This window comes from Pholis gunnellus, assembly GCF_910591455.1.
Source record: "Pholis gunnellus genome assembly, chromosome: 17".
Lineage (NCBI taxonomy): Eukaryota > Metazoa > Chordata > Actinopteri > Perciformes > Pholidae > Pholis > Pholis gunnellus.
The window spans coordinates 12,147,137-12,219,225 of record NC_136544.1 but is presented as its reverse complement, the minus strand read 5'-3'; the positions used below and the strand labels follow the sequence as shown (position 1 = coordinate 12,219,225).

The 72,089-nt window shown below is 42.2% G+C and overlaps 4 protein-coding genes across 6 annotated transcripts; 2 read left to right on the top strand and 2 right to left on the bottom strand.

Moving 5' to 3' along the window:
• Positions 1-28,960: 28,960 nt before the first annotated feature.
• LOC306710027 (dexamethasone-induced Ras-related protein 1-like) lies at positions 28,961-30,124 on the top strand (the record flags this gene model as incomplete). Its single annotated transcript, XM_079178396.1, has 2 exons — positions 28,961-29,231; positions 29,350-30,124. 2 exons carry the CDS (start codon positions 28,961-28,963, stop codon positions 29,871-29,873), a joined length of 795 nt encoding a protein of 264 aa, XP_079034522.1. The 3' UTR covers positions 29,874-30,124.
• A 640-nt stretch (positions 30,125-30,764) lies between these two features.
• On the bottom strand, positions 30,765-31,574 carry med9 (mediator complex subunit 9). Its single transcript, XM_079177922.1, has 2 exons — positions 31,484-31,574; positions 30,765-31,270 (listed from the first exon to the last, which is right to left on the bottom strand). The coding sequence occupies exons 1-2, from the start codon at positions 31,561-31,563 to the stop codon at positions 31,051-31,053; spliced, it is 300 nt and encodes a 99-aa protein (XP_079034048.1). The 5' UTR covers positions 31,564-31,574; the 3' UTR covers positions 30,765-31,050.
• Positions 31,575-37,777: 6,203 nt separating this feature from the next.
• LOC306709625 (ubiquitin carboxyl-terminal hydrolase 22-like) lies at positions 37,778-60,567 on the top strand. 3 transcript variants are annotated; one of them, XM_079177849.1, is made up of 14 exons: positions 37,778-38,194; positions 39,095-39,127; positions 48,734-48,866; positions 50,400-50,513; positions 50,609-50,710; positions 51,569-51,735; positions 53,306-53,465; positions 54,032-54,137; positions 55,301-55,459; positions 56,469-56,595; positions 57,418-57,509; positions 57,962-58,024; positions 59,005-59,154; positions 59,243-60,567. In XM_079177849.1, the coding sequence occupies exons 1-14, from the start codon at positions 38,075-38,077 to the stop codon at positions 59,283-59,285; spliced, it is 1,569 nt and encodes a 522-aa protein (XP_079033975.1). In that variant the 5' UTR covers positions 37,778-38,074; the 3' UTR covers positions 59,286-60,567. The 3 variants fall into 3 exon arrangements, 2 of the variants coding, with proteins under 2 accessions (XP_079033975.1, XP_079033976.1); XM_079177850.1 differs by lacking the exon at positions 39,095-39,127; XR_013767482.1 differs by lacking the exons at positions 59,005-59,154; positions 59,243-60,567 and having other exon boundaries at positions 56,469-56,626; positions 57,962-58,019.
• A 3,545-nt stretch (positions 60,568-64,112) lies between these two features.
• LOC306709938 (somatostatin receptor type 2-like) lies at positions 64,113-65,225 on the bottom strand (the record flags this gene model as incomplete). Its single annotated transcript, XM_079178260.1, has 1 exon — positions 64,113-65,225. One exon carries the CDS (start codon positions 65,223-65,225, stop codon positions 64,113-64,115), a length of 1,113 nt encoding a protein of 370 aa, XP_079034386.1.
• Between the last annotated feature and the right edge of the window lie 6,864 nt (positions 65,226-72,089).

The window sequence follows — 72,089 nt, the reverse complement described above, 5'->3', positions numbered from 1 at the left end:
TAAAATGGTGACGGTGATGGTGTTGAAACAAACAGCCAACACAGGTGGAGTGTTGCTAATTTATTTATTTTTTTAAAGGAAGAAAAGAAATAAAGGAAATTGAAGAAAAAAAAATCAGCAACAATTTGACATCTGGTCATGTTCTGTTCTCTGAACAGTTGTCCACAGTCTTTCGCTATCTTTTTTCATTTGTTCTCTCCTTTTCACTTTTTCTTGGCACATCTCAATTGTGAATGGGGTGGCAGCGTAGCTGCTCATCTTCTTTCCACAGCTTTAAGACTTGTTGATTAGTAACTATGGCTGTGTTTTCATTGTCACAGCTTTCTGCTTTTGTTGAACTGTGGCACGGTTCCCTCGTCATGTACTTTCTCCATCTTTACTTGAAGTTGTCTCATCTTAACCTTCTTCCCTTCACACTTCCTGTCTCTCTCCTCATCACAGAGACCCTTTACTCTCATGTTTTAGTCACACTGGAAAGACAGTAGATGATTGACAGTCGTTAATATAATATCTATTTTTTCCCTTTGAAATTTAAAATGCAAAGAAGTACAGCTTTTTTTAAAAAAAACAAATAATCTAGTTCTGCATGTATGTGAAAATCTGCTGGTTGCTGTAAATAAGAAGCCTTCTAGAATCTGAATATGGTCATTATTTATATCTTACAGTCATTTAAAGTGACATTAGTGGGGACTTGAGGATTAATAATACCCTCAATCAATTTAAAATTGTTAATTCAATGGAGGAATCTCACATTTGCTTCCCCAACACACACACACACACTCACATTGTTACGCTGCCCCACGGCCCCCAGCACCCACACAAGTTGCACTGCTCCGTCACCGATGACACAGAGGGAAAGAGACTGAGCCACCAGCATGTGGGATCCTGTAAGACCCTGGAATGTGGAGTGTGGGAGGAACATTTGCCACCATTTTTTCATGCTACTGATGCACAAAAGGTAGTAGAGGTAGAGACAAAACTAGAGGAGAGAAGTCAACAAAATAGGATGGAGAGAGAGAGAGAGAGAGGGAAAGAGAAGGCTGGAAAGTCTCAGGTAGAAAGAAAAAGAAAAAGATATCTTCCTTATTTCTCTTGCTTGTGGAGCTGCTTGGCAAAAAGTGTGGCAGGGACAGCAGGACCGGAGTTTTAAATGTAGCTCAGTTTTGGCAGAGCCGCGTGTGAGCGCACTCTGTGGGAGCACCAAATCTTGTCGCCCAGTGCAACATGGCGATTCAGACAAAACAGCAGAGCCCATCAAAACCCATTTACCCTGCTGGCGCACACATAGCACACAAGCCTGCGGTCGGGTTTTCTATACTCACTGGTTGAATTCTTACAAGCCTCTATACTGCAGTGGCATGAGGAATGCATTTTAAAGCCATATCTGGGATGCCACACTTTCTCTGGTTCCGGGCCGTAGTAAAACGGACAGTACACCACAACATATTAGGTGACCATTGCAATATTTGTTTAATAAGCATATGATCAGCAACACATGTCCATCCTCTCACACTTGATATCTTTTGTGGTATGACAAAGAGCAGGGGAGAGGGGAAAAAATAGGGAAGAGATTGTTCTCCCATGTGGTTTTGGCCCATTCTGAGGGCCTTGGAGCAACGCCAGTCTATCCCTGGTCCAGCCTTTGATATGGATGGGGTTCATTATGTAACTAAATCTATTGTCAAAGAATAAAACAATATGGGGCCAGCAGGAGAGGAGTGTGCATGTGAGGACCTACACAGTAAGTGACTGAGGGGGCATTTACACAACGCTCTCTCACTTTATCACAGTCCAGACACTGTGAAACACTCCTGCTCCCTGCGTTGGCTTTCAAATGAGCTACACATTGTATTTACAGACAGTGATCTCCTAACAAGTTCCTCACATTGCAGTTGTAGTGAATCTGTTAAAGCAAATAGAAACAAATCTTTCAAGATTTTATTCACTTGTTTTTCCTTTTACTTCCCGTTTTAACTCTTTTTTTTCGTGCAGTCACACAACTGCAAAGGATATAAAGCCTGAGATGAATAATAGCAGTCGTTACCACCTCCCAAGAATCACAAATGTGTAGCAACAAAACAGATATGATCCTGCTTTACCTCCTTCTTGCCATTTTCCTCTTACGCAACACAAAACCATTTTAACACATTTAAGACTCGACACACCAAACCCAAGAACGTGATCAGCTGCATTCAGTCGATAGACAATGTCAACAACAGACCAACTAGAGCATATAAAGCAACCACGATGTTTGCTTTCACCCTCGGTCTTACACTTCTCATGCTACAGCTAGACCCCCTTGACTGCGGCCTCAGAGAAGCCGGGACTGAGCATTGGTAATGAGAGGAAGCCTTAGCCTTTTAGTGGTCGGCTGAGTTCATTACAGCTGAGCAGCAAACCTCAGCGCGGTTGCAGAGGTCACCCACTGCACAATGCTCTGGCGCCTCCAACCCGTCGCTGGGTCCCTGACCGTCACTTGCTCTCACAGACAAGGAGACAGGGGGACACACAGTCCCTGAACTGTGGCTTTAAATGTCCCCGCTGTGCTGCAGAGACCAGCAGTTTGATTTGACTGCAGCAGCTAAACGCGGCTCGATGCAAATGGGTGCGGCCAGATCTATTTGGACCAGCCGAGGCCGATGATGATTTGAATGAATGAAAATGAGAGCAGCTTGTTTGCTGTTTTGAGGACAAGATATAACAGGGTGAAAGATAAAGCACACACAAACGTTACGGTCACGCTAGCTTGTTGCGCACATGCCACTCCAATTTTGGTGTTCTGCGATGTGGATGATGCAAGATGGAAGGGATGACTCAGTGTAGGTAAATGGTCAAAGGTGGAGTTTGTGTCTGGGAGCGTCAATCTTGACCACAATACAGCCAATAATAAAAGACTGGGTTAAGACTGGAGTCGGTGGTTTCCAATCCTCCGTCCTCTACTCCGTATTCCTCAAGGTAATGTCATGTTTGTCTTGGTCTTGCTCCATTATGTTTTCCCTCGTATAGACTCAACTTAACAGTCAGTGCTCAAGGAATATTACATTTATAATATTTCATGGAGAAGCAACGATGTTTGACAGCACTATGTTGACTTTTCAGAAAGGCCAGGAATCAGCATTATGTTTAGCACTCAGTAAGGACACCCACAACCAGAACCCCTGAAAAAGTAAACTGCCTGGTTTGGGTTCAAAATCAACAAAAAACCCGAGATGAAATATCTGCCTGCTTTAATAATCATTAAGCAGCGTATTGGTTGTGTAATCATAAAAAAAAACTCAACAAAAAGATTCAATAAAACAATTAAAATCCAACATGTGGTGTGTTACACGCTGGGTGCTTACATTCCCCCGTGACCACAGATATAAAGTCTCTCTCACAAGTCTCTCCTCAGTTCTTCAGCCAAGAGTCAGAAGAAGGGATCCAACGTGTCTAAGTCGTCAACAACCCACTTTCAGTCGCATGTTGCATCCCAGCTAGCTGCTTCAGTAAAAGAAAAAAATAACTGAAAAATCACCATTTGTCTTGGTGGCAGCATAACGATGTCACATGGTTATGAGGTGATGGCAGCAAAGGTCTGAGACAAACACATGAGAGAGAAAGACAGAGAGAAGGCCGAGGTACTAAGCTACAGGAAAGGTGACGTAGTGAACTCTCACTTGTGCCAGAAAGACAAACTATTCACTGTAGCAGCTAATGAGCTTGAACGTTGACCCCTTATATGCAGGAGGCCTGCTGTTAGACTGCCCCTGGTACTGCCTGACGTTTTTTATGGTTTTGTGGAGGAGGAGTGGGCTGTAGGGGAAATGGTAAAGCTTTCCACTGAACAAGAGAGAAAATATATGTTGCTACAGAAATGGATTTCATACTTATATCTGTCTTCCGCTACGTTCAATCACAAATGCCAAAGATATTGTAGGCCACAAAAGGTATGCATAGGAAGTGCACACACGCAGCTAGCCAGGTAGCTAGCATTTCACTTCCTGGCAGTGGAAGTGGGGTAGGATGGTGTGCAGGGATTGTATGATCGAATGTGAAAAGTGATCTGCTTTTAAATAAAACAGATATTTCACTGTGTGATTTGTTGTGCGATATCCCTGAGAAGAGGAGCTCTCGCTGCTGCAGGGGAGGGAGACGGGAGACTGCAGAGGGCAAGCAGATGGGCCGGCAAACTGGTGAAGTTTACTGGAGGTCAGAAATCCACAATACAACAGATTGAATCGCTGGAGCGGCCAAATAATTTAAAAGGCAGCTTTTAAAATGACATTTGCACTCAAGTTATCTACATTGTTTTTTTTTTATAAACAAGTAGTGAGGGTTATCATAACACCAGTTCATACACAGTATTCTAAATATCGAAACTGGTTTTAGTACTTTCCAGTCCTTGATGAGATGATGGAATGATGCCATCATTTCTGTTCTTACAGTGGCTACAGCAGTGCTTCTTGCTATGACAAGTCAAATGATCTGCTCCGAGGAAGGTTCTTGAGAATAGTAGTTTGTTTCATGGCTGGTATTTAAAAGGTGCGCTTATCTAAATTTCAACCATTTACTCCAAGAGCAGCAATTTAATTAAACTTCACCTGAATTAGTGCAACTGTTGACCAACACACTATCAAAGTCTCCCCCTACCCAAATAAAAGTTTCAATAGCAAAACATTTATTGACTAAATCTAATTCTACTCATTGTTTTGTTTCCTCATACACACATTTGGGATTATTTTCTCACCAACACAGTCTTTTTTCTAATAATTTTTTTTTTGATGAAATATTGCGTTTAATCATTCTTACATATCCAAATAGAGACTAACTAACAACTGATTCTTAGCCCTGCACACTTCTTTCAACAACGTGCATGCTTCAGGACTGCTGACGTGGTAGCTGACTATATTTATGTTGCTGGTTGTGGTTATTCAGGAATTCTGTGTTTCTTATTTCTAATTTTCCCATCATTCTTGACACTTACCGCTCTTTCTCAGCTTTGCTTTCCTCCCATTATAGGGTGCACAATGCATGTAAAGTGTGTGTGTGTGTGTGGGGGGGGGGGCTGCTTGCACACATGTAAAATGTAGCTGCAGGATGGGACTAATCCCGGGGTGGCAGGAGTGCAGGGGGAGCCAGCACATGTGCAAATCTTTCAACTGCGGTTTGCGATGTTTAGTCTTGCTTCGTCAGCACTTCTTGAACCCTGTCCAGAAAAGCTTTCAAATCGCCCATAATTCTAGACTCCCTCTGCATCCTTAAGCCCAATCGCCCCTCTGCCCATGGACTTCCCCGTCACAAGACGAAAACATAACAAAATCATCATCATCATCATAATGTGATGTTGAGTTCGTCTGGAGGTAAAGAAGATGCCCCTTTGGCCCCCAAGGTTTTTTGCCCTGCAGGGACTTTCCAAGTATCACTCATGATCTTTCATCACAAGGCAGGTTGGCACCACCAGACTAAGGTATCACTTGCTTTTCATCCCAATTTCTTTCCCGCCTCCCTCTCTCTTGTCCCCAGTTCTCCTCTGAAATATCTCCAGGGCGGCTGATTTGACTGGCAAAACAAGCCACATTCTGGCAGGAAGGTTGGGGGGGGGGGGGGGGGGGGGGGGGGATTCCCCTACATTTTTGGACTACGGTTCATCTCTGGCGTCCCTGTCAAAATACAACCCACATGTAATAACATCAATTATCAGCATCTGAGAGGACGGGAAGGTGGATGCAAGTCAGTTTAGTTGTTGCTTGCTGTATGCTCTTCATTATATATTAGACACAAGCAGTTGAATTATTTGTCTCTTTCTTTGTCGTTTGTGTTTACTTATGCATGTGCATATAACAAACCTAAAGGACGACACACATCTCCGCCCCTCACTCTCATTGCGGTCACTGCACCTATAGCTACAATAACACTCGGTTGCAAAACACAGGACAACTGCTCGGCACAGTAATAACTTTGCATCTGTCGAGCAACAGATGCAAAGCGGTCCGGTCACCCTGGTCCTCGGATCATAACAACAGCTGAGGCTCAACCACTTTCCTTACAGCAACTTACATGTCACGAGTGGCAACATAATCTCAGATACAATCCCTCCAAAGCTCTCCTCTAACTGTTAAAACATGTTTGTTCAGCCTTTTAACTTTTTACTCTACTTTCTAACTACCTTCCATCTAAAATAGTTCAAACATCCATTTAACAATGATCAAATCATATTAGAAATAGAAATGGTGCATCTCCATTCACAGAGTGCTCATAATGCAAACCCACTGAACCCATTCACTTTAACAATATAAGGAAGTAGAAACAGGGCCTCTTGTAACAGCTAAACACACCCAGTGTATCTCTCCCACCTCCTGCACACACAAACACACTTCCTCTCTCTGGGCTTGGGGAACTTGGAATCAAACAGAAGAAGTGATCAATTTACAGTTCAAGGTGGGTAATGTGTGTGTTATCTTTACTTTCTCCTGGAAAATACAAGACCCACAGGTGGTTAAAGCTGCTCTGGAGGAGGAGATTACCCCCCAAAGAAGAGGCCAAGTTTCACCTGCTCACCCGGTTACCACAGAACCGGCTGAGTAACATGACACTGTCGAACGTATGAAGCAAAGCTCTAAACTGTTTTTGTTGTAATTGTGTGGCTTTACACTGACAAAAAAACAAACATAGAGGTATGGTATGTTGTATAATGTTGATGATCCATGTTTTTTTCCATAAAGAGGAGTTGTGCCATTCAAACAGGCCTGGGGACTGACTGTGGAAACACATTAAGAAGTTCACCAGGAGATGGCACTGCAGCACTTCAAATACGTTCATTTTTTTTATTCTGGTATCTGTTGCTCCACCATGTGTTTAGAAGAACACATTACACACAACTTTAAATAACCAAACTGCCTTTTACCTCATTACTTGAACTCCTGTCGCATCTCTGCATGGTAATTGTATCCCTATATTAATATACTTTTACATTCAACTTGACATAAACAAGCTGGTGACACTTAGCAATACAGTGCACACATCCTGAGGAATGAGAAAGCAGCAAATCAAATCAACTAACTGCATTAGTATTTATATTGTGACCCCCTTACCAGTGACAGCAGAGATATGAAAATGACTGCATTCTATATCTCATGAATAAGTATGAATGTTGTTTATTTGAATAAAGTACCAATTTAAGATGACTGAAGATGTTTCATTGTCACAGCATAATAATCAAACTGGTACTAGACATGGCAAAGAATGTTAAATCAAGTTCGCCCCAAGACAGAATGAAGATATGATGTTATATGTCTGTACATTGCAATGCATCATAAATCCCAAACAGTCTGGCACACAATTTAGCTCTTCATAGTTACAGTTGCCAAACAAATATGGAATCCATTAATTTCCTGTACAATGATGCCAGCAATGATAGATGATGCCTCATTAAACTATTATCTTCCAGTTGTGGAACCAGTTTGTTCCACAATGAGCCACTGTGTAACCTGGCAACTCATCTTGTTTGCACATTGCTATTTACCGTCGCAACACATGTGGAAAGTTTTATTAAGTTAGCGGCAATTCATTTGAAGGCCCGGTTGATCAATTCCTGGAATGTGGGGAGATATGAAACACTAAAGCCCTCATCAAGGTAGGCTGCAATGCAACAACAACATTGCAAGTGACATCATTATCCTTCCAATCGCCAAGGACCCAGTGGTTTTCAACAACAAGCTCTGATAAACCCACTGTACTCAGTACCAAACAGACAAGAGACAAAGTGAGCGAGTAGCTGAGCATTTAGCATTTAGCAGCTAAAGAGCCAACTATTTTACTAAACATCAGGAGAGTGAATATATTGGACTTACATTCAGCCTGAACAGAACTCCCTCCAAAGTAATGCTAATGCTGCTCCATTTCTATTAAGTATGTTGCTAAATAACTGTTAGCGAACATGTTTGTCATATCAACAGTATATTTGTGCTGACAAATGACCAAAAAAAAGAGAAAACAATTAATATGGGTTTAACTAAAATGTATATAAATCAGTTGCATACTGATAATCACTTGGTGAATCCTAATGCAGCTGAGCTGTTGGATCATGTGACTAAACCAAAGGACTCTGGGAGCTGGAGTCCCAAGCTCAAGATGACTGATTTTCTCAAGTAAAGGACGTGAGGAACTGAAATGATGGCTTGAGTGGCATGATTTTAAATCTCTTGCTTTTTTCCACCAATTTTGACAGACCACACTTTGTTTCCATTTTCTAACTTTTGTTTTAAAATGGCCAAACACTCAAAAATATAGAAATCTGTTTGACCATATTGACCACATTGATGTTTGTATATCACTTTTAAAATCCTTCCACTTTACCCACTTCTGTAGTTGAATTAGGACGATCGAAAATGGCAAGTGGGCAAGCTCAATGAACCACTCTCAACAGCTCTGTGTCTGAGTCCAGACGTTAGGCTGTTAGGCTGGCATTTACATGCAGAGGCTCTGTTCCCACAAGGCAATGCAGGATTATGGTGGAAATTCACTTTTATAAACACACAATGCTGCTGGCTGATAGCTCCTTCATTTGACTTCTTTTGCCCATGGGATTATATACTGCCTCTGCATTTGGAAAATTGCAATTTGATTGGATTGTGTTGAGGCAGATTTTCTGGAGATAATAGGATCACGCCACTATTATGAGTATACATGGCAGTCAGCAGTCAGTGGGCATGTACCAGATATACTATGAATAAGTAAACAAGTTAGGCAATGGTGTTAATTTTTTACTTTTACAACAGAGGCTTAATGAGCTTAAATCAGAACAAAATCTATTCATACCAGATACTGGATGGAAAAGTATCCCCCAGAGCCTTGAACAAGGCAGGATTGCTTCACAAGATACATCCACTTCAATGTAATAAGGATCACCTCTGTCCCTCCCCCTGATATAATAACTTTTATAGTCAGCACCCAGTCCTGAAGCATGCATGAATATTGATGTGTGTTAACTATAGACATGATTCCAGATACAACAATCAGACATGTCAATCATGACAAAAAGGAACAAAGGATTCAAAGTGTGTATTGTGTTTATCATTTCAATATGAAGGTATCATGGTTCTATTCTAATTATGTCTGCCGGCCGTTCTTTAAAAATCCTCTGTCCATCTTCGCTGTTGCTGTCTTTTGAGGATTACCGAAGATGACAAATTCAAAAGGAAATGAAAGAAATGAAAAGGAAATGATTTTGGTGGATAGTATAAATTAACCAGGTTATAGTTGCTTTTCAAACAATATGTATCAATATGCTCCTACTGAAAAAGAGTGCAGATTGTAAATATTGCCGTCTCATTAAAGAAGGTGATTTGAACTCAATTCTAAATATTAAATTAGGTTAATTCTCCATAATATTTCAGTTTTATCAACAGTTATATTTTTTCATGAAAGAAATATAGCTATTGATTGTGTCTTCTTGCATCTGCTGACATTGCCCTTTGGCAACTATGATCACAAAGCCACTAGATGGCATATTAATGTTGCTGAGAAATTACAGATTGTTGTCTTATCTGAAGAGGGAGCTTCAAAACAGTCCAATGCAACACACAATGCCACCACAAATCCTGTGTGGATGCATCTTCATAATACATTTCTCGTGACACTTGCAGTATTTATTTATATAGTTTAATACATAAAACCCTAACCAGAAGTCAGCATCTAGCAAAGTAAAAACGTAAGGGTGACCGTGGAGGTGAGTAGAACTTGACACTTTTTCAACAACGTAAGCACAGCTGACACAAAACAACCAATGAAGAGTTTAGAAAGCTATATGCAGGTACAATGAGAATAAAGAATAAGATGAAAATCTAGAAAATACATCTAAATTTGATGCAATATCCCAAGTCAGCGGCTTTAATTTTGTTTCCTGAAGTCGCTATATTTTGCCCCCCCCCCCCAAAAAAAAAAAGACATAAGAAACATCAGCAGTTGGCACAGCGGATGAAGGATTAGAAGAGGATGAAACTGAACAATCATGGGAGATATATCATGGAGGTAAGAGCTGGCTGTTAACTATGAGCTACAGCTTTGGGAGTCGCAGTCAAAGCAAACCACAGTCAGGTAAGCTATACCGGTGGATGTGCGTTTTAAGCTGTATATTAAAGGAAGGAGCTCTTGCCATGCCAAATAACAAGACGTTTAGTTGCTTTGGACATGAAGAAGAGGCCTCAGAAGGATAAATCATATCAGGTAGACTGTACTGTCTTACTGAATGATCTTGTTGCCAAAAGCAATGCTGAAAGGGTGCCTGAAGATGAATTGGAACATGGTGATGGCAAGGTGTTCACCATCCTACAAAAAGAAAGATCAAAGTTGTCTTTGACTGCGGGGCGAATTTCCAGGGAACATCTCTTAACACAATGATGAATCCGTGTTTCACCAGGAAAGGGTACCGGTTGAAGACACTGATGTGTTGAGGTTTCTCTGGTGGCCTGATGGGGATTCAAATCAACACCTCACTGACTTCAGGATGATGGTGTATCTTTTTGGGGCAACATTGTCTCCCGTGCTGTGCTAATTTTGCCCTCAGAAAATGTGCAGAAGATACCAAAGAACAGTTCAGTGGATAAGGTTCCACATTGCTTCTATGCTGATGGTTGTCTTGTGTCAGTGGATATAGAGGAGGAAGCTTTATCTCTTCTGTATCTGCTGTATCTCATCGTGACCTTGGTTCCATCTGTGTAAAAGTTGGATTCCTGCTTACAAAGTATAGATAAGCTATGGATGTGATGTTCTGTCAGCAATACCTGTAAGCCTAGAGCTAAGGACGTGAACAAGTTGGACATGGACTATGGGGACATTACTCAGTGTGGAATGATGCAATCTGATAGTTTAAGTAATCTTCCAGAAGAGGAATTCTCTTAATTAAATGTTCGCTCCATCTATGATCCTGTAGGAGTCCTGTTGTGTTGTCTGCTAAAAAAAAAATGAAGGGATCAATTGAAGTCCGTTACCATCCCCCAAACCGAGCTCATTAGTGTCACGATGGCAAGTCACATCTGTCTTGTGGAGGAAAGACTTGCACATGAATCTTCCGGAGCTGTGTTTTGGACAGACAGTGCATCAGTATTTAAATAACTCAGCAAAGAGACTTCCAGCTGAAGAGTCTTTGTTGCCAACCGAGTCTCAGAAACTCTCAAGGCTTCAGAATCCTCTCAGTGGAGTTATGTAGAAACTGCTGGCAACGCAGCTGATGTGGCCTACAGAGGTTTGGAGTATTTGTGGATGCATTTCTCCAGAATGTGACGTGGGTGTGAGGACTGCATCAATCACAGATAAAGTATGTACTTCTTCAGAAAGGAATAAATTAACTTTAAACACTTCAGACCGGTAAATTACTAATAATTAATGTAAATAATTACTATGTGTAATAAACTAATAATGAGGGTCTGATACTAAGAAGCCAAGAATGAATTCAGAAAGGAGTGAAGTAAGGAAGTAATGTTAGTATTGGTATTTGTTAGTGTTCGTGATATTGTCATGTATAATTATTATGAGATCACAATGTATTGGAAGAGTTAGGGTCTCATGGATATGCATGGCACTCATAGTTGATATAATCAGCTGTGCACCTGTGTGCATGGTCAGAAGAGAGGGTGGGCGGGTCGCCATATTTTTTTGTTGACCTCCATTTTCCTTTGTTTGCTTTGATTATCCTGATTATAATTATGTGCATGTTATAATAAGTTGATCATTTTCCTTAAATAAGTTTGGATAAGTTTGGAGGGCAACGCATCGCAGTTTGCACCATAGCATAAACATCACACTATAATTCATTTAAATGATCTTAAATCAGAACAAATTCTCTTTATATACTGTTGGGAAAAACAAGCAATCGGTCCTGAAGCATGCATGAATATTGATGTGTGCCAAATATAGGCATGAATCCAAAAAAAACAATCAAACCAGTCAACATCACCTTAATGAGTAAACAGAGATTTAATTTCCGCATTTGTGGAAATTTCCGCATTTGTGGGGAGGAAATTAATGAAGCCATGATCCGTTTGCCACAGAGAGGGAGGCTTGTGAGCTGAGTCACAAGTGCAACCGTTAGTGTGGCTGCTCCTAGTAATGGGCTGGCGATGCGGAGCAGACAGCTGTTATTACAGTAGGCAGTGGGCTGAGGAGATTTGAGAAAATGAACTGACAATGAACAAGATTATTTAACCGTTATTTTATACTATCTTATTTTAAATTATTCATCTCACTGCAGGTTCCGGAGTATTCATTCTAGTTTAAAATGTTGAAGAGGCAAAAAGACTTATTGGAACAGCAAACCAAGCAAACACAAGAAAATATACTAAAAGAGACAAGTGAACAAAACACAGCAAAGGAAAGACAAGATGATTAGCAGTTCTCAGATGTCAGTCAATAATAATACAATATTACACCTAGTTACTCTTATATGTTTTACTACATATATGTCTACAGTGTAATTAAGTCAGTGGGGTATTTACTGTGAGAACATTACATTAATCTCCCAACTGCACTGTACTGTGCAGCCCACAAATGCATGAATGTGATTAGCTGTCATGAATATCCTAACCGTGTGTGTTCACAGCCTGTACAGGATGTGTTCTGAATTTGATTGTCAAAGAAAAGAAGAGCTCGGGAGGGAGGAAGAAGAGAAGAAGAGGAAGGGAGAGAACAAAAAGGGAGAAAAAAGGACAGGGGACAGAGGAGGCTTCATTCAGCACTGTACCCTGAAAATGGTGTTTAGCCACAGCTTCCATCTGAGTCCCTGTTGTCAAGGAGACGAGCACAGGATGTATAAATGTGCATATTAAAAAAAACATGCTTTCCAGTTTTCAAGACACAATAATATACGATGACAAAGACCCTGAGGTCTTTGTGGTCCTTATTGTTTCATGTTTGTTTGTTGAGTATTTACAGCCACACAAAACTTACCTTCCATGAATGAATGGATGGATTCATTTGAAATAAATTGGATTTGATTGTTTTTGTGATTGTGAAACACTAAGACATACATATGACACAAGACATATGGGCTCCGAGATTGCATTTCGGCAAATACATTCCCCTTTTGCTCTCCTAATTTGAAGTGAGATCATTAATGAGATCCACCTCTTCCCAAGTTCCTAGACACTCGGGAGCCCACTCCCAAGGCTCTAGGACCTTCCAATCATCTAACCCTAACCCTAACCCTTATCCTGTGCTTAAATTAGACAAATTGTCTCATGAATGAGATTTTGAAGGGCTTTAATTTTGGAATCCTACATCAGAATGTCCTGGTTATTGCAGAGTGAGACCTTGAGGTGGTCTGCTATTAGCCTGTTTTAGAATTATTTTTTAACAATGCACCATTTTCTCTAAGATCTCATTTGAAATTAGACAAATTGTCTCATGAATGTGATTTGAAGTGAGATCATTAATGAGATCCACCTCTTCCCGAGTTCCTAGACACTCGGGAGCCCACTCCCAAGGTCTAATGTGACCTCTCACCGATAACTAATGAGTGTGTGTCAGTGTTTGTCTTAAGTGGATGTCCAAGTGGACGTCACGATGCGTAAGGAGGCGAGCACGTGTCCCTGAGTGTGAGCTGGAGAACAGAATCAACGTCAGCAGCTCATGGTTTCAGCGTTGCTTTCATGTGCTCCACAGTATGTTTTGCTCCGTGTGTGTAATGAGAAGCACCCAGCCCGCTACGGGGTCTGTCCTCTGGTTTAATATTCCTCCACCTCGGGGTGATGATGTAGTAGTGGCGCTACTACTTTAACTGCCTGCTGTGAATGCTACGGGGTTGAGGGGAGACACCCCACGTGAATGGGTAAAGAAATAACTAATAGATATCACCGTGAAACTTCCCCAGTTGATCATTTACATTAAGACAATATTTTTTTGAATTTTTCTAAACTTTATGTTTAAATATGCACCTGAGGCATTATGTAATAACAACTATTGGTAGACGAAATCTTAAGACGCAAAGAGAAAAAGTGTACAAAAATGAAAACCAGACTGAATTTTCGATGTTTTCTTTCTACGACGAAAGAAGATACTACGCAAGCAATGAACGCAAAATTGAGTCAGTGCATGAAAAATTATGTTTTCACCTAGGGTGTCTTTTCTGCATCAGGTTACTGTTACAGCTTCATATTTTTTTTGTTTTTGTTTCTCAGCTGACAATATTTATCGTTCTTCACGGCCATATAATGAAGGCACGGGTGAATCAGTTCGCCCGTATTTATGATTAGAATGTGAAAATGTACTTTTTAATAATTTAACCAATACAAATATTTTTTAAGGAGCTATTTGCCAAAAAATCTCTGCTATTTTAATGATTTGGCATTTCACCACACCTTCAAAAAACACAAACAGCTTCATGTTTTCTTTATGGAGTCTGACAAGTCGTTCATGGTATGTTCAAATTCTGAAGTCCATGATGGACAAACTATCCTTAGAAAGCTGGTTTCTCAGAAATGGTCTGAATGAAGGCCAACTGTGAGAGGAACAATGAAAATGAGCTGTTTTTCTATTCCATGCCACCCACCACTAACTCATCTGCACTTCAACAGGATTAACCAATGTGTCCAACTCTGATGCAGAGGAGTAGCATGTTCTCTAACGTCGAGACGTATGGTGCTTATCATCTGTTCCATCAAAACCCTCGCCCTCTCTAATGTGAACGACAGAAACATTGTTGTTCAAGATGTTACCTGTCCTTGCATATTACTGATGGGGATTAAAGGAGATCTGGCTGTGCACTCTGGGGAGGTGGGTGTGTCCTAAGCGGGGGAGATCACATTTTTCCTTTTTGTCTAAATAATGGAAAAAGGGACAAGAACAGCGTGTGTGTGTGTGTGTGTGTGTGTTTGTGTGTGTGTGCACAGCTGTTCTGACAGGGAGATACAAGAGGGAAAAAAGTCATTTGGAAACTGGACTCAGCAAGGTGTAAAGATGTGCTCAACAAAAGCGCATGCACACAAACAGGCCAGGATGTGTTTGGCCTGCTGAGTCGGAAGAGAGAACAGCTTGTCCAGTGTGTGTGTGTGTGTGTTGGCGAGCTAACCTTTACCACTACAGGTTCTACTTTTGGCCCAGGCCGCGCTAAGTGCCTCGGATAATGTTCTGCTCTTTTAATTGTGCTTTGACTGCGATGGCCTTAGCATGAAGGTCCTGTGATACTGCCACCGAGTTTATGAAAGTCAGCACTTTTCTCATCCGTTCGTGTCATTCTGCCCTTTATTCCATGTCCTCTTGAGAGAACAGAGTGTTACGGTCATTTTCATTGGATTTTTTTTGTCTCTATTGCACTCAGCTATGAAAGAGATTCATTAAAGTTCAAACTGTTTCATCCTGTGAGAGCTTGACCTTGAACCTGCTGAATAATAACTGTTCCTGATCAATTTGGATAAACAGTTTAATGTGTAGATAAAGTCACCGCTCATGCATAGAAAGAGTTAAAGTTAGTCTCTTCACTCTTCTCTTCAACTTTTGACCATCACACACAAAAAAGGTTTGTAACTGTGTGGCGCACATAACATTTCTAGCTGTAACTAAGAACAAGCAAACAACTACTACTAAACCTTTTAGACTGAACTTTTCTATATGCAGTTGTTATGAGTCACGGGGTCCGACAACAAGAACATAACAATGTAGGTTCTTGTCTCTGGCTGTACTGAGGGAGCACACATCTGGGATAACGTCCCCCCCTCCCAGCTGCTGCTGCTGTACTTAGTCCTTGTTAATGTTAATAACGACAAACTGTTGTGTTCTTGCTCATAACCGCTTGGACAATGAGCATTAATGATGTGTACGGAACAAAATGAGAACCTACGACAGAAATGGATACAGCAAAAACAAAAACAATCAGTTGTAGTCTATTTTTAGAATTCATGGTCAGTGCATTAGGAGCAAATATGTGTGTCCACACTCAGCCAAATTTCTGTCTAGACACAGGATGTAGAAAGCCTAAATGTTGATGTTACTCTCCACCAGTATATCCACTTTATCTTTGAATAGACACTTTTTTTCCGAAAAAATAAAAAATGAATCTTTGCCATCTTTCTTATTTTGTTACTCAAAGTGCCTTAATCCAGTTGTTTTTTTGTAAACAGACGTAAATGTAAAAATCTGTCTTCATTATTCATGTCACATAAAAGCAAACATCAGGCATTGGACAGACTAAGAAGTCATAAGCATACCTCAGACTCACGCAAATAGATGTTTTTATACATTTTTCACAGATCCAGGTATGTTATTATCAATTGTACACAATTTGTTATAAAATGACAATTTACTGTAAATGCTCACATGATTTACAGATGTGCTAGAAACCCAGTTTGTGGTTGGGAAAGACAGTGTATGTCATTATGAGGATCAAAGCAACATCTCATTGCATGGATTGTGTTTAATTATAGCTCATTGTAAACACAGGCTGTTAATTGCTATGGTAAATCATGTACGTACATAGAATAACACATTTTAAAAGTGTGCAGTTGGATGACTCATTGTTCTGCTTTGCACAAGATTACCGTAAAATGGAAAGTAAGATGTCTGTTAACCACATCATATTTTCTCTGGAGTTTAGTGCTATTGGAATCTTTTCCCCTGCTTAACAGTGTATAGACAGTCCCTGGATAGTCTCAACTCAGGGTCAGAGAGAACTAAGCTACCAGGAAAACATTAAGTATTATACAGTACAGTGCGTGTTGATACATTTCGCTTGCAAGACTTTGAGTGTATGGGTAGAGTATACACACAAGCTTGCATGCACTCACCACACTCCCCAGAGAGATATTAGTAAAAAATAGAAAATATTATGTCAAAATAATAGTTTCAACATGCTTGCTGGGTGTGCTTTTAAACTTTGTAGTATAATATAGATTTAGGGGTTGTTCTTATATCCAAGTAATATTCTCCTCTTCTCACCATGTCACTAAATATCTTCTTCGATCTTCAAAGGCACCAAGAAAACCCATTAAAAGAAAAGCGGAGAGACGCAGCTAGTTTTGATGAACCATTAAAGGATAGGAACATTAATCACATTTAAGTGACACATCAAACTCACCCTCCTTCTCTCTGTCACTCTCTCTATATCGCTGCATCTCATCGTCAGTTAAACATTTAGCGGCATTACTGAGGAACACAAGCCAACTGTTGCCATTTTAATACTTAAAAGTTTAATGTAGTTCGAGTCACCTCTTCTCCACCTCGATTACATAACATCTGGAACATTATAAGTGTGCCGGCAGATGTCACAAACCATTAGCCTACAGTGACTGTGGGAGGCCAGTTCATTGCCATATATATTTAGTCTGCTGTCCATTTATGTTTTACATTCTCAATGCACCTAACCATAAAATCAGCCATATAACCTACATACTACGTGTTAAAGTGTCAACAGGGGGACCACACTCAACGCAGTGAGGGAACAATGAATTATTAATCTGTCTTACATCACCTGGCTGCCTATCGCTGTCTGTATCCACTGTGCTTGTGACAAAGGGTGAACCGTATGTACTTTTTGGCATATGGTGAGAAAAAAAAAATATATATATATATATATTCCATGTAAGAAAGTCCCAATTTAATTAAAAGAAAGTAGGGCATGGAAACGAAGTTCAGTGAGAGGTTCTCCAACAAAAAAAAATGAAAAGAACTTCTTTCTCCTCAGTATTTCATTCAACAAATTACTTTTGCAGAGCATTGTGTTCGTCCATTTAACATTCAGCAAAGTGAAAGATTGACGCAAGTGTTTTGTATAAGTGGGCAGTCTTGCGTAAAAGAAGGTCACCTCAGTGCTAATTAGCAACACAGGCAAAGCGTTCTGATTATGTGGGTTATAAAATAATATCTTTTCATTTTAACCACAGTCAATGCACGCAAAACAGGTTCTGGTGATTACGGCTTTCTGCTGTGTTCTCGCTGCCTTTAAAGTTAAAGATATTCCTATCCCTGCAATGTCACAATTTGCTGGGTCCTTGCATATCTTCATTTCTATTTTTCATAAGCAATGCAAGCCTGTTGACGGCAACTGCGAGGTTTTCCCAGGTAAAACACAGTGTAGTGAGATACACACACAAGTATACTGTGTACTTAGTAAGGCTTAGCTAGCCAGGTTCCCTGAGGTTAGAGAAACATTGGGTGCACAGGGTTGTTCATCTGCGATGTTGATCACTATCATGCTCCATAAACATGGTTGTCCAAATTAAGATACGAGGGATGGTCAGAACACAAAAGCTGCCGTGACGCAGAGCGAACTAAGATGGCTCACAGGTTCAGATGAGAGCTCAGGTAAGAGAGTGCACCGGGGTTCAGCATTTGCATGTGTACATGAGTTTGTACGGGCATGTGTACGTGCTGTGTACATCGGCAGTATACGTTTGCACCGCCTTTTCACATCTGCGTCTATCCTCACATTACAGAACATCAGTCCCTCTGTAAAGTCCATCCAATTCATGCTGGACTCAGAGCCACTAATGCACACAGAGCTGTTAGAACCAATTAGACACAATTAGTTTGGTGCGGTGGCTAGGCTAACAGGCAGCCAGGATTGACCCAGTCTAATTCCGCTCTCTGTGTACTCCTGCTATTGATAATGATTTTTGGGGGGGCCAAGAGTTCCAGTTAGATGATCACCAACAGATTGGGCATGGCCTACTGTTCCCTCATCTTGTCACATGGTGTCCAAAGAACCTACAGACATTTCTGCCACATTTACCAACAGGAACATGTGAGGAAATTCTATCTTTGATCGATCCATGTTGTATATTGATTGCTTTTGACTGGTTGGACCTCGTTAGCTTCTCAAGAACCCGTACTCTTACCGCAATACCTCTCTCTTTCTCCCTAAATATAGCTTGATGTTTGCACTGGTGCACTTACTGGGGTTTACACTAAGCTGTCCTTTCATTTACCAGTACACTGATTGCAGAAGGTGCCAGTAGAAGGGCAGAGAGTTAGACAGGCACGGGTGCCCTAATCTTCTTATCACTTAGCTCATTCCTTCAACAACCCATGCACTCACTATTAGTCTATAGATTTGGGACCAAATATCAGCGGAGGAAACATGCAGCTTTAAAATGAACACATGCAGAAGCTTGATGTGTCAAACTGAATGAAATCCTCACCAGTAAAAAAGTGGACCTTCTGTCTCATGGAAAAATGGTTGAGATATTGCTGTTGGTTCATGTGCAGTCACAACCACACAACTCACCGAGACAGAATATTTCCTGGAGACAGTCATTTTCTACAGAGCTGTTTCTGAACATGTTCTTTGTACTCAGTCAAACCCGAGCTAGGTATTAAAGTATATCTGATCATAGATGCGACTTCCTCCACAGAAACCACAATTGTCTAATCCCACTATGTCTAGCCATGAACAGTTTGTCTTTCTATTCTCAAATGAGATTAAGGGATAATACAAACTTTTCAGTCAGCCCTCTCAGTGATTTTCTCTACTTTTCTGTTCTTCACGTCTCTCCATACAAGCTTTAATTCACTTCAGGGATGAAATTAACAATAGAACCTATGAATAATTTCAATTTTGGAGGAAAATAATTCTCGGATCCTTAGGTGGATAATAGTGTACACGGCATATTCACATTTCTTTTTCTCCAATAACTTTCTATTTAGTGTTTGTGTAACCATTTTGACATGTGCCAGTCAGAAAAACGGAAAAAGTACATCCTAGCAATTAATTACTCTGTATTATAAGAATTGTGGCAATAACTTTGGGATAGTTTGGCACATATTTGATACACAACAACTGATGTTTAAGTTAGTTAACGCGGAGCATCGCAACCAGAGGAACTAGGTCACACAAAATGACATGAACATGAAATGACGGACATTTGGCAGGAACCCAGCGGCTGGATGGGGAAAGACTACATCGGATAAGGAAGCAACACGGCCTCGCTGGAGGCCTTCAACTGCCGGAGGTATAAAGGTGAAAAGCCTGGCTGTGAACAGCAGGAGACAAGCTTTTCTCGCTGTGGACCAATTAGCTGGCGAGGAACTCGGTGATGAGGGTCCTTCTGTTAGCATCATCTACCCTCAGCAGTCGCTGACAGTCTGTAAAAGTGAAAATGCTATCCCTCTACTGGATTATATGGGTGACTTACTGAAAACTAAAAAGCTCTATTACTCTAACCTTGATTTGCAGACCCCCATTTAAATGCAATACACATCAGTCACAATTTCTCTCCAACATAAAATGATTTACCCAACTTTTTTGATTCCTGTGTTAAATGAGATCAAGGGAGTGTAATACCACAGGTTTTACTCTTAAAGAAAGTTATGTTTTGGATTTTTTTGAAATTTGCTGCTTTGAAATATGAAAATGCTTGATTTTGATAAAAGTCTTCCATCATTAGAGTCTCGTCACATATTACAGTAACCTTGCAGGAATGAATTTGTCACACTGATCACATAACCAGTGGGACATACAGTTTCACAAAATTACCTGAGACTGTGTACCCATCAGCTTTGCATTAGCCAACTCAAAACCTTCAAAAGGGGCTCAAGAAATCCAGCTAACATTCTGTAGCTTTCATAATGCAGTATTTGTATAGTTCGGGAGCGGAGTATGACAAAGGGATTTGTTACAGATAAGCCATTTGTCCAAAATAAGTCAATCATATTGGCTTGAAACCTTTTCCTGATATTTGGCAAAGGGCATGGTGTTGTTTTTATTTTGATTGCTACATGTATAGTTGATGTCAGTTACCTGGTTGAGCAGCATAATGTGAAGTAACATAATGTTTCATTGGTGTGTGTGTGTGTTTTACCTGTCCTTTTGGGAACAAAATGGGGGTTAAAATGCATTCCCCCATAACGTAAGTCATTGCATTGACTTGGTTCAGGGTAAGGTTACGTTTAGGTTAAATTGGTCTTCTAATTAATCTTCTTGTTTACATATCTGTTCAAACTCCAAAGGAGATCAGCACAAACTCACACACACACACACACAGATCAGACTTCATTAGGAGGGCTATCTTGTGTCCAACTTGAAGCCCACTACCGTCGCTGCAAGCATGCCTGTGCATGCTGCCTGTGTAATTATTTGAAAAGAACGTGCATATAGTATGCCTTATTAGTCAAACACTAATGTCCGTGCTGGCCACTGAGCTGTAACCCTCCTAGCAGTGGGTGGGATTGGCGTCACACTGAGTGAGAACGGGCGCTGGTTACACAGCGTAGATGTAAACAAAAACAGAGGAAATGGGCAGTACAGGCCACGTGTTTGTGCATATGATTTACGATGGCTCATCTTCTCTTATGAAATCCTGCTTTGCTGATTTGAGTTGCGGCACCCAGAGAGATATTCTCTCATACAAGGATTGAATGCAAAATAAAATTTAAAAAACTTCTATATCAATGAATAATAAAACTTGTATTGGACTCAATTTAAAAACTATAATTTCCTCCGTATTATTTTGAAAAAAATGCCAGTTTGGTAAAGTGAGTGATGAGTGGGCTTTTAGTGGCATTAGTCACGACGAGGTTTGCATTAAACCGTGATGAATTGTAAGCCCTGACGCACAACCTTTGGAGAGGGCGTCATTTAGGTGTCATTTAGGTGTCATAGCAGTCAGCAATTGAGAACCACGCTTACACTTTGCTGAAATTTAAATTCATACAAAGATGCTTTTAAACCAACTGCATCGATCTTGATGCAATTTCACACACAGCCCAGATGAGATGTTTCATACACCAGCTCATGTACCACCTGGAGTTAATGTAATATTTGTTTGGGGCTGGGAAGAGGTGTTGGTGAGGAGATCGCAAATGTTTGCATAACTGCCTGGAGGGTGCGACAGCTGATGTTATTCATTTTTGATATTAAAAGCGTGTGTGTGTGTGTGTGACAGAGACAGAAAGACTTGCTACCTTTATTTCTTTCCTTTCTTCCCCTCTCCCTCTCTGCGTGAAGCTGTTCCGTAAACAGTCCTGCAAAGGGCAGCAGCTTGCTGACGTCTAAGGTTTAAGGATTTATAAGATCACTCAATGGTAGTCACATTTACCAACCTCACTGCTCGGTGAAGTAACACAGATTTGGAATTGACCATTACCTCTGATACAAGTGTGAAGAATGCCTCATGGAAACAGTAAAGTGCTTGTGGCCAATTTTCCAAAGGAGCTCTTTTGTTTGCTGACTCAAAAGGAGAGAAATTACCTCATGTTAAGTTTATGACATACAGCTCTGAATAACAGGTTTGATATGCACCTTAAAACAACCTGCAACCTGTGTTGCTTGAGTTGTCTCTCTTGTTTATCATACCACCTCCACAAATACAGGTTGGTAGAAATTGAGAGCTAAGCTGTTGTGTTCACAGTTCCCAGAAAAATTAAGCTGGGCAAGTGATTCTCAATCTTAAGGAAAAAGGCCCACTGTCTGAGGACCACCTTCCCAAATAACTGACAAAAAAACATCTAAAAGAAAAGGAGAAAAAAATAAAGTGGGCTGTAAATATGCCTCTATCCACTTTAATTATAAATATACTGCCTAACCTCACCGATCACTGCCTGCCATTATGAATCCAAATGTTACGTATTCAGGGTCCTATTCCCTCACCACACACTTCTGAGCTTTTACTGGGACAGAAAAACAAAATTGAAAATGGTTTGGGCTGTAGGCATAATAACCAAACACAAAATTTGTAATCAATTTATTCTTTTTCACTACATGCCTGATTTGAGGATTTTTTTTCTGAAAGATTTTAGGAGAAAAATGTGTAGATTTGACAAAAAACATCAAAATGAATGAAAGTTATAAACATTATTGAATTTACAAACTTCTTTGAATGAAGTTTCATTACGACTGGATAAAAACAAATATAACATTATTTATCGGGGACTTCACGTTTTAATATTTATTTTCTTAGTTGTTTTTACAAAATATTTAAGAACACAACTTGTTAGTGTTCTCTGGCACCTCCCAATTCCCTTAATTTTGCTCACTGATATTTTGAAACCCATCGCAAGTAACTTGTGCAAGCTACGACTTAACCATGAGGATGTCTATTCCAAGAGACGCCTGCGAACAAGACACATTTACGAGAACACAATCAGCAAAACACTAAACAACAGAACTACACGATAAACAGGAATTAAAACCAATTTCAAGAATCGTAAAAAAACATCAGATAATAAAGCTTTAAAATCTCCACGGGGAATGCAAGAGACTATAGTTTGAGTGCAATTTGCAGTTCATTCCATTTTAAAGGTGCATGGTATACCTTAAACCATGTTCTGCAAACATTGCATACATTAGGGACATACGGTTAAGTAGTTACTGGAGCATATACTGTAATTTAAATGAGAGAAGAGGTGTGAGGTAGTTTGGAAGCTTCAATAATAGAGCTCTGTAAATGAATAACATGAGATGGCTATTTCGTCATGACTGTGAAAATTGATACCACTCTTAACATGAAGCTACTGCATAAATCAGCGATTCATAGTTTTTATACTTTCCTACCGTAAAGTTTAAACAAACAAAAAACAGCGTGTTAATTGAGCTTTAGAAGCGCTGGGAGGCAGATTTTGTTCCCTTTGGACAGAACATGTCTTTTTTCTATGAGCGATGTTTGCAGATTGCTGGCTGTGGCTTAAGAGTGTTACAGACATATTTATTAAAAAATAAAATAAGCCGTGTCGAAAGTGTCTAAGGTTGACGTGCAGTCGCTTTTCCTTGTGCTCAGATGCTAGTTGATAGTGACAGTAACTAGCCTGTCTTTCTGTTTGTTTCATGAAGTGAACATGTATATTGATCAGATTGACATCCTCCCAACTTTGTAAGGTGAGTTCAGGTCTCCGGGTCCACGTAATCCGATGTGTTTGTCTGTGCGTTCACTGCTCTTCAGTCCATTAGCAAAATAACCACCTGTTCGGAAGAATCGCAGGTCAGACCGGTGAGACAAGAAGAACCCTCTGAACACTCTGTTCGGTGCATGTGATGTTGTCAACCAATGCCAAATCATTTCCGATAACTGACACAAAGAGTGCTTATAGTTCTAACAGCCTGTTGTTCTGTCTTCATAAGAGTTCCACCATCATCACCTCTCGAAAGGTTAAAATTACATTGATGGATCAAACATGATCATTTTCTGGGTACGTTTACCTCAGAGCGAGATGAAATTGGTGCCTACATCAGAACATACAATACTAAAACAGTGTAACCCTGATTGTGCACGCAGGCCTTAAAATCCCACAGAATGATGTTTTGCTTCACATGTTGTACGTCATGCAGGGAGTCTGACATGAGGTTGCATGTCACGGATAATAACACAGTTAACAGATTGTAGGTTTATCAAAACATGCAGGTGGTCGGCAAAGCTCTGATTGGCTCTGAAACCTGAAGCCTTTGTATTGGAAACCGCAGGATCATGCTTCATTCAACAGTTTGAACAGTCATGGCCCAGCCTGACACGCAACAGCCGCAAGTCTCACGCCATGAAAACACAGAACGACCCCTCCTTCCCTCAGCATACAAGATCAGATAGCCTCTCCTGCACCAGGAAGACTGAATTAATCAAGTCTTATCTCTCCATAAGGGGAGATTTGATCTTGCTGAGTTAAACTGGTCAGTAGTGATTCTGCAGAGAGAGAAAGATGATGTTATAAACATATCATCCATTTGTGGAATATAAAACAATGTCCTTCTTAGAATTTAGTTTTCTTGGTTGTTCCAATAAACACAGCCGACTACATTTGCAGGCTTCATTGCACATGTAGTCTATAGATGACTTTATTGCATTTTTGTATTTAGATATTTTCCAGCAAACTGGCGCATTTTAGCAAAACACATGGATACAAACACAGCTCAATTATCATCCTCTTGTGAGGTCAGAGATTTTGAGTCAAAGGAGGGGAACAAAACAAATCCAAACTCTTTGCCACTGTTTCAAAATGGTACCAAGAGAAGTCATCTGTAAGCCTTACCATCAGTTACATAATTACATCTGATGTAAATCTGGACTTATTCTGGGACCCAGAATCAGGTCGGGTCTACGTATCGGGATGTGAGTCAACTACTTTATAGTCATATACCAATAGAAATTGAAATGTTAATCTGCAACATAGCTCACACACTAATAGATGGGATTATCCCACAAATATGTTTGAAGAATTCCAAACTTCCATTAAATTCATTATGTTTCTGCAACACCACCAACAGGCAAAATTACATCAAATTTTGCAACAGGGATTTGTGCACATGTCACCAAATCTTGGTTTCAATGGCACAAATTGAACAAGGGACAACAGTTGCATGCAAGACAAAAACAATGCAATTTCATTAAAAAGGGTGAAAAAAAGAAACAATATTTCACCTTTTCAAGCCTGACCAAATATATAATATATAATATTGTGTATGAAAATGTGTAAATCATTGAAATTAGTAGTGTAGAAACTGTCAACCGGAGACAATTAAATGGTTGTAATATCTGGAAGAAATGTTTGGAGAGTTTTTGCTGTCTCACTGTCACCTGGCGTGCTCATGTGTTGAAAAAAATATTCTGGAAAACTTCAAATTGGCCTTGCTGTACGGACACACATTGCCTCTGTGTAAATTAGAGTCCTCACTAGCATATTATGTGTCGAGCTTGTTAAGCAATCGGGCCTGTTCATGTGTGATATGCCATCTTGACATGATGCCAAAAATATTACTGTTCTGTCTGCAATAAGATTGCTGAATCTTTAATAAGACTTGAAAAAAAGGTCAAACAACAAAACATAAAAGCTCGTAGCAGCAAAAAGACTCTCAGACTTCTCCATGCCGCAGCTGTGTCTTTAGCCTTTATCGTATTTTAACTGGCAAAAAATAACGAGACAATCCATTCTCCTATTTCGTCTTTCTTATTTTTTACAAGATTGGATCTTTCATAATAAAACATGGCTTGGATGTGTTTAATCACTTCACCAATTAAAAATAAATAAAAACATCAGCTGTGAAGCTCGGTGTCCTCACAGTTTTTTCTGTCCTCTGCACTAATAGATGAAGGCAAACATGGCTGAGAAGGAAATGAGTCTAATGTGTATCATTGGCCGTGGCCTCAGTGGGCTGCAGCTGGTGTGCTTTCTCTGCTTGAGGGCCACGTTGCCAGGACGGTGCATGTGTCGAAGGTCCTGCAAACAGAACAAGCTGCAAACAGGCTGAGACGCAAACACAGGTTAAGATTAAAGACCCGAGTCAAGACGCACACGGAGAAAGAGATTGTGTCTTAAAGATACATTTTACTGTACTGTTTGTGTTTTCTAGGACTGACCCTGAGCTGGTTCTTAGGTAAGCAGTCAGGGTCTATGTATTTGTCATTGAGGTTCAAGAGAACTCACAGTTGAAATGTTGATGTTTCTCTTTCTCTGACCAAGGAAATAAAGAAACTCTAACGGCTAAGCTCTAGCCATGACCTGTTGTATTTCAGCTGCTACCTTTTTTATGAAGCAGATTTTGGGATTTATTGAATAACGTCTAAATCTGTCTTGCACACAAGTGCGTGCAGAAAAAAACTCAATTACATGTTTACCACTGGTATCCAAGGGTATAGTAAAAAAAATGTGATTAATTAATTAAATGTCTTAAAGAACTGGCCTATCAAAATGCACAGAAATAATTACCAATGTGTTCCATGATATTCCCTCTATCGTGTTTTTGTGCAGGCAGTGTTATATGGCAGTGCCGTGCTGAACAAGCCTGTGTGTGCTGGTATACGCATGGCTGGGAACACACTGGCTTAATTACTGACCAATAGTGAAGGGGGTAGCAATGGTTCACTCCGACCTGGTTACACAAACCCGTTGATCAAGCAGGGAACAACCAGGCTTAAGTACACCTATCTGATTTCATCCCCAGTGCCCTACAGAGGGGTAAAAAAAAAGGTCATCAGTGTTGGCAGGTTTTAGGTTTCACATGAAACCAATGTGAATACCAAGACTTAGGACTAAAGGTTTGTTTTGGAGCTGTTTTGGACATTGTGTAAAAAAAAAATGTTTTTTTATTTCAGGAATGGTTAGAGAGAAGGAGAAAAGTAAAGGGAGTGATTAAAGCTCTATGTACCAACTGCTGTCAGAATGGACGTTAAGTGACACAAGTCATCTTAAATTAGAAGGGGAAAAAATCCTGATCATAAATTAATTAATGAATTAATTATGATCATAATAGCCTTTCCAAAAAGCTCAATCCCTTTGTGGTTTGGCTAATGTTCTTCATCAGCCCTTTGAAATGACACGTGATGGATATATTATCTGATCTTATGTTTGCATAATTTATTTATGTTTTACTATAATTTGTAATGTAAATATAAAAGGAAAGTTCAGACATGATAAAACAACAGCAAATAAGAAGCAATACGAGGCTCGTGTGGCTATATATGACAAAAGTTTCGGAAAGAATTGATTAGGTTAACACGGTTAATATTATAGCACAGCTGATGCTGTCTTGGGAGCAGCACGGAACACATGAAACACAAACAAGACTTTCTCTTTCAGAAGTAATGTTCTCCCTCCACACTGATTCACAGGTGAGAGGATAAGGTAAAGGTGATAAGTGGGTGGCAGAGGATGAACAGAGTTTCAGTCACAAACGGACGGCTCTATCTTTAGACGATCTGTGGGGTACTTTAATTAACACATACAAGAAAGTCAATACAAATTTGATTGGATGGCTTCCAGGCACCATTTATACCCAGCTGTTTGTTAGTTAGGGGTTTTTTCTTCTCACAATGATATTTGTGTACATTGCTGCTTGCATTCACAATGATCTTACATTTCGTCTCACCCAGCAGATGTAAAGCTTTCATGTTTAGAAGGTGGATGAATCCATTAAACATCCTCCTGGATTCTGATTTGAACAAGGATCTATAGACGATAGCACTGCCACTGCTTCTCAATGTGCTGTATATATTTGGAAACTCATGCTTGTTTAGTCTCCTTAGCTGGATATTGTTTTCAATCTGATCGCATGTGACAGTTGTCATAGCCTGATTATGTGGTTTGTATTGTATTTATTGTTGTAACAATGTTTTTGCTGGCGTTTTGGCAATCACTCTGAAATAAATAAGTTAATCCTAGTGTAACTGTTTAAGTAAAGGAAAATGTCATTTAATTGCTTGTTGCATTTTATGAGACATTCAGTTGCCCCAACAGAGGACTGTGATATACAGTAGCCTATATTGGTCACAATGTATGGCATAACCTTATTATATATGATGCATCGTTTTTTTTAAATCTTATAAAAAAAAAGTTTTTAAAACAATAACTACAATAGATAAGAGGGATTAAACACATTTAAAAAACATGAATTCAATATGTAAGACCGCTGTACATAGGCCTATGAGAACAAGCTTTAGTTAAGATTATACAACATCACACATCAAGTCAGTATGAAGATTATAAGAGCAAAAATGCACTTTTCCAGTTTTAACAAGCCCCTGCGTTCTCATCACCTCACTGCATCCCGCTGCTCTCTCCTGAGGGAAAGTCTGTTCACTAATTACAGGTGATTGAGGAAACAGATGAAGCCAACACTGCCTGCGTTTCTATAAGCTAAACAAAGAAAATGCTGTTTAGGTTCACGCACATACGAGGTTTATTAAAACCCAGTATGCACACAGTTACATTTATTTTCAATATTTAAAAAATGTCATGATAATCTACATTTCATAGGAAGTTAATTTGTGGTAATTACCCATGAAAATATTTGGAAACAAGCTATCTTTCCCCTTTTTTCTGTTGAAGAGGGGTGGACAGGGCTGACGCACAAAAACAGCTATAGTAACATTATAATATCGGGACTCGCTCCAGCTCCCCAAACTGGTGCGTGACGCATGACGCATTTGGGAGGCGCGGCTAACTTCCCCGATAAATCCCCAGCCTGCTCGACTCAGGATTCAGAGAGACAGCGAGGTTAGAACCGCTCACATCACTGACAGGACTTAAAACCCATCTCTTGCTACAGCGCCATCGACCTCCGGGTGCAACTGCTGCAAGCATGATTAAGAAAGTGTCACCATCCGAGAATGAGTTCAACATACCGGCCAAGAATTGCCAAAGGATGGTGATTCTGGGCTCCACTAAAGTTGGAAAGACATCCATCATCTCTCGGTTTCTGAACGAGAAAGTTGACGACCAGTACACACCCACCATTGAGGACTTTCATAGGAAACTTTACGGCATCAGGGGAGACGTTTACCAACTGGACATTCTGGATACGTCTGGGAATCAGCCGTTCCCTGCAATGAGGAGGCTTTCAATTCTTACTGGTGAGTTGAGCTTTAAAACGTCACGCCGATAGCATAATGCAGGCTGCAGAGTGCATATGCTGCTATTAAACTGTTATTATTATGTGGCATTGAACGCGTCTTCCGTTGTGTTTTCCAGGTGATGTGTTCATCTTGGTATTCAGCCTGGACAGCAGGGAGTCCTTCCAGGAGGTGCAGCGCCTGAAGCACCAGATTTACGAGTCCAAGTCCTGCCTGCGAAACAAAACCAAGGAGAACGTGGACGTCCCGCTGGTGATCTGCGGCAACAAGTGTGACAGAGACTTTTACCGTGAGGTGCAGGAGGACGAGGTCGAGCAGCTGGTTGGTGGAGACGAGCACTGCGCTTACTTTGAAATCTCCGCGAAGAAGAACACCAACGTGGACCAAATGTTTCAGACTCTCTTTACCATGGCCAAGCTGCCGAGCGAGATGTGCCCCGGTCTGCACTGCAAGGTGTCCCTGCAGTACTGCGAGGTTCTTCGCAGAAAGTCCTTCAAAAGCAAGAAGTGCAAAGACGGGAACGCGTATGGCATCGTGGCGCCGTTTGCACGGAGACCCAGCGTGCAGAGTGACTTGATGTACATAAAGGAGAAATTGATAGGAGGCAGCCAGGCCAAAGAGAAAGGCTGCATCATATGCTGACACTTTTCTTTGCCTGTGTGCGTCGAGACTTCCTGAGACTTTCCAAAACTGAAGTAGAGCCATTGGGCATGCAGGGCACGTAAGCCCAAACACTGTAGCCGGCAGCGCCTGAGAGACGCATTGTGATCCAAACTGTGATGAGACACTTGCATGGGGGCAAGTGGCCCAGCTCATATGCCTGTCCCCGTGAAGTGATGCTGTAGCTGCTCTGAAAATGCTGTACAAATCTGCCTCTATATTAGATTGCCGAGAACGGCACTGCAGAAAAAAAAAACGTTTACATTTTGCTATTTTTTTTTCCTCCAAACTTGTTGGACCTTGAATGTTTGTTGCGTTACGAACAAATTGGAATCTAAATGTTTATTTATTATGTCTGCGCCAACTTTTGGATAAAAGAGAAAATAAAACCACTTGTTACTTTCCTAGTCTGTCTTCCTCTTCTCTTTCCTTTCAAGCAAAACAAACTGAAGTTACACGAAACACTGCACTCACACAATCTCACAAATGTCATGCAGCAGGACCTCTGGGTTGTCACTTTACTCGGAAATAGTCTTGATTTGTTAATACATGACAGATAGCTCATCCTGTCACTTCTTACAAGCAGATAACTGACGTCATGGTCGACGGGGACCATTAACAAGTTCCCGACACTTTTTCAACTGTATGTCAGCCATCTGCCATGCACCAGCAATTAAATGTATATATTCCACTACTGACACAAATCCCCAAATCAAACAAATCCCCTCTTAAAAGCAACCAGATGAATAATCACGTTGCTTACTTTTTGTGTCAAAAAGACGCTTAGGCTAATTTATAATGATGGTCACAAGCTTAAAAGAATGTGTACGACTAGTTGGCAAGTCAAATAAGGCCTTAAGCCAACAATTGATAATCAATTATTTTAATACAAAGCATTGCAAGATATTACAGAGAAGGATTAACTGAAAAACTACATTGAATACAAATACAAAGTTTGCATTTTAGCAAGGCAAAAAAAATAACAAAAAAGTGACAGTGTGTGACGTTCAAAAACATTGAGGGAAAATAAGTCCGTGTTCATTTAAATGTCCACCCTGTGTTCTTGAATGCCACAACTGCCCCACAGGTGAGGATGAAGCCAAAACCTCGACTGTCTGTGAGCTTCCTCCAGTCAGTGCAGTAATCCAGTCTTCGGCTGTCACGATGCTTTTGGCACGTCAAACATGCACAAACTCTTGTATTTCTGCAGCAGCTGGTTCTTGGTGCGGACCTGCTCCCGCAGGGTAGCTAGCTGCTGCTGCTGCTCCAGCGGACTGCTGTCTACCCCGGGCATGTTGGATATCTGCTCCCGAGCCTCCTGGATCTTTACCTTCAGCTTGGCCAGTTCTTGGTGGACATCCTGGCTGTCCTTGTCCATGCTTAAAGACAGTAGGGTGAATATGGGGAAATGTTAGTGCCATGTTGACTTTGTTTTGGACATTTAGCTACCGTTTGTAGTTAGCCTAGCGGAATAAGCTAACGTTAGTTTTAGCTAACAGCGTTTTGCTACACCCCCAAAGCGACTGTTTACGACAAGCAAATATGTGTTCACAGAGCAGCGAGTAAACACGGAAATCTGCAGGTAATCTTACCATTTGATGATATCATGAACTAAAGGCAGCAAAGAGCAATCCTCGCTCTCTTTCTCTTGCATTGGTTGAGACACCGCCATCGTCTTTTCCTGCATCCGCGGCGCAGATAGTTTACGTCATGCACCCTATGATGACGTCATGTCATAAAGTCAACATTCTGCTACTGCTTCAAATGGGCCCAAACGTAACACTTGGGGAATTACATAGTGAAGTCTACAATAGTGCTCAACGTGACAGAATTTCACAAAATAATGAATCCCAAAGTCGTATAAAATATGCATACATTAGCAAGTAATTTTAGTATATTATGTTACAGCCTTAGTGGGTTTTTTTTTTTCTCGATTACGGGGCTGGGTCATCACAGATATTAAGGTAACAGAAGGGCTGGGTTATTTATATTAATATATCGTATTGCTAAGCTGTGCTTAAATGTGTTGACCACAGAAGGTTCTCAGACAGCTAAAGATATTTATCTTATATATCACTACAACAATAAGTGGAAAGATGGAAATAGTGGAGTTTTACCCTACCCTAGTTTTACCTTTTATTCCCCTTTGCTGAAATTATAAGAGTCATGTCACATCTAACCACAATATAGACTGTATGCAGATGGGACACCAGGGGAAAAATCTTCTGGTTTGTTTAAGGGTCCACTGGGTCATAAAACTATACTTTGGAGAGGCCTAACATGAATTTATTTTCCAGCAAATCACAGTTATCCTGCTATTTATGTGAGACTGTTCCACAGTTGGATTATTTTTGAATGAAAACCCTGGTAGTCTATATTTTCCCTGAAGTAGGCCACCGAATCTTCATTAATACACTGAACAAAGGAACCTGACCTTCGATACCCGAGGATAATGCCACATGCCGCTACCTAGCAACCTTAAACATCTATACCTGAATTCAACCTCCTATGTCTACAAGTGTTGCACAACACGTGGTGTACATTTAGAGGGAAACATGGCAACCAGTGGAAATATAAGTGTGCATTAAGGCCACGGAAATGGTCTAATAGGCTCCAATGAGTCATACTATGCGTCTATCTTATAGATGAGTGAAGAGTTTTATTCAGGACATGTATTTCTGTTTGGGCACCCATCGACCTTGTTTTGCAGACATTACTTTTTCATGTTGAAATATGATTATTGGCACAGGATAAAAGGGAAAACCGAACAAAATATGAAGAGGAAAGCATCTCGTGCTTCTTGTCTACCGTATTTCTGAGCAACAGCCTGCTGCCTCTCAAATGCAGCTGGTAACATGTAGATGCATTCTCTCTTTGCAGTTCTCTGCAAATAAAAACATACCCTATGGTCCATCGTTTTCTCAGCCATCATTAACCTATATTCCTGTGATATCAGGCCTCAATCCCCCACAGGTCTCCATCCTCTTTGTGCCACTCGTAAGCCCCAATAGCCTGACAAATTCAATGATTTTGAAATAGGCTCCGTTAGTGTTTGGAGATTCTGATAAGTCAGAGTGAGTCAATATTGGTAATGACTGTGTGTCGTGTTAATTGAGTTGCTTATCGCCTGTCTGCAAATGGAGGGACAACCATGATGAACAGCATCACAGCACCACATATTACATATACTGGGCTTATGATGTAGTCTGTAAAGCAGAGGCTTGCCACCATTGGCATGCAGCTTTACAAATGAGTAAATAAATGAGTTTATTTGGAAATGTTGAAAACGAATACTATATTACCTCTTTCACGGCCATTGGCAGTTGTGAAAAAGGTTGCCGACATCTACTGTAAAGTGTCTACGGTCTTTTAAAAGTCAAAAGTAACAGCCTCTACTAATTCTAATGCCTTTTCTTCTAAGGGATTATATCTTATGTCTTGATCTTCTAAACCTCATTGACCACTATACATTTCCACATCAATATGATCTCATTAAAGTATAGATCCAGCGGGTAATCTCATCTGACTCCCGCAAACACATGACTACTCACACCACGGGGAAACATTTTCATTAACCGCCACAGCAGAGCCACGGTCGTGACACAGCCAGTGAAGACCTCGTTTAGAGTAGCTTTAGTGAGTCTTAACCTTATTGAACATTTTCTTTGGTCACACCTCCGACTGAGTGGTAGTTGTTAGAATGACGTTGATCGTTACATACTGAATTTACAGAGATGGATCATGTGACCCAGATTTGAGTTCGTAGTGTAATTATGTAGATCAAGTGTTTTACCTTTTGGGTCATGGGGAAAGCTCGGACCCTTCAACATTGATGAGGAAAAATGGGCCGTTTTGTGACCCAATAATTTAATTTCACGCACACAATTGAACATATTCGACTGGAATGACATGCACATCGTTATTGTTATTGTAATTGGACAGATATTAGAACATAACAGCTGTGTCATAGAGTGAAATTATGTGTGTGTGGTGATAGTAAAGGTTGTAAAATAAAGCATAAATAAGGTTACTCTTTTGATTATGTCCTCATCTAGTTTTTTGTTTTAGTGTAAACTTGCTATTTAAATCACCACTGTAAAAAGACTATTGTAACTATTAAAGAAGCAATAATTCTGCCAGAGAGCTCTATCAGTAAACCTGCTTGAAATGCGACCTTTTGGCCTCTAAAGCAATTCATTCTTTATGAATATGTATTCATGAATATATATACACTCTGTATTCACACGCACATCCTTCCCTCAGCTCAGCAACAATATAAATGGAGAAACGCAAAAATCCCTTTTCCTTGTATATGGTTGACTGAAGTTCAATGTTCTATTTAAAAGCCTAATGAAGCACCATTTAATCAATTATAAATTAATTTGTATGTTTTCCCTCTACACCGTGTAATGGTCGTTCTTAAATATGTGCAAGGAGGATATAATATCATTTATTTCGAGTTAGTGTCTGAATAGGTTATCCATTTTTTTAAGAAAGCTTAGATTCACACAAAATCCTTCATGTCATAATCTGTCTTGAGAAATACCTCTGAAGAAATGAGTCTAATCCCTCAGCACTTCTAAGAAATTTCAATGATAAACTAATAACAAAAAGTGAAGATCACTTAACATGAAAATTATGTCACGCAAAATCAGTGAGAAAGGCCAAAGTTATATTGTTTTTTATACATTCCAGGCTCTTAACATAAACTCCCATGAACTCCAGTGATGAAAAACAAGCATCTTTATGGAAAAGATCTCATGTGCTGAGTAAACAAAGCTGTGTTTTATGACTACCAAGGGAGTCCTGGATAACTTTTACAGCCTGGGTCACTTCAGGCCTCTTCTAGTTGAACCCCACCACAGCCCTCTCAAAGTGGCTCGCCTTGCCCCACCCAGCCCCTGTGATGACGTGAAAGGGCCTCTGACTGCTTCCCACAGATGTGTCACCAGAGAGCTGACAGGATGCAGATGTCCTGCCTGCTGATCTGTGGTCGGATATTTTATTAAATATATGACTTTCTTAAATCTGATAAATACTGAGCGGTAAGGATATTTGTGTTTCATTTGACATGGAATTGATTCCCATGAGTCCAGAGAAGCTTCTTGGAAAGAAACCTTCTCCAACTGTAGCCAGTCAGCTGCGGATCATTATGTAGTCCAAAATCACCTTTAATTAAATTAACAAAGCTTCCTAGCCATACATTCTTGGGGTCATTAAGTCATACATTCCTGTGTGTGTAAAATGGATCAAGAGTCAAGAGTCTCAACCAGGTCCGAAACCATTAAGTGAATCAACTAAATGATTCAGTGAAAATTGAATGAATTCAGGTGCTTCATTTTACTCAGAACTGTCTCTGCCTTAAAACTAGTGCATACCCATCAGTGATTGTTAGGGCACTCAAATTTCCCAGAAAGCAGAGGTTCAGTTCCATGGAGCCAAAATAATCAACTGATTTTAGCACACCTCGTTGGGGCCTGAACTGCATTACAGCTGTTATTGCTGCAAAGGAGACATACAAACAAACTGTGTATTTGCTGCATGTTCGTCAACCAATTAAGCACTTTGAGCAAAAGGCGTTGTTTGCAGGACCAGCGCTTCATTCCATTTCAGATGAGGGACACTGGAATGATTGTAAAATGAGGTAATGACTCCAATTACTAAGGTTTAGAACTAATGGTTTACCCGAAATCAAACTAAGAGACTTCAATGACATCTCAACTCCTTCTCCCAACACTTAAGCTCATATAAGTTCTTCCCAGCACAGTTTTGTCTAGTTTATAACGAATGTACCATTTATCTATGTTTTTACTCCTTACATACCTTGGACAATTGAAAAATAAGTCATCAGTCATTGAGAAGATTGTACTGAACACCCTTGCATTGATTAATACTGTGAAGGGACATTTATCAAATAGAAGATGAAATGTGAACACGCTGTTCTTTTTGCTCGGAGGACCTTGTTGAAGATGTGTTGTTTCTCCCGTTGAGTCCATGATAAACAGAATAATCTGAGTCACATTATTTCTTCTGTTAAGACAGCAGGTGACCGAATTTTAAGATTTAGACATATTGGCCTGTTGTGCCAGTCTCTCTATTGGTCAGTTGGCTTTGTTAACCTATACACAAAGACATATATTCATTATGTTTTGCCATACTAACAGTTCTTATCATGATTTTATTTTCTGTTAATACCAGACAATGTCAATGAAAACACCCAAAACGCATAATTTGACTACCTTAGAAGCTTCATTTATTTGTACATAAGATTATAGGAAATGAAAACAATAATGAAAAAGCAGTCTGTGCAGAGAAGAGAAGTGCAAAGTCATGTCATTTGTATATGTGAGTTTATTTTAAGATTTTAAAATGACATTATAATTCATACAGGACTGACAAGGAATGATGATACAACATTTTACTTACTTGAACTTATATTACTTTTTACAATTAGTAGTACAGAACTATGACTAATAGCACATTTTCCTCCTGAGAGATACAGAGTTGAACTGTGGGGCTAGGTAGCATTGCACTGCCCCCAAGTGAAAAGTCGAGGGAATCACAATTTTACAAACAAGTTGGTAGAGCCTTTTTTTATTTTTTATCTAGAGCTATAAATCATTATTGAGATACAGATCCCTGGAAGTCAGCGTGTAGTTCAGATTATGTAATGGGGGTTATCAGTATGATGTTGTAATGGAGTATAAGGTTACCCAGAAGAATATGAAGAATAAACAGGTCAGCGGCTTGCTCTGGGTCATCTCCCTTTCTGGTGCAGCTTTAGTCCATTACAACTATCGCAAAGATGAGCATGTCATTTAACATTCCCACTTGAGTACAAGGTCCATTAACCATAATACAAATTGACAAAAGTTTTTTTTTAGATCTTCATTGGGAGAAGACCCATTAGTATTACTGTCCAACGCATAGTAAAGGCCATACAGCATCCAGATGCCTAATTATTGTGGTGTTAAGACGGTCTGCACCGCAACACGATTGTTGTAGACATCTCCAAAATAAACTCATTAGATAAGGAAAGCTCTTGCCAAATCTTATTTTTGAGTTTATTTTTGGGATTGTATCTTTTTAAACTGTTGATATGAGCTGTCGTCATCGGAGCATCAGCCCTGCAATTGTTTGGCCTCCGTGTCAATCACAGCTGAGATCCCATTTGAGACATGTGAGGCCATCATGGTCAGAGAAGCCTGGGCCTCAGTCCAGTTGGCACATCACACAGCATACTCATGGAACCATGTTCAATTGAGTGGCGTTATGCTATATATCAGTGACTACATACACCATACAACCACTAGGTGGTAGGCTTTAATTGATGATACTAACGGGTGGGACGTTTACTATTATAAATAAGGAAAGGGGCTTTTTGCTGATGTTTAGATTAAAATATTTAGGCCTCGTTTATGCTATTTAGATGTCACACAGTCAACTAAATTGCAATAATGAACTGACGCCTCTGCGTACGTGATGAATACATACATCCACGAGACAGTGGAATCATCTAGCACATCAATCAACAATGATTGACATAAAGTAAGGGCAATAACAGCTGACTTTGAGAAAAAAGGACACCATTCAGAATAACGTTGTGAATGTCCGTCTAGGTTATAACTTCCACACTACCTTGAGTGGTGGGTGTTTTTGTGTCGAGGTAACGTCATCGATGCACTATATGATTATAATACAACAATCAAACGGAACACATTGGAATCAAAACCAAGCACACCCGACGTGCCCCAAAACCGACGTGGTGACGCAACGTCTTTGTGTAGGCAAATCACGGTGCACGCTGGGCGGGCATTGTGAAGCTGTAGTGTTGAGCGTTAGCAGGCTAACTAGAGAAAGAAAGCTAACTAATCGTGAGAGTGGAAGTGGAGCTAACGTTTGAGGAAAAAAAGGCAACTGTCAAAACAGCAAGAGGAGCAGAAATTTAAGTGATAATTCCGTTCGATGACCACATGAACAGATGTGTTGCTAGTTAATCGTAGACCGTGTTTTGTCAGATGCCCGAGGAGCATTTTGGATACTACATCGATTGTCCCGTTTCCAAACGGAAACCATTTCTGGACATACAGTTTCGGGCTAGCTTAGCTAGCTAGCTAAGCGAATCATCCAGGAGACTTTTCATTGTCACCTAAAAAAAACCCAAACTGAATGTTTTGTCTGTCATGAGTCCGGCCGGGTGCTCCCATGTGAACGGTTATAAGGTGGATAACTGGAAACAGAACCTTCGAGTCATATACCAATGCTTTGTTTGGAGTGGTACTGCTGAGACCAGGAGACGCAAGGTAAAAACACAGGAACTGTAACGTTACCTTCAGAAACAAAAGTGAAATAATGTTAATGTGGCACAGACAGACACAGAGAGTTGGAGTGCAAATGATGCCCCCACATGAAGTACAACCAGTGAACGGGTTGGAACAAACTACGGTGTTTAGTGAGACTGTACTCCTGCAGCAGTAGTGTTGCTAGCACCAGGGTTAGCCCGCTAACGTTAGGTTATCACCCGGTAAGTGAGCTAGCACGACTCTACGTGACGAGCTGCGGCGACTGGTGGCTTCTTTGCAACGTTTAATTTCTCTTTATCAGCCCACGCAACTATTATTCAAGCTTTTTCGCCGTGAGTCAATCGGCCATGTTCTGTTTGGTAGAGGCGAAACAGTTAGCTGCATGGCTAAACTTGGGTTGTAGCCACGAGCTAACGTTACCGCACCAAAACGTACCCATTGTGGCTCTCCACGCGCACACATATTGTGGTCCACAGATTAGCGGCTCTCTCCTGTCCAGGGCATCCCAGGACAGCGTGTGTGTGTTTTTTTATTTTTTTTCTGCACTGGTCATTCTCTCACGAGTTTTTGGATGCTGGGACGTCAGCTGATTACTTCATTGCCAGTTTCCTTTTGGGCTTATCCCACACCTGCTCGGCCTACACAGCTCCGAATAGCTCCCTACTATGTGATGTCATCCCTGGACTGTGTTGCAGCTCCCCTTCCATTCCTCTTTTTGTAAACATTAACTTTTTTAGTTTTTTTTTTTTGTGCCACGATGTTCATTTAGGACAAACGTACAGCTTGATTTGTATTATAGATTAACAACATTTGTAGCCTGACTGTTATACAAAAAATAAAATAAAAAATCCATGCTTCACTTAAACATGTCATACATTTTATGTCGTTGTGATAAAATAGGTGCTTCAGGGTGATGCAGGATGGACAGAGCTGGTGAGTTGATTTATCCCCTCCTCATCTTCACTGACATACTGTAGTTCAGATGAATACGAACTGGCTTGCTTTCTCTCCTCTTGCTCACCTTTCTGTGTGCCTCGGTGCCTTTTCATGTAATGGACTGAATACTAGATGTGAACCTATACGTAGTGGAAGAATTCAGCCCCAGCCCCGTATCTGCTGTGATACTCAGTTTACAGCCAGTGAGATTAATGGGTGGGATGGTGGACTATGAGCAGCCAAAAGCATAGCTCAGTTACATTACAGGCATGTCAAAGCAAATAGCCAGCACAAAATGGTCGATGACCCTTTTTTTTGTTCATACGTCACGCTTTTGGTTTGAGCACAAATATCTTTATGAATTATGTTTACGTGTGCTGAGAATGTATGAGGCAGTCCTAAAAAGTTAAAAGGGAAGTGTAGTGGGTGACGCTGCAACCGTTTTACCAGCATTTTTTATAAATGTTAATATTGACTGTTTAGTTCCTTTTCCACATTCTTCCTGTCAGGAATGCAATCAACGGGCGCTCATTCACACTTCATGAAATTGGGACTGGCCACGGGTGCTTTCTGTTGCTCACTTCTTAGCAATTCACAGTGCTCTGCCCAACCCCGAGGGCTTATTCGCTGTTGCGAACCTTGCCTGTAGCTTTTACTTCGGGAAGAACCGTTTCTCCATCCGTTTTGAAAACGTCTCAGCGTCATCACCCGTAGCCTTTTTGCCAAGATGACCAGCACCACAACCGGTGCTTCAGCACAAACCACCACCATTTCCTCTTAATATTTGCCTCCCATAAAAGCTGCCGTTTTGAGAGAAACAATACATTGGTGGTATGGTAAAATATCTTCACTCTGATTTTCTACCATGCCTTGTACAAGGTGGCATGCTGCATGAATACCAGTCCTCCAGATCAAAGGCGACTATTCACTGCGGTCTTTTATTCTTAAAAATAAGCGCCACCTAGTTCCTCTCACATGCCACTGCGTCACAGTACACCTGTGGCCTTGGCAGTTTGAAGTAACAATAGGCGTTGAAAAACAATGCTGTGTAATACCAGGACTGTATCTAACTGTGACATTTTAGAAAGTATATTTCTGGCTGTAATGTCGGTGAAAAGAGAAGGACACGCCTCTGTTGTTATTCGTTTCTATTAGAAATGCTGCTCTATCTCTATCTAGTCTGTGATTTGAAATAAGAGTACAGTTGTTTACAATCAATGTTGATTGACAAATGTCATTAAGCGACTGATGCAGGGTGAAAGGAGAGTGGCTCCTGAATGAAGTGTACTCTCTACTGCTTAATGGCGCTCCACGAGTCCGAGTCTTGTGTCTCGAGCCCCCTTTCACCGAGGCTTTTTACCGCCGGCCTACTCCGACATGCAGATCAGGTGACGTGCTGCTCCAAGTGGTGCGCGGTCTGTGATTGTGTTCAGCTTGAAGACTAGGTGCCTTTTTAAACGTCACATTCTGGTATCTTAACTTTATGGAATACAAATCCTGTACGCGGTCACTCTGAATGTTGGCATGGTGGATGAAAACAAACGCTCATCACCGCACCGCTTACTGCTCGTTCGTCTTAGAATAGTACAATAATGACAAACGCACGGCAAGCTCTGAAAAACAAGAGGCATAGAGGGAAGTTGAACGACCCTGCCATGCAGCGATTGATGAATGGAAGCGATGTTTTTACGTTGTATTCAGACTTGGGTTTGCCTGTCGTCTGTCCTCAGCAGCCTCCCTGCAAAGCTGTCATCCTCTCTACCTTAAGCTAAAAATCAATTCCCAGACAATGTGCAGCAACATGAGTGGAAAATCTGTCACCTGCTCTGCGTGCACAATCTGAAACCCACATGGGTAAACAAATGCTAGAATGAGTGCCAGAGACAAGGGTTTGCAAAGATGACATCACAACCCAGTGTGGCTTGGGATCTGCCATCTTTTAATTAGTACGCATTAATTAATACTAATTCTTTTGGGATGTTGGTCCTAGATGAAATGCCCCATTAGCTTCCGATGTGCATGCGGGTTAACGCTAACGCAGTGTATGGGAGCGTGCAGGCTGGCACGAGTGGTGGCCATAAATTACAGATGTAATTTGGTGACAAATTTGATATTGTTGCAGACTCCTCCAGGCCTCGAGTCCGATGTCCTTTTACGTAAACGTTTCTCAGTTGTCCCGTGCCCACAAACGCCAACTACACCTAAATCATTTGCTAATTGTATGTGACACAAATGCTCCATGAAAAATTTAGCGATGTATTAAAGATGCCCCACATAGGGAGATGGCAAGAATACACACGTATGCAATAGTGTTTTTCTCTTTGCTTTTAATGAACGTTAAATCTTTCATGATTTCCTTCTGTGCATCTGGGCTTCATTATATTCCTTTTCTGGTCGAGGTGTGCTACATGCCATATAGCCAGAGGGGCTACACCCACCGTAGACTGTCAGTTTGCGTCATGTTACAAAAATCGGGCTCAGTTTCAGATTGCAGAGGAGGAACTATTGTTCTGATGTGCTTCCTCTTCCCTCTTCCCGCTACCTTACTTTTGTTCCTGTCTCCTAATCTATTCTATTCCTGTTGTGAGTGAATGTTTAATGAGTCTAACGAGCAATTGTTTGAGTACGGCACGTGAGCCTTTTTTCTGCAAAGACTTCTTGTTTCCTCTCTTAATATAGATTAATGTTACCCCCCCCCCCCCCCCCCCCCCCCCTTGTATGGCACAGAAAGATGCCGGCACAGCGCGGAGATAAAAAAAAAACTGCCGTTGCTTTTAACAGTTGAATTCATTCCTCTTTAGGCCCAACTCCAGTCATATATTCATAATTTATCGTTGGTGAATGGCTGTGGTGGTGGAGGCATAGAGTAAATATTCATGAAGGTCATGGTTATGTATTTTGTGCAGCAGAATCGGCTCTATTTGCTCTATCTCTAAGAGGATGTCTACTAAAACACTGCCGCCATAAAGGAACCTGCTCTGCAGTTAAACCAGAGCATTATCTCAGGTTGAGTGGATATTGGATGAGATGGAAGCGCGGTGGGTGGGGTCGGTGGAATTTTACAACCATAACTTCTTTGAAGAATTTGTCTGTCACTTTGATTAAAGGGGTAAGGGTCGTGATTAAAGAGCCGACTGAAGTCAGCTTTTTTTATCTTCTAGTTTTGATAAATAATATATTATCAGAGGAACCACAAGCCCCCCCCTTTCCCTTTCCCACTTGTGCAACCCCCCCCCCCCCCCCCCCCCCCCCCCCCCCCCCCCCCCCCCCCCCCGTCCTGCTTGCGATGAGGGAAGATGAGAGAGAAATCGTTTGCTAGATGTTGCTGGGAAAATTGATATATTTCTCAAGGATGACACATTTACTTCCTTCTGTCACTCCTTTCTCCCTCCTGTTCGTTCTCCACACACACACACACACACACACACAATGCACTGAGGCACACACACAATGCACTGAGGCACGACCAATCCCAGAGAGCGGCTGATTCCCGTGCTGTGAGCAGATCTCTTTGTCGGGATCGGTCTCCATCACATCACAAGCCTGCTTTCTGACTCATCAGCATACGTTTGTAGCATCAGGATCTCTTCATCCAGCCTCTTCACAGCCCTCGCTTGGTCCTCTTCTGTGCTCACTCCCACGCCTTTTCTCCCTCCTTTTTTTTTTTTTTTTTATATATTTGCAAACCTAGTTCAGCTCACAACTCATTGCCTTTTGATTATCCCATTACATGTGTGCAATAGAAATACTTGTATTGTTTATTTTTGATATTATAAGATTACACTAAATATACAGTGTTTTTTTCATGGGATTACCTAGAATCCTTTTGAAATTCAGAGCACATGTTCCCATCTTCCCGGTCCGTCCTTTCCCCTCTGCCTCACAGGAAACACTCAGTGTGGTTGGTGATGTCAGTCAATGGTTTCTGGCTGCCTTCCAGCTCCATTTCTTCCACGTCTGTTTGCTCTCCGTCACTCCCAGGTCTCGTCTAATGTGGCTTTCGGTCCTTCAGTCTTTCTGGCTGTTGCTCAGTGACTAAACAAATGGCACGAGGCCTATGACCTCCTCCCTTAGTAAGGGCCCTGGTGTGTCACCTTGCGGTGTCCCCTTCACATGCTATTGCCTCCCAATCAGCCTCAGATATTCTTCTCACACTTGAAGTCTACGTCATTTTACCGACGGTACTGGATGTGCTCTGCTACGACGCTTTCATCCTTTCTGTTTATTTTAGAGCAGAGATGCTAAAGAAGACATCTAGAAGATGCAACACTGGCATGGAGAAAAGTCATTAGTTTTATTTTGGCCGTTTGGGGACGGTTATCATAGCTATAGTATGTTTTTAATGACCACATATGCGCATGAGGCTTGAGGAGTGGTCATGCCAATGAGGCTGCTGTCCAGCCCTCCCATAGTACCACCATCTGGCTAATGAGCTGTCAATCACTCCCCAGGGGGGCGGCCCAAGCCCAAAACCAAGAGGCGATCAATCTCTTCCAGTGTGGACACTCAATTATTCCCTATTGTTAAAACCGTGGGCCCAAGTGACGACTTTTCTTCGGGACAAGGCCTTTTGTGTGAAAAATAGTTCTCCTTGTGAAAAAGGTGACGATTGTGGCATTAGACTCTTGCGATTTATAATTTATTACTTAAGCCTGCTCCATATGTACTCACTTTTACATACTCTGCAGTTGCACTGTGCCTCGTAGATTTTCCTGGAGGTAATGTTCAAGGCTCTGTGGGTCCTAATTGGTGCTATGGGGATAAAGAAGGAATCAACGTACGATGTGAAGGGATTTGAGTCCAAGGAGTCATGTCAGCGGTCTCTCTTCGATGTGTGTTTGTGTGTTTTCTTTTGGTGGCTGTGGGCATCTGGTATAGCTGCGCGGTTTGACCGGTGATCACGCACCCTTTTGTTAAGCTGAAGCAAGACTGTTAGCCATCTGTGCAGACAAACACACTGCCGGCTGCAGGATCCTCCCTCTTGCCGTACATGTTTGTCAAGGTTTTTTGTTTTTTTTGCAGCCTTTTGGTCAGTCTACTCACTGGTGAATTGGATAAATATTGGCTTGATACTCTTTTGTGAGCGGCCTTTGTGCGACTCCTTTTATGAAGCAGTGTGGCAGTTTGTATTCCACTAGTCCCGCTGTGAACATGTGGACACAGGTAGCCAATGTCGGACCGACTGATTGTTTCTCACCATCACTGTGTGGAATCTTTCTTTCTCCGACACCCTCTGAAAATCAAGAAGGAAGCACAGCCTATCTCCCCCTAATCGAGTGATCTTAATCAGATTCGCACAATGCTGCCAACCTACACAATGTGTTCAAACCCCCGACAATCATTGGACTACATTTTTCATCACGGCGTCAAAGCTACTCCACCGCATAGAGCATCTCAGCTTAGTTCCACTCCATCCTCACTTTATCCAGTTTCATTTCTATTCCCGCGGACGGCGAGAAGCTAGACTCCCATCGACTCAGAATTTAGCTCTAATGTCCTTATAGCAGTGTCTGACAGTATGAGGCCAAACTGCACACCAACAATCCCTCATCTCTCCCTCGTCTCGGATTCATTTGAGTGAGGTGCGGATACATTTTCACGCACAGACCATACGGCGTGTCATCGTCAACAGAGGTTACAATGAGCTGATGGGTGGACGGAAGTGAAAAGACAATAGAGTAGGATTGTTATTGTGTGTGTGTGTGTCCGTTTCTCTAGGGCTGCTGACTGAGACTGCATATTGCAGGCCAGGCATTGTCATGTGGGGATAGTGGGAAGCGAGGCTGCCAAGGCACTGACAGGCTGCAGCCCCACAGGGTCAGTCGGCAGCACGGTTCTGGAGCATCACCATCAGTCCCCCGTCCCCAGCCTCCCTCGGCTTGTTCATGTTAGTTAGAGAATGGGGAAAGGACCGTGTGCATATGCATCAGTGTCTGAGCACTCGTACCATCGTCTGTGTGTGTGTGTGTGTGTGTATTTAAGCTCGATGAGGGATTCTGCGAGTATTTGAATGCATATTTATAGCGTGGTGTGCATGTCAGCCATTGTTAATTTAGTTGTATTATGAGCATGTTTCTGTAGAGAAGCGTGGACGGGCTTATGAGGCAGCTTGGTGAGTCACTGCTCTCATATAGCCGCGCTCTCTCTACCCTTGTATTGACTCTCTCTCTCTCTCCCCTCCCCGGTCTGTTCTTTGCAGCATCGGGAGCGTGCTCTGTAGAGCCAGACCTTTGTCCACATCATAATTGTCGTCGTCATTTTCTCTCCTCCTCAGTTACAGCTCATCGCATTGCTAGCTCTGTTTGAGTATGCAAATGCGTTAACCTTAACGTTGAGCTCGAAATAATGCAGTCGGAGTGAAAGAATGCAGGAGGAGACGAAGAGGCTGAGTATGGCTATCACTTTATATAGATGTGTAGGTCTCGAACATTGGGCCGCTCATGCTGTAATTGTTGGACCCGGGTCATTGTAAGCTCAGCAGACCCACACAGCATGTATTGCTACCTTATCCTCATGTTGTACACGTATTGGACACCTATTCATCCAGCTAATGCCTTTCTGCACCTGTTCTTCCATCACTCAGCAGATTCGTACATTAGTGGGGTGATTCCCCCGGACATGGATCCCAGCCTAACTTGTCTCAAAGAGCGCCTCCCTGATGGGGAAAACGCAGCCTAGCGCAGCACAAACTTGAGCTTGCTATACCTGTCTGATACTTGTTCCAGTCATCTGAGCCCAGCGGGCTGATCAATAGCTGATCTAATAGAACATTAAAAGCCTCTGGGCGCAGAGAAAGGCAGGACTGCTGACACTGATGAGTAGACAGCCTGTGAACCATGGTGAGGGGGAGAGATTACAGAGAAGCCAAGGGGGTGCTGGAGCAGAGATGGATTTTCTACCCGCCAAAGGGGTATTGGGGAGGGGGAGGGGGAGGGGGAGGCGTGGCATTGGCAGGGATTCTTGTTTTTGACTTGGAGTCGTGGTGCAGTGGAGGTGTGGAGTGGGGATGAACAACAACAACCCTGCCTCTGTGAGATCGGCTCAAAGAGGCAACTACAACATATATGTAGCAATTCAGTTGACCTCAGCTGTGTTCCCACAAAGTTTGGCCTGATGTTTCTTTTTTTTTAATTTTTTTTTTTTTTATCTTTTGCAAGTGCATGTAAGGTTTCATTTAGATACTTTTTTCTCATTGCATGTCAATGACACAACCTCTACCTTGAAAGGTTCAAAGAGCCCGCTGTAGATGTGGTTGGTTTTTAGTGGCAGTCCACACTTGTTTCCTTTCCTTTCCACCACTCCCCATGCATCCCTCTTGGAAAAGCATCACTCGCTAATTTGGTTCCAGCCTTTCTCTTTCACAGCCAGTCAGAGCCGGCTGGCTAGCGGACCCAATATGAAAAAATAACAGAGCTTAGTGTCTGCGACCCTGAATATCCCCTCTACTGCTATGTCATCACAATCCAACCCTCGCCCACCAATGCGCAGCCAAAACACAGACCTGACTGTGAGTTTTGCGGCCTATCTCGGGCAGCAGTGCATAGTAGTAATATGTTATCTGCATCACCCATATCCCTAGCCTACCATGATATGTACTTCTGGTACCCTCTGTCAGTATCATACAAATAGATGCAAATGGAGAGATTTGCTTGGGACTGTTATTTCAATTTTGCCCCAGTCCCACAGATGAGCTATTGTCCTGTTTCTGTATTCTTATTGTTACCCATTGCAGTATCCACCAGATGTTGGAACATCAAGATTCAGAGCAGCAGTGTTAGTGTTTAAATAAGATGTGGATTGGGGATGAAATTGTGTGTACTATTTTGAACAATGATGCACGTCTAGAATAGAGACTGAGTGAAGAAACAGAACTTTGTTTGGCAACGCAAAGCATTTATCCATAGTGAAGAAGACCAATATCTAGTGTTGTCCTCATTCTGCCCACTTCCAACCATAGTTTGTAATGCAAATCCTTTGTTTTAATTATTGTGGGAACAACAAGCTCCCAAACAAAGCTTCGTGATGAAATGAACCTAAAATGTGTCACTGGACAGTTGAAGTTTTGAGTCATCATGTGAGTAAAACAGAGAAATTTAGATTGTAGTCCCAATTTGCTACATGGGAAAGAAAAAAATCCTTTTAGTTTTGTAGTCCCATTGCACAGACCGTTCTGTGTTATGTGTCATCCAGAGAGAAGGAAGTGAAACTGACTGGCACAACCTCCTTTATTTCTCCAACAATACGCTCAAATGTTGTTCATATGGTGTCAGGTTATACTATTGTGTCTCTAGTCAAAAGATAGCAATCAGCCCTTGAGTTTCTGTGTGTAGGAGTGTGTGTGTGTGTGTGTGTGTGAGTCTTTCTTTCGAGCTAGTTTCACAGTGTACCAGAAACGAAACAAAAAAAACCTGTTAAATCTCTCCAGCCAATAGTTCTCATTTAGTTTCTCCTCACCTTTGCCTCACACCTACCTTCCCTCTGTCTCCTCTCTACAGTGTGAGTGGGCGACTCATTGCGGCTGCAAGGCTGTGATCAGATCGTCTTATTTAATGTTGCTATGCTTTCACTCACATTACCAACAGAACTGTATAAGGAAAGCATTGAGTGTAATCACGGCTAAAAGATTTAGCATTTGTTGATGTAGTAATTGTTTTAAGAAATGCTTTAGTTTGGTGCACAACCTGCATGCTCTACATTTGTTTTAGAGGGTCAGAAGTTAAATGGAGTTGGGAATATTCCTCGTACTACCGTTTCACATCTTCAAAGGCTTCTCCGGACGGCGTCCTCTCACGCAGCGTCACCACAATTAAAGCTTTGGGATTAAGATTGTGTTTTAAAATGTAATAAAACGTAGATAGCTGTGGTGGAAGTCCACTTATTATGTATTAATTTCTGGCCAGGATTTGCAATCTTCACCATGTTTACGGTTGTCGACTCTTACCAATACATACCAACAACCCTTCTCTGTTCTCTCCTTCCTCACAGTTGTTTTACAACTCTTAGGCTGCGACCAACCACCAAATCTAATCTGAACTGGCTCCTGTGCCGCCAACCGTCATTTCTGCAGTAGATGTCAGGCAATGTCTAATGTCCGGTTACCTCTGGGTGCCATAGTCGAACCAATTACACACACACACGCACACACACACTCCAGCTGCTGTTAGTGTGTGTGTGCGTCAAACAAATTCTGCTTGCCTTCTCCGGTCTGCCTGCCAAGCATCAAATCCCATCATGCCCTGCATGTGTTAGACAGCAAAAGATTCAGTGAGGAAATATGTCGTTATTCAACTGCAAAGAATTTGTCAACAGGCCCAGCACTCTTGAGTCTGTCTCTTCATATCAGGTCTATTCAAGCATCGTGTCCTCCAAAGTGTTTATGTGACTGACTGGAAGATAGAAATCTAATTCAGCTAGCAGGGAGTTCCACTCTGCCTACGCCACTGAGTAAAGCTCAGGGCTCTGTCTTACTGCAGAGGATTTTCTCACCACACTGACGGTCCTCTCCCTCTTTCTTTTTTTTTTTTTTTACTGTCAATCCCCCCCCCCTCAATACCTCCCCTTCCCTCCCCAACCCCACTTCTCCTTTGGGTCTTTTCTTTCCAGGCCAAGTCGTGCATCTGTCATATGTGTGGAGCCCACCTGAACCGACTCCACTCCTGTCTCTACTGCGTCTTTTTCGGCTGCTTTACGAAGAAACACATCCACGAGCACGCGAAAAACAAGAGACACAATCTAGGTAAGCCAACACAAACACTCCACTATTTGAGGAATCACTTTGGAGCACATTTGAATTGATTTGTGATATGTACCTACTGTGTATGATAATTCTCTACATTCAAAATTAAATCTTAACAATGGAGCTAAAAATGATGATATCAACATGCGTATTGTCCCTCCCTACGTCCAAGGCCCGCTCCCATCACGTCAGTCCTCGCATTCACATGCACCCCTGTGGCTCACTGCAGCATCAGCTATTACCAGCAAAGGATTACAGCATTACTTTGGGCAACTTCCTCCTCTGAGCAGACAGGGAGCCTCACTCTAACCGCAGCACATTACCATTCGGGTGGGAAGCGCCTTAGCCAGTCAAATGTCATGAGTTTAAGTTTGCACTCTCCCTTTCACACAGCAGCAAGGGACTGGTAGACGTTGCTAATCCACAGCTTCCCAAAAAAAGCCTTGCTTTCAACCCTACATGCTAATTAGGCTAAATAAGATAATGACACTAATGAGCGAGATTGTGGTATTGCTCCTACAAGGACGGCTAAATATAGAAACCAGGGAGAGGGTACGGAGGCTTGGTAGTTGTTTTGAATGGCTTTAATTGATTTAATGCACACAGATACCCCCTGGTGCACGGCCACAGTGTTAATTACCTTTGAGCTTTCCACAAGAGCCTCGCTGACACTGGCGCTGTGTTCGTCTCCTCCTCCTAATCAAATTAATGCAAACTCCCCGTCTGCTCTAAAACAAGATGGCAAGCTCCCTTCTCAGGACTCGTTTTTACTTTTTTTTTCATCATTTTTCTAACCTCCTCAGGACACTTTTCATATCTTTTTTTCCTGTCCTTTTTTTTCCTTGTCCTATTCATCTATTCATTCATTCTCTGGACGCCATTCACATATTTTAATCTTCACATCTTCTAATTGTCTTCCCCTTCATCCTTCTTTGCTCTCATCCTTTGCTCAAATGAGCATGATCTACAGTCCTCCCTGTATCTTGTGCAGCACTCCACTAGTCTGCGTCTTCATCCTCTCGTTGTCTTGTTGCCATGGTTTACCAGAGAAAAGAAAGATGAATACATTTTCTTCTTCACTTTAATTCACACACACACACACACACACACACACACACAGAGATAACATTACACACTGATGACAATATAACATACACCAGGTGTTATATATGATGTGTTGGCTCACTTCTCAGTGTGGGAAGCACCAACAACAGAAGAAATGTCCAGTTAAGCTTCAAAAAAAGAATAGGTTGTCACGGCAACAGAGCTGAATTATTGTTGGAAAAGGATGGTGTGTTAGTTAGACAGCCCAGGTGTGTGTGTGTGGGGGGGGGGGGGGGGGGACAAATACACCTATTCCATCACTACTACCCTTATATCTCTTATAATTGCTAATAGCAAGAAACAAGATGGAAACATCGGCCAGGAAAACGTTGTACTGTAAATAAAACCCAATGTGTGTTACTGTGCTGGAAAAAATCTATTTGTAATCATGGCGCAATCTCTCTTTCTCCTTCTCTCCCCCGCTCACAGCAATAGACTTATTATACGGTGGAATATATTGTTTTGTGTGTCAAGACTACATATACGACAAAGACATGGAGCAGATTGCCAAAGAAGAACAGAGGAAATCCTGGAAGTTGCAAGGTAAAGCGTTTAGTTTTCTCCCCGAAGGAACTTAATAATGCAGCTTTTTATAAAAACGAGGCCGTCACATTTGTGTTTTCTTTTTGAATCCACAGGCATCGGGGAGAAATACACGACATGGGAGCCGACCAAGAGGGAGCTAGAATTATTACGACACAATCCAAAGCGGAGGAAAATCACTACGAACTGCACCATAGGTAAGCAATGGGCCGCACTGTTTAGTCTGCACTGCTTTTTATAGCTAGACAGTGTGTGTGTGTGTGTGTGTGTGTGTGTGTGTGTGTCTACATGTTCCAATAGTGTACTTGCGGTCACCTTCGTGTTTAAGTGTGATACCCAAGGTCGGTAAGACCGGACAACCCCACAGGCACTGAGGGAGACGGAACACGGCGTTCCCTCGCTGATACTGTAGGTGCACACACTGTGTCTGTGTCTCCCCAGACATTGTTATGCCTCTACAGGGACGTGATGTTTTGGGGGTTGTCCGTCTGTCCGGTCTATCTCGGGTATGCCTGAGAGGGATTCCTTTCAAATTTGACTCAACCGTCCACCTGGACTCGAGGATTACCTGTGCTAATTATGACAATTTCACACATTTCTAATAGGATAAAAATAATGAATAATAATTTTGGACAGACATGGACCTGCAAACTTGACTGGTTGACGGAGGTATACGACCGCTAGGCGGTAATTCTCTGTACCGTTTTCTCACTGATTTGTTTCTTTCATTTCTTCCTGCCATTTTTGTACTTTTGCTGTTTTTATCTTTCCCTTTGCCCTCTGTCTCCCCCCCTTATATCTTTATAGAGCTTGGTTGGTTGCCCCGATTGAGCAGTAGACTCGATGTGTTTATGTGTGTGTGTGCGCGGGACACCGGGACCAGTCTGAAGTATTAAGCTCTCGCTGAGCATTCTCTTCCAGATCCAGACCTCGCTCAACTGGATTTGACCCCGGACCCCTCCGTTGGCAGCAATGTGAATCAGAAGCACTGTCATATTTAATCCTTGTTTCAGTGTGTCTCTCATGCTTTTCTTTGTCTCCTTTTTGTCCTGCAGGTTTACGAGGGTTAATAAACCTGGGCAACACATGTTTCATGAACTGCATTGTTCAGGCCCTAACACACACACCGCTGCTGCGAGACTTCTTTCTCTCCGACAGACACAAGTGCGAGATGCAATCAAACTCCTGTCTGGTGTGTGAGATGTCGCAGCTCTTTCAGGAGGTATGGTGCAACATCTGCGTGTCTGAACTTGTTACATAAGTTCGTTGAATCCCACAAAAGAAAAGAAGAACGTCTTATTTTGGTTAAAACTGAGCCATAATTTCAGAGTTTTTTTTATTTTTTTTTTAGCAACCGTATAATACAGAATGTTCTCTCGCAGTGTAAGCCACTGCAGAACGCTGAGTCACTGTTCAGCTCTTTTGTCAAGTCCAAAGAGGGAGGCAGAGGGGAGCGAAACATTCCTGCCCGAAAGGAATGTACAGAAACGCATGCAAATGAATACGCAGAAAGCCTTAATTGTATATATTTTATTGAACCTGGTCGGTCAATGCGAATTATGTCTCACAGCCTTTTAATCGCAGCTTTTTCATGCAAAAGTTTGGCTTTTTAACATCCAACAAACATCATCGGCCCTTGACATTATGTAATATCTGCTCCCACACTGCCTCGCTTTTTTCTTACACCCTCTCACTTCTCAGTATATATGGCTCCACAGATGGTGCTATAAGGAGTTGAGTCATCACCAAACCTCCCTTTCACAACGTATACACAGAGCCTTGCCCCGTCTCAGTCGGCTGAACCATTCAGCTACATAACACATGAAGGAGGTGAGCGATTACCTCCTATCGCCAGGGAGGCAGGCGTCGACTGAGCACTCGGCTGGAAATTCAGGATCAGTCATAAAACAACAAAAATCTATTTAAACGTACCCTAACGCACAAACGGTATCACTCCCAAGTTCCCCTACCTCCACGCCTTGTCCCCCAACTCTCTAATTTCCATCCCTAACCGTCATTCTATTTCAACCCACCTCCATATCTTCATCAAAAGCCGGCGTCTTCTGACTCTGCAGACACACACACACACTCAGAGCGTTTTAGATGTGAAGGTGAGAGGCGTGGCCCCGGCCTGCTTTGATCAGCCACGCTCTCTCTCCAGTTTCCTCCTCTTCTCGTAGCATCGTTTGTTTGTCAACCGCCTTCAAACTGCCGAAAAGGAGTTTGTAAGATTTAAAAGAGGCTTCAGCGCGGCATGTTTTTTTTTTTTTTCCCTCTCACAGCTCGATCAGATTTCCGACAGAGCTGTGGAGATTAAAGCGAAGCGTGTGCAACATCTACGTTTCAAGACATGAGAGCCCTCTCTGGCATTAATGAGCTCTGGTTGGAGCTCCACTGTAGTGTTCGCACCCTAATAACTCTTGCGCTCCGCTCATCTCTGACCTGGATTGTCACTCACTCGAATTCCCAAAGACTCCAACCTTTCCAACCAGTTCTTCCTCTTCCCCCGTCTTGCACATCACACCTCTCCTCTCTACGGATGTGCTGCTAGGCGGAATTCATTCACATCTATAGAAAGTCGCTGCTAAAGGAGTCAGAAAGACACTTTGACTGACAGCCTCACATGTGTTATATGCTTCAGCGATGAATTATAGATGACAGTGTGCAATGCAGCTATGAGGTTGGCATAGAGGTGATAAAATATATATTCGCCTGGTAACACCTGCACAAAATAGGCTAACCACCCACTCCTCTTCACCCCCTTCCCCCCCATCTTTCTTCCCTGCTTTCAGTTCTACTCGGGCCACCGTTCGCCCCACATTCCCTTCCGGCTGCTGCACCTGGTGTGGACTCACGCCCGTCACCTCGCAGGCTACGAGCAGCAAGACGCCCACGAGTTCCTCATCGCAGCATTGGATGTACTACACAGGCACTGCAAAGGGGACACCATCAGTAAGCCATACAAACACTAGTGTGTTGTCTTTAAAATGCAGTAAGATTGGAGGGTTTTACTTTAGATTCTTTCTTTCTCGAATATTTTCTGTCAGGCCAGGATTGCCGCTTGTTCAAGTCGGACTGAATGGGGGAAACGCAGCAAAGAGCAGTGTGTCAGTTGAGATTGAGAGGAGTGTGTCTGGGCCACCTACTGCCTCTGATCCGGCATTTGGAGTTATACCTTAGATCTACCCGCAGAGCACAGTGCCTTACTTCCCTGGAAGCGTACTGAAGGAGACTGGCAATGGTGTGTACCGAAGGGACAGGAAGCGAGCAGTGTGAGGAATGTCAATAGGCCCCGCTGCAGTTCAATGACTGTGGCTGACTCGCCCACAGACCCCGCAGTAAGGTTTGTTCCGATTATCTTAGAATCAAGGGAGTTGTGAAGTAGCAGAGAGGCTCAGCTGCAGGGGGATGGTGAAGTGAGAAACAGGGCCATGCCGAGTCCCTCAGAGGTGCTAAACAGGTTGTAGGTGTTACCTGTGTGTCTATTTATAGTTTCTGGTTTTCTTTGTGGTCCGCAGGAGACGACAACGGCAAGAAGGCCAACAATCCAAACCACTGTAACTGCATCATTGACCAAATCTTCACCGGGGGCCTGCAATCAGATGTTACCTGTCAAGTTTGCCAGTGAGTTGTCTGTGTCTTGTGTGTTTGCGACTTTAAAAAGTGTAAAGAACCAAAATAAAGTCCCACCTGAGAGGTTTTCTGTCCCATTAACGTGATGGAGCGTCACGTCACCGCCTAAACCCCTCCTTCCTCTTCCCCCGCATTCACTCGTTCATCCATCATCCGTCTATCCTTGTTGTCCTCCGATAGCGTAGTCTCCTCACACCGCCGGGCTGATCGATGTGGACGTCACCTGTCCTCCCAGAGTGGGTGAACCACTGGTTGTGTCCTCTCCACTGCTCACTTTTTAGAGGCCCCCGGTCCGTGCAGAGCTGCTGTAAGAGGGGGTTGTCTAGACGGTAGCACAACCCGAGCGTTGCCTGCCTGCCCCCTAGAGCTGTCCTGTCACATTAACACTAACACGCTGCACTGAACTGCAAAGCACCTCGCCCAGCTCTGTGCCATGTTACCTGCCTCCACAGCGGAAAGAGGGAGAGACTGCTGATGCAGAGCTGGTGATGCTGCCTTGAGTATCATTCTGCCATAAACTCCTCCGTAATCATTACACAGGTCTCCTGTTGACCACAGATTACTTATGGGTAAGCCCTCAGCAACAGAAATGCATCCTCCCCAAGGCTTTTGTTTTGACAAAAATGGAGCCCTAATGGTGCCATATATTACTGCTAGGCCATCATAAATGCATGCCTACTTGGCTTAATGGCCACCTGCTGGTACCACGGGGTGTTGCAGCACCATGACTCAACTAATGTGCGGCCCCGTGCGTATATATTTGTGTATACTTTGTGTATACTGCATGCATTCTACACTGAAAGCCTCCATTTCGCCCGGGCTGCAGTCCATCACAGCCATCGGGCTGAAATAATACAAATTCCTTATGTAAAGCCAGTCTTCTCTGATGTAACACTTCATTGAATTGCAAATGGAGCTGGAAGAAGAACAGTGTGTATATTATGCACATGCACATACTCAATCTTCCAGCAGGCTTAAACAAAAACATGATCGGAATACATAGAGGCTGTGTGAATTTCAGCTTGTGTATTGCCATCTGTGTCATCATCCTTTCATCATGGCCTGTAATAAATGACACACAATCACACACTATTTATTCAACCTCACGCTCCAACTCCCTTCTCCTTATTTCATTTTTTTTTTTTCCCCTCTAGTGGCGTTTCCACAACGATAGATCCATTCTGGGACATCAGTCTGGACCTTCCTGGCTCATCCACGCCTTTCTGGCCCCTCAGCCCTGGAGGGGATGGCAGCACGGTGAATGGAGAGAGCCACCTGTCAGGGTCCACCACTCTCACAGACTGCCTACGCAGGTACCACTTCAGTCTCAGCTGACAACAGACAGGTTGCCTGTCAGGTTCTCTTTTATTGTTTTTTTTTTTTTTTTTTTTTCTATCGATCTAAACAAAACTAAATTCCCTGTCATGTAGGTTGTAGAATATTCAATAGTGCTAAATCAGAGTCGCTTCTTGCCAAAAACACTCCGCTGCCTGACAGTAGTACTGCTAGCTGTGTTCAGATTGAACATTAATGATGTTTATAACACAAGGAAAGGAAAAGGAGGTTCTGTCACTCTCTACTTTTTTTTTTTTTCTTCTTCAATAGGCTTATTGTCCTTTATCCCTTCTGCCACCTCTCCAAAAATCATGGGTATCAATCGTCTCCAAATACATTTTATTCATCTCCCCACTTGTCTGAGGGGGTCACATATTGTGTGGCACAGCAGCAACCCTGTTATCACTGGATCTCATCTTCCACCATCACCAGGTTGGCAGATGTGACCTCTCATATCTCCTCTACTGCCTCTTCATTCTTGCAATTTATTTTCCTCCCTTCCTTATCTCATCTCATCTCATTCCCTCCCCTCTCCACCTAATTCCCTCACCCTCTACCTCCTCGTATTCGTCTCCCCCCCCCCCCCCTCTTTTTCTCTCGCCTCCTCTCCTTCTGACTCTTTTTGTTTTTTTTTACTGCAGCACCTCACACACCCCTAGTTGCTGCAGCAAGTCTCTTAAAGGTACAGGACCGGTTGGTGCTGTTGCCGTGGTAATAGAGGCGTTGGAGTTACCAGCAGGGGTCTTGGGTTGGGTGGGCTGACACACACAGAGCGGCTGCACCAAAACTCTGCATGCAGACTTTGGATTTGTAGGTCAAGAACCAGGTGTTGCGTGGTCAAAGGTTTATATTTATTTAATGTAACCAAATAAATAAACCATAATAGTTTTCTTCCTCTTCTCACTTCCTGTCTCCTGTTTTGCTTTCACAACGTCTTCTTCTTCTTCTCTCTTTCACTCCCAAACCCCTCCCTCCCTCCCTCCGCAGGTTTACGCGACCTGAGCATCTAGGAAGCAGTGCCAAAATCAAGTGCGGCGGTTGCCATAGCTACCAGGAGTCCACCAAACAGCTGACGATGAAGAAGCTCCCCATCGTAGCGTGTTTCCACCTCAAAGTGAGTCAGACAGTGACGACGTGCTGCCCAGGTATCATTTGTTACATTACCTGTCAACGTCTTGACAATCTTTTATTATTTAAGGGTAAGCGTTTATCGTTCATGTGTCTAATGTCGTCGTCACTCCCAAGAACAGCAGATGAAGCCGTACCCTGTACATGAGGGCCGTGTGATGCGGCTTAAAACCATCATCCAAATGCACATACTGCTGTGTGTGTGTGTGTGTGTGTGTGTGTGTGTGTGTGTGTGTGTGTGTGTGTGTGTGTGTGTGTGTGTGTGTGTGTGTGTGTGTGTGCGTGCGTGTGCGTGCGTGCGTGCGTGCGTGCGTGCGCGTGCGCGCGCAGCCTCACATCTGATTTTGGCAAAGTTCCGATTTTGCAGAGACTTGGCTGTTGTGTGCGTAGGTGTGTTCATAATTCGGTTCAGTTGTTGGTGCATTACCTTCTACTGTGCAGCCCTTTCACACAGTGTCCCAGGACACCTACGACTTGCACAGTCCTCATTTGTCCATGTTTTATTAATCATAACAGTATTGTTGGGGGGAGGTGGGGGGGCTATAATGTATTTATGATATTCATAGGAACAGGCTGCCAGACGATTGTCTAAGATCAATCCAAGTCCCGCTATTATCTTGTTATGAATGTGTGACAGCCAGGGTGAAACACGAGCGTTTTCACTTCCTTTATTTGTGTTTTGTATGTCTTGTAATGATGATGCCTGTTGTTTCTAAACATGCCTTCTCCCCTCCCCCTTTTCTCTCTCTCTCTCTCCATGTTTCTGCCCCTTCCCCCTCTCTCACCCTCCCTCTCTGGCCAACTCCAGCGGTTTGAGCACTCGGCTAAACTGCGGAGAAAGATCACTACATATGTTTCCTTCCCCCTAGAGTTGGACATGACGCCCTTCATGGCATCCAGGTAAGCCTCTAGTAGGCCCCACAGCTTTTTCTCCCCATATAGCGAGTCTTCACATCCAGATATATTTAAGAAAAAACAGTAAACCTGTAGCAGCTTATTTAAGTGTTTTATTACATCCTGTATGATGCACTTTACATTACGTGTACTCAAAGTAAATGCACACATCTGCATCTTCATCTGCAGCCAAAACAACAGCAGCGTTAATTGCTCCCTAAAATATATATTGATGTCAGTGAAGCATTCAGTAGCAGCATTGCCCCACCCCTGGCTGAAGCATCCATTCAGCTCTGTTCAGAGACAGTAACATCGTTAGAGGCACAGGCAGGGAAGAGATCTGCTTCCATAGATGGGATCATTCTGCCACCTAGTGGGTTCATGTGCCAGTGTAGCATGTTTACCCAAACTTAAGAAATGTTAATGTGTTGTTGTTGTTGTTTTTCTGTCTCCCACAGTAAAGAGAGCAGAATGAACGGGCAGTATCAACAGACAGTTGATGTATTAAACAACGACAATAAGTGAGTACCTTGCAAAGTGATTTATTCACACAGCAGCGCTGACATCATTGCACATGCTAACGACCCGAAGCATCTGGCTGTGACTTCCCCAAATTAAATCAATTTGAAGCCGATTAAAAGCTGCTTAGTTTTCCTCATCCATGACGGTTACAATAGCTTTCATTTTCCAGGACGGTCACAGGGAATTTACCGTCTTAATACCATTGAAGGGTTTCTTGGAGTAGAGACAAGAGTCAGATTGCAAGGCTCCTTGATGAGGCCTCTAGTACACAAGAAAGACCTAATAGAGCAACAGTTTGTGGCGTTTAATGCAAATAAAGGCGCCCATGTATGGGTAGGATAATGGGGCTTATGGTGTAAAAGGTGCGATGTGTACGATGTCGCTCCAAACAAACACGGCAACGTTCCACCTCAAGCCATGCGAACTTCTCACCATCGGGAAAATTCAGCATTTTGAATCCGAAATAGGTCACCTACGTGATTTAGGCAAATCCGATTCACAACATGTGAATTGTTGTTTCACTATGGCGAGCGCAAATGAAACTGACCTTAAGTTAGCAGTTAGCTGTAGCAACTTCCGGAGCTGCCGCACGCTCTCCTCTTGGCAAAGTGGTGTCCTGGTTGCAGGGAGGACGAAACGAAAATACAAGTTTTCTTCTTGTTTCTGCCTCTTTGGATTGAATCCTTTAAACAACCCATTGAAACAAACGCGGACCGCGTACCTTCACTGTGACCGCGTACCTTCACTGTGACCGCGTACCGACCGCGTACTTTCACTGTGACCGCGTACCGACCGCGTACTTTCACTGTGACCGCGTACCTTGTGTGTGACCACATTCTGTTGATAATTAGTTAATTCATCTTTTTGAAAGTTTTAAACTAAAACTCTGGCCTGATCTTACACACATTGCACCTTTTTTTTAAAAGTGAAGTCGGACAACAGAACGGAGACAATTTCACGTCTCTTGGTCTATTTCTAGGTATTCCTTGTTTGCTGTGGTCAACCACCAAGGCACATTAGAGAGTGGCCACTACACCAGCTTCATCCGCCAGCACAAAGACCAGTGGTTCAAATGTGATGATGCCATAATCACCAAGGCCAGCATTAAGGATGTACTCGATAGTGAAGGGTAAGAATGGAAACAAAGACATTAGCAGCTCTACAATGTCATACAGTATGAAATCTCAATCGGATGTTTCTATTTTGTCACCCCTCAGGTATCTCTTGTTCTACCATAAACAGTTCCTCGAGTACGAGTAGTCTTTGTGACCGCTGACCACGAAGAACCACTGCTTCTAAACGAGAGAGGTCAAGGGCCCCGGGGGACAGGATGAAACACAAACACACAAACCTACCTGAAACTCGTTGACTACCAGTCTTTGCTCCTCCAGCTCTGGAGGACAAAAACAAAAAAAGACGTGTGAAATCATGCAACCTTTCAAAAGAAAAAAAAGAAAAACAGAAAAAAAAAAACAAGCACTGAGCTACTTCTTGGCATCTACTTGACAAAACTGAATGAAGAGGAGAGATGGAGGAAGAGTTCCAGGCTCGGGCAGAGAGGAAGAGGCCCCCCCCCCACCCACCCCCACACACACACACACACACTCTCTCCCTCCCTCCCTTTACCTGCTGCAGGAGCTGTCTGAGTGTGACTGACTGTCATGTTGATTGGGCACATCTGGAGTTTTCTTACAGTATTCTGACCCCCCTCCACACACACACACACACACACACAGACACACACCCTCCCTTCATTTTTCTCCCATGGTGCTCTCGTTTCAACTGACCAAGCATTTTACTTGATGGAAGACAGTTTGTTGTCATATGCATATGGGACTGAACACACACACACACACACACACACACACAAAAAAAAGAACAAGAATTGAGTCGTGAGAAACTTATGAACTTTGCAAAGGACATTTTTTTTTTTTTAAAGGTATGGTTATGATTCTTATCATTTGTGAATTTTTGTTATGAAATACTGTATGAATATAGTATACATCTATTTTTTAAAGAGCAAAAAGAAAAAAAGAAAACATGGGAGAGCTTAGAGACGCCGCCTTTGCCAGTTGCTGGGGAAGTGCTGCCATGGAAACTAAGCAGATTTGGACCGGAGTGTGCTCACGTTCATTATATACTGTGTTGATTGTTTTATTTTTAAGTCTAGTTGAGGGCAGGGAATATCTATTTTTTTAGCAACTCATTCAATTTTTGTTTACCGTTCTTTTCAGTGTCTTTTATTTTTTTTAATTTTTCAGTACAGTCACGTGTCCCTCGCTGTCCTGCTACTGGAAATGTTTTTTTGGGGGGTTTTTTGGACGTATTATACTTTCATTCTTGTGGAATTGTTGGTATAATGATGGTGACGGTTAAATTGGCTCACTTTTTGCTGTTTATGAATTTGTATGTTGAATGTGAGCTTTGGGTTTCATACGGCATTCTGAAGAGAAGACTCCATACACGAGGTCCCGTAATATGCGAGACTGCTGTGGTCTCTCTTGAAAAAAAAAAAAAAAAAAAGACGAAAAAAAAAAAAGCCCATTTAACAACACTGCATGCGACCGGGCTCTCATGATCTTATAAGATGTGAAAGATTGCCCTCAGTAATGCCTCGAGGCCTGCTGCCCATCATGATTTTTGTTGTGGGGAGGGTGATCATGTGAGATGTATAGAGGGTGAAACATATTGCACGTATATACGGGCGCTGTGCGGCCACAGCCTGGCTCTGAATCCATCAGTGTTAATCTTCTCCATGGCAACTGTGTGGCTGGTGTAGACCGGTGTGGTTCGTGGTGCGTCTTGCCTCTGCAGTGCAGTAAACCCAGTGCTCTATTCAATCAGTATGCTGTCAGACTTTAGATAATGCACATACACATCAGGGTGTTGTGGTCTGTTTTGTTTGAATATCACTGATTGTGTATGTATTAAAAAATTAAAAAAAAAGAAAATACTGAATAAAAAAATAAATATTCACTCATGTATAAGATGAGAGCCCTAACCTATCACAGTAATGCCACATTAAAAAAAAAAAAAAACCCACAACCCCCTGGTTGTTTAGCTGCTCTGTAATTGAGAACAAACATGCATATCCTTCGGTCTGCTGCAGAACCTCAGCTAGAGGGCAACGGCGCGGTGTTTTCCCCCCCCGAAACAGTGAAATCAAAGACTTGTGAAATGGTCGCACTTTGGTTTTGGTGTATCATGGAGCAGTTAAGGCCACCCAAGGACATTCAGGGACGCAGCTGAAACGAGAAGGAAGAGGAGAGCTTCATTATCTGTTTCAGTGATTAAACTCAGAACAAAACTGGAGTGTGTCTGTTCTGTCTTTTGTCTCGTGCTTTCATTCACACGTCCCTTCATGAGGACAAACATGTCGGTATTGTAAAGAAAACGAGGTATTTTATTTACCAAGAGTTGGCTGAATACAAGGCAACACACTTGCAAACATGCACACTCACTGTTGAGCTTTCTGATGAACTCCGTGTTGTTTCTGGCCTTGGAGCAGCTCGAGTTAGGCGCTTGATTATGGCGCCACTTTGTGGTCAAACCCGGAAGCTCAGGAGTTCTGGGAGAAAAAAAACAATCAAACCTGCCTTCAGGTTTCGATACAATGTGGCTATTAGACATATGTAAAGACAGCAACTATAAACCTCTTCAATGAGAGCGCCTCACATTAAAATATGTTACATATGTCATACAATCCAAATGTTTAAATGAATGTAAACATAGTGTCGTACCATTTCTAATTAAATATTTTGCGTCTTTCAGCATTTCTCTTTTTCATAAAGAGCAGCCCACCATTGTGCACCAAAAATCGACTTTACTTACTTTATTTAGTTTCAACACAGCTATACACAATCCATGTTTATTCCATTTAATTGATGTTTCAGGATAATAGAACAGAAACTGGAAGAACATGCATTATGCAAACTTTCTATGGAAACAGTCAAACTTTATTAAACAATTGTAATGTTTTCCAAAAGCTCGTGAGACATTCGTGGATCAAACGCCAAGTAGAAAATCTGCACTGTAGTCTTAAGAAATGCCGGCATGTAAATAAAAAATAGACTGAACGTTGTTGGAAGAAAAGTCTTTGCCAGAATCCTAATTATTACAACAACTGCAACAGCTGGATGGTTTTGTTTCACATGTTGTGCTGGACACAAACTATACGCATCAGGCATTATGTTTACGTTTGGTTTTTCTTCTTTGTTTTTTCTTCACTCATCTAAACAATGTCAACATTCATTATTCATGTCCAGAGTCATTTCATTATGCAAATGAGTGTAACCATGGGACTAACGCTCTTCGTCGCTGTTGCTATGGAAATATAAGACACTAGAGGTGTGTCATGCAATGAGTTGTTACAGACCAGGATACAAATTCCGTCATAGAGAGAGAGTGTGTGTGTGTGTGTGTGTGTGTGTGTGTGTGTGTGTGTATGTGTATGCACTTCTGTGTATCATGCGAGACTGACAAATGAAGGAAACAAGATGCTTAGAGTGGTTTGTATGTATGTATAAATATATAGTCACAGGAGGAACATTGGACTCCTGAAGCGGCACAGTGTTGATGATTGAGGACCACCAGAGCCTCTTGAGGGTCAGTGTTCTAGCCCTCCACAAATCCATGTCGCCGAGACACCCGGAGACAGAAACAGAGGATGGTTCAGTGTCATTACACAACGTGTTTACAAGTAGCTCGCAATGGGAGGCAGCATGTGCGAAGCTAGAGAAAATAGAGGAGCAGAGGGGGCTGTACAAAACAGTGTTTTCTGTAATAGAGCACAGTGAAACAATAAAATGAACACCTGTTTGAAATGTAATATATTTAAATCCAGTTTATATCCCAGTTCACTACCTCCAGCATAGTGACCCATCTGCTTCTTGGGAGCAAAATAATCCTTCGCAAAATATAGTCTGAACAGGTTTTGTGCTCTCAGCTGACATAAAGACACGAAGCCGGGCCCCGACTCAGCATTCACGTTGAATTATTTAGAGTCGTGCCATTTGGATTTTTTTTTTAACAACAGCAGACAACTGCAAGCAATGACAGCAACATCATTACAAGACATACATAAATAATGGTAAATAAGCCATGAAAAAGAACAGTCCGGTAGAAACAGGCATACAGTGGCATTGATTTATATGTGTATATATACACGATTCAACATTGTAGTAGTTGTATACATCTCAGCAGCACTTTGGTTCGAGGCTGGCTCGGTCATCGAGCCACCACCATTAATGTAAATATATTATGCATGAATAGCTATATCGTAGCAGTGAGTGGCACAGGACGAACTATTTGCCCGCCGACTGAACACAGTTATTCACATTTACATTTGATACATTTCTTCACAAGTAGAATTAGCCACACATAAATAACACGGGAATCAATGGCACTGACATTCATTATGTTCTGCTGTCTGAAAAAAACAAAAACATTACTTATTCACAAGTCAGATTTAGGGATCAAAACTAAGAGACACTTTTCACACAGTCTCTTTGCCCATTTTCTGCACAGTTATTTACAGTCAAGAAGAGAAAATAACTTGCAGACGAGACAGGAACAAAAATAGAGGAATGAGAACGTTGCCAGTTTTAGCAACAGCATGTTGTTTTCCAGCCTATGAGCACACTATTATAGCGTTATTTTTTTTTTACACAATGCAGGACTGTGGAAACTTGGCACAAAGCCCTCTGCTCTGAAACTATGTATGTAATCCTGGGTCTCCAGGGACAATGAACGTCACCCCGGGGACCCGTTTCCAAGTGGGCGTGAGTGTATCTTCTACCTTACCTCAGAGTCAATACACTGAGAACAAATACAGCATAGAGCAAACATTAACTTCTGATTACAGAGTAGATTTCTTTACAGCCAGAGAAACCCAACAATGTGTCAAAGGCAGATAGAGGAACAGCGCAGTTTGACAATCTGTCGTCGTTTTGTCCTCCTTAACAGTTCCTCTGTGAACCTATTGTTTAATAATGCCCCTTTTCCTCTCTGATGTGACCTAGGAGATGCTGATAAGAGCCGACAGTTATTTGTTTCAGATATGTATGAAAGTCCCATCCCCCCCTTCTCTCAAATGCTGGTCTGCAGGTCCCCGTTCAGCAGAGTACTTTGGGTCTCCGTGGGGTCATTAATCATACGAGACTTATCCTGCCGGCTATCGCTGCGATCAGCCTCGTCCAGCCCGCCCACCTTCTTAAGACACAGGACATTCTGGAAACTCTTCTTGAAGTTCTCCGACAGGAAGGCGTAGAGGATGGGGTTGGCGCAGCTGTTGGCGTACCCCAGGACCACCACGAAGGCGAAGGTGCTCCTCAGGATGGGAGTGGTGCTGATGGTTCCCGTCACCGAGGTGACGTTGAAGACGTAGAAAGGCAGCCAGCAGAAGACGAACACGGCCACCACGATGGAAACCATCCGAGTCACCTTCCGCTCTGAGCGCTTCCTCTTGGAGGAGCCCACGCGGATGCCCGAGGACTTCACCTTAAAGATGATGAACAAGTAGCAAAGGCAGATGACAATGAGGGGCAGGAAGAAGCCCAGGATGAAGGTGTAGAACATGAACGCCGTGTAGTAGGCCTCTTGAGGCTCCGGCCACACGATAGTGCAGAAGCAGCCGTCGTGCTTTGTGATGACTCCGCTGTAGATAACGATGGGCAGGTTGACCATCAGCGACGACCCCCACACTGCCAAGTTGATGGTCTTGGCCATGCGCGGCTTGCGCCACTTTGTGGACTTGATGGGGTGCACCACAGCCAGGTAGCGGTCGATGCTCATGACCATCAGGCAGAAGATGGACGTGAACTGGTTCAGGGAGTCGACGGTCATCACCACCCTGCAGAGCACGGGGCCGAACGGCCAGTGGACCAGCGCCAGCTGGATGGCGATGAACGGCAGGCCCAGCATGAAAAGCACGTCGGCCACCGCCAGGTTGAGGATGTAGATGTTGGTGACTGTCTTCATCTTGGCGTAGCGCAGGATCACGTAGATGACGAGAGTGTTCCCGCAGAGTCCCACGGTGCAAACCAAAAAGTACATGCACGTGATGACCACCGTGCTGGTTTTATTGAAGCTGTGGTCCGTGTAGTTTCCATGGAGGTCGGACTCGTTGCCCTGCATGATGCTGTCGTACATGAGGTGCTCCGACAGGTTGGGAGGGGACGATGGGAAGATCCAGGAGTCCATGATACTTAGCTGTCTCATGGGGATTATGGCATCTCACCTGCACACACAAAGATTGATCTCAGTAACAGTGTGACATATTTTAAAGTTATCTTTTTATTATGAGGGATTTTTACAATCCTGACAGTTACTGTATGGTCAAGTTGACAGAGCACAAGATACGCATTCCACTTGATATATTCCGATATTGATTTTATGATGTCCAGAGGATGAAAAGAGAGAACCATAGTCGTTATCCTCATCAGATATTGAATGTGATCCGATGAAGGGATTGAACTCGGCCAGACATTGTTTGTGTGTTTATTAGGCCAGGTACTGCTACCCAGGGAAATCACTCTGCACACCCTACAGTCACATAAGCTCTCCCTGGGGAAACGCTTGCCCTTTAAATGTTGCTACATGATCAGCTGCGGCGAGTTACACTGAATTCTTTGCTGGCACAAAATGTATTTATTAGGGGGTGGGCATGGATGTAAATTAATCCCGCAGCCTAAGTAATTGAATGAGGGGAGTCATAGCGCCAATAGCCCTGCTGCAGTCAGATTGAAGTGCTTGTCACTGCCAATGCACATGAGGCAAACATGGTATGACAACTTAAGTTTGGTGCCAATAACATGAGAGGTTTTATGCGGCCAGTTCATCATTTTCACCATGGCAGCAGAATAGGGTGGGCACCATTCGGACTCTTGTTTTCGGTGACTACATTTCAGTAAAGGGGATGATTGAGCTCAGTGCAAAGCTTCAATATAGTGGAATATTATATCATTTGGAAATGCATTGGGAGGAACAGCTTTAGTTTGTGTTGCATAAGATAAACAAGATTGTTTATCATTCCTACAGAAAAAGAGCACAACAGACCACTGAAATAAAACATAAAAGCCTCTGTACAGGAGCTCTGTTGTTGAGGTGAACAATACATCAAATAGATGACTATGGAGTCATGAGTAATCCTTTTGTCTCTCTTATGCCATATTATTTAGTGACCTGCTGTATTTGAAGAATTTTTCACACTGGTATTCAGGTAATGTTTTCTTTAAAACCAGACCAAAGCCAGCTGTCAAAAGAAAGATTAACATGTGTTTTGCCATCAGAACAACAGGTGGAATACCATTTTAATGAAGTGGCTACTTTAAGTTCTTAGTCTTTTCATTTGGTATTTTTATTCTTTACAGCTTAAGGCCATTCATTATGCTCTAACTTTTGGATTTAGTGGCTGAAAAGTAGAGGATTAGAAGACAGATATTCAGCCCAATAAATGATTACCTGCTGATAGCTAATTATGCAGATCCATTTTAAAGGAAAAATAAAGTGGGAATGACGTTAAGTCAGGATTTTAATTTACAATGTTAGCAAACTCTGCACAGACCCAGCTGAGGGTTTGGTGGTAAAATATCACATTTGTTTCAATATTCATGCCAGAACCGAATTAACAATAAAATGTCACACTGAGAAAGAATTAGACATGACAGTAGATATTGGAGCAAGAGCTTTACACTTTGAACATGCTCAATTTGGACAATTTCTTCAATTTAATTCGAACGGAATAATCAGATTAACCTGTTGGTGTACTATTTTCTCACACCTACTGATCTAGACAATTCACCAATCACTACTGCGAATCAACAAAAGTATCATCTTACCTGCAAATGGATTCAATTCCACTATCTACAAAATGCGCCACTTCTGAGATGAAAGTATTTCGCAGATGCATCTCATTCATCTCCACATATTCCTCAAGTTTGTCTCACCGAAGTGAGAAATCTCTCTGCAATGGGATTTTCTTTTCTTTAAATAATCCCGAGATTACGAGGAGAAAAATACAGAAAGGGGGTTGGACAAGTGAATGGAACACATATGTGCGCTGCACAAAGCTCCGGTGGTGCGCTCGTGGTGGGCTACGCGCTGTGACTGCCTCCAGCTGGAGAGCTGCGCGCGGGTGAAAGGACGCACACAAAGAGCGCCGAGGAGGTGCTGAGGAGACTCACCTCTGAACCGAAGGGATGATATCCAGTGCTGCATACAGGTGGAGCCAAATGGAATCAAGCACACTGTAATGCCATCGAATTCATTCAGTGCTTGTTGAACATATATGGTTAAAATTAAGTTGTCACCAAAAGTCGTAACGCATGTCCTCAAAGGACAATGCCAGGTTGACTTTCTTTCCAATGCTTGTTACGTGTTTTGTTTTCTCTAAACTCCAACTGCCTTCACACAAGAACGTCGGTGTTAATGGTTGAATAAATTGATAGAGCCCAGGTAACCCCCCCCCCCCCCCTCCTCCTTCGACCACATGGAATTCAAAATGTATAAAACATCAAATGAATGACCAATTAGTCAAACGTACCTAAGTGACACAATGTTTACGCACTGCTCATCCATGTGTCCACAAGTTACAGACTAAAATCCGATATTGACCATGTTACAGCGCCTTTGTTAGAGGTGAAGGTATAGCCGCCCACCCCCGACGCAGGACAGTTTCCACTGCTGATGGCCAAAAGCTGTTTTGCAAGCCCGCTACTCAAAACCATCTTACAATTAGCTCCCAGACATGAGAGGCAGCACCGAGCGCAGAGAGTCCAAGCAACGCTCACATTTAGCGCCATGAAAATCCCACGCAGTGCAGCAGATAGTTTTTAATGATAACCTCATCAATAAGATATAGTGTTAAAGTAAGTAGGTTAATGTGTGGAGGAGGGATGGGAACCTCCTTTTAACGCCCCCCCCCCCCCCCGCTTCCCGTGTTGTAGTGGTTGCAGTATGTTCTCGCCACATTAGTTGCACTTCCTGTTGATTTCCTGATGCGCTCCAAACAATTAATTATGACGCCAAGTGAACCAAAGGTCTCCTAAACATCCCTTCAACATACGGTGGGTGATTCAGAGGTCAGGTCCGTCTTTCAGCACTTCAAGCTCTTTGATAGAAATCCACCCAACACGTGGTCCAACCTGCTGCTCAGGTAAGGGACATTTAATGATCCTGTCAAGCTGGTATATTGCCGACGTGGATGTTATTGTCAAGTGCAAGCATGGGTTTAATGCTTTTGGTAGTAATGAGAAAGTTGTAATGTATCCTGTTGTTTCTCCTTATAAGGACCGTCACGCTGAGTTGTGTCATTTGTTGTGTGTGTGAGTGTTTGAGCGGCTCATCAGGAGGATGTTAATTGAAGAGATTGTTTTGGAGTTTTGTGGCTCAACAAACTGCTCAGCATTTTGTTTCTGACAGCTGTGTTGTCAACCAAGTGGTTTTAAAAGATGCCAAATAATACGCTGCAAGGTAAATGTTTGGGGCGTTGGTCAATATGACTGCACACGATCAGGGTGCTGCTGCTGCTTCAGAGCTGTAAAGAGGTGCCTATACAGGTGTGTCGGTGAGGCTGCGATGCACACTGTTGTCTTGAATACTTCAGCTGGTTCTTAGAATAATCTGCCGTAGTTCTTGGCCTGCCATAACCAAGCCAGGTATCATCTTCTAGAACCTGATGTGATGACTTAGACTTCCGTACTCTTTGGCTTCTGTGGTTTTACAAGTAATGTCTACAGTACGTGTCACATGTATGTGTGTTGGGTATTGGTTTATGTCTTTGCTGTATTTCTGTATTCTGTAACCCATGACCACCGATTTTTAGTTTTGCAGTGTGAGAATGAATGACTCGCGTGTGTACGTTTGAGCTAAACAATGTAAAAATGAACAGTGCAGGCGGTGCAGTATTGAAGCATTACTGCTAAGAGATTTCATCGATCCACAGCGTTTGAGATGGCAACGTCTGCAGTGGCCTTTTCATGTCATCTTATGACTAAATGTCAGCTCATTTGAGCTGGAAGTCTCATCTAGCTGTCACTGCCAACTCCTCTGCAATATCAAAAGAGAAAAAGGTCCTTCACATAAGTCATCGTCTCAGAAGGGGATGCTGAAGTTACCAAATTTGACTCCATGCCTAAAGGAGATGTGGCAAAAAAAAGGGTCAGTTGCATCAAAAACATATTTCTCAGGCGAGCAATTACATCTTTGTTTGACTTTTTTTATTTTAGCTGTTCCGGAGACGTGTTGTCAATAGATGCCTGTTATTTCTTTTTGTCTTTTAAAATTCACTCGAGCCCACTAAACACTGAGCGATTCCACATTATTCTTCGGCCAAAAGGTAATTAAGTGAGAGCTGGAAAATGAGCGCATCTTAACTGTTCGAGAGAGACAACAGTCGGTAGTTTCTCTCACTCGTAACGGTCACAGGGGAAATCAAACCGATTATAGAGGGAAAGCATTCATTTACTAGAATATTTCATGCCACCAGGAGCAATAATCCATCAACTTGATTTAGTGTTGATTCCAGTAAGGGTTAACTAAAGCCATATAAAACAAATGGTGCTCTGAAATGTTAACATTTGTTGAACATAACGTAGTTTTGATGTACCGTCTGAAGATTAAAAAAAGGGTTATTAATGACCCTCCGGGTACTGGCATTGTTTATCAGTATTCTCCCAGACTGACACAAACGTGCCGATACGTATCGGCATTGAATGATGCTCGGGGTGAAATCCTGGGATGTTTGGTTCTGTATTACTTTGACTGATAGCCGTGTTATAATGCAGGAGAGAGCTTGGAGCTCAGGTCTATATTTGCTCCCAATTATTGAGGCATGACCAATCACCCCAGGCCCTGAATTGAAAGCATTGATTATACATCCAGCCAGGGGTAGATTGAAAAACAATTAGCCGCCCGGGGGCATGCTGCAAAAATATTCAGTGCATATACCGCTGATGCTTTTGGGATCTTCTGTACTGGTTCTGCTGTGAGAGAAACACATTAGCCAGGCGCTCTGAAAGGTATTGCTGCAATTTGTTTTCACAGGACAAAGGTAGTCGACCTTTTTCTCATTCTCAGATTCATTAAGAGAGGGATAAGAGTGGTTGGATTTAGTTTTTAATGTGTCTGTGTTGGTCTGGCTTTGTGCCATCATGGATATATAAGTGTACATTTCATAATGTACGTCCCATGCTGCTGTGGATCTAGTGGTTGTCCTTCTTTTGCTACCCAGTTGCCGTCCAGTTTATTGTAATGACATTTGTCCCTTTTGGGTATAAATGTTCATCACAATGTTGTTCAACTACAACTTCAGTGTTTTCTCCTCCCCATCTGTTCCTATCAGGTGCGTGTAACGTCACTAAGCGACTGACGTTGTGACCCTTCACAGCATGAAAGCTAAAAGGGTTCAATTCAATTCTCCTTTTTCACCCATTATGCCGTAATGTTATTTTCATGCTGGCAGTGAAAGTGACATGGAAATGGGAAATAATGTTTACCTGCGTGGCCATCTGTAAGCATGAATAGACCACTCATTTTAGTGTAAATGCTAATTTATATATGAAAAACAAACATGCATACAAATCAGTGTAATGTTTTCTCTGCTATAGGCTGCAACTAACTCAACGAATGATTTTCATTATCTGTCTAATTGGCTGATTACTGTCTCGGTTAATCGGCTCGATAATGTTGCAAAATGGTCATTTATAGTTTCTTCATGTAGCGTGTTTTGTCCAAAACCAAAATATATTAAGCTAACTGTCACACATGACAAAGAGCAGCAGAAAAACCTCACATTTTAAAACCAGTGAAAACATTTTGATTATCGAAATAGTTGAATATTCATTTTTTTGGATCAACTAATGGTCTAAGCCCTACTTTGCCCCGGCTGTTTCTGTATACCAGGAAGTAAACGTATTATCACGCTTTCATGGGCACTTTACACAGAGAGAGGCAGTCAGCTCGTGTTGTTAATGTTGCTGCTCGTGTTGTTAATGCTGCTGCTCTGCCTTCCTCCAGTTAAATGGACACTCAGTTGCAACAGTTCAACAGTCATGAATGAATCCTGCCTTCAGTTTTGTTGAAACTGTTTCCCGAGACGTGTCAACGGTCATTTGGGAGGCAGCAGTTTCTGGTGCTGTTGAATGGTATTGTGTTAAACTTACGGTTGTATCACCTCTAAAACAAAAAACTCGACATTACAACCTTTGAAGGGACGGTTTATTGCAACACTGGTGTGCTGGACTGCATTGGTTTTAACAAGGACTTTAATTTGCGCACTGATTTTGAAAAGTTTTTGACCGGAAATATGTCTGAGGGGTTTTAATATTTGATATTATGTGGATTTGAAGCAAGTTCCTTCTGTGGCCACTATATTACTAAAGTTTTGCATCTCTTTTATTGTGAGTCCTCATTCTCAGACGTGAGCCTCAGCCAACACGTACAGTCTGCTCTGTGTGTACTCTTTTGCACATTGCTGTTTATTTACATAAAATGAGTCTGGCTGCTGTGATAAAGCCTGCGGATGCTAACTCCAGCTCCTAGGAGACACTATTGTCGTGACGGCGGTGATTCTGAAGGATGTTGAGCTGTCAGCTGTGTTGATGTTTTTCCAAAAACAAGCACTAAGAGAGTCTGAAATGTGCGCCTCATATTCTCATGGTAAATTCATTTCTCACACACACATTTCTGCCCCTGAAACACTGTCCGAACACACCTCTTCCCTGATCTCAATAACACATTTGTATAGATTGTTTGCTTAGTCAGTCTTAGTTTTTTTTTTAAAATCCATAAATACCAGTTCTGTGAATCTCATGATGTACAATTTTGCCAAGGCTGTATTTGTTTTTAATTGTGTGAGTGAGTTTAGAGGTACCTACCTTGTTATTACCTCCACCACGGAGGTCATGCCTTCGGATTGTCTTTTTTTTTTGTCTGCAGGAAAAAACTACCAGCTCGATTCCCTGAACCTTGGTGAAAGGTTGTTACGTTCTAAGGAAGAACCCATTACATGTCTGTGTCCTTGTGTCATAATGGATATTCTGTATTACTAAAATAGTTATTTCCGTC

Bases quoted from the DNA above. Each gene is read 5' to 3' on its own strand.
- med9 (XM_079177922.1), bottom strand. From the start codon at position 31,563: ATGGCGGTGTCTCAACCAATGCAAGAGAAAGAGAGCGAGGATTGCTCT. The intron at 31,271-31,483 runs GTAAGATTACCT...ACTGTCTTTAAG, and splicing joins GTTCATGATATCATCAAATG to CATGGACAAGGACAGCCAGG.
- LOC306709625 (XM_079177849.1), top strand. From the start codon at position 38,075: ATGAGTCCGGCCGGGTGCTCCCATGTGAACGGTTATAAGGTGGATAAC. The intron at 48,867-50,399 runs GTAAGCCAACAC...CCCCGCTCACAG, and splicing joins AAACAAGAGACACAATCTAG to CAATAGACTTATTATACGGT. The intron at 53,466-54,031 runs GTAAGCCATACA...TGTGGTCCGCAG, and splicing joins CTGCAAAGGGGACACCATCA to GAGACGACAACGGCAAGAAG.